General features: G+C 43.3%; 1 protein-coding gene and 1 long non-coding RNA gene across 3 annotated transcripts; both read right to left on the reverse strand.

The window, feature by feature from the left end:
* Positions 1-290: 290 nt before the first annotated feature.
* Positions 291-42,201, reverse strand: TMED10 (transmembrane p24 trafficking protein 10). Its single transcript, XM_019427194.2, has 5 exons — positions 41,925-42,201; positions 22,650-22,761; positions 17,654-17,727; positions 4,163-4,289; positions 291-3,763 (listed from the first exon to the last, which is right to left on the reverse strand). Exons 1-5 carry the CDS (start codon positions 42,147-42,149, stop codon positions 3,642-3,644), a joined length of 660 nt encoding a protein of 219 aa, XP_019282739.1. The 5' UTR covers positions 42,150-42,201; the 3' UTR covers positions 291-3,641.
* LOC109253854 (uncharacterized) lies at positions 32,216-41,915 on the reverse strand. 2 transcript variants are annotated; one of them, XR_002074554.2, is made up of 3 exons: positions 40,154-41,899; positions 32,513-32,696; positions 32,216-32,394 (listed from the first exon to the last, which is right to left on the reverse strand). It is a non-coding gene; the product is annotated as an uncharacterized LOC109253854 (long non-coding RNA). The 2 variants fall into 2 exon arrangements; XR_008417262.1 differs by having other exon boundaries at positions 32,216-32,696; positions 40,154-41,915.
* Positions 42,202-72,089: the final 29,888 nt, after the last annotated feature.

Genomic DNA, 72,089 nt, shown 5'->3' on the forward strand with positions numbered 1-72,089 from the left:
AGCTATGAGATCATGACCTGAGCCGAAGTCAGACACCCAACCAACTGGGCTGCCCAGGTGCCCCTATTATTGTTACATTTATATACATATTATATATAGCTTACATATTTATATATAAAATATAATAAAATTTTATTAGCTCAAATAAACTTTTTCCATCTGCAGTAAATTACATGCAATTTTCTTCTCTAATTCATCACAGATAATTTGCCATACTTTAAAACTGAAGAATATGGAAGAATTATTGTCAAATTCAGACAGAGATACTGAACAGAAAAATACACCTAAAATGGTTTCTGCTAGCGTTTATTTGAGAAAATGTACACAAAAATCCCCAATCCAAACTTACAAGTAAATCTGTAGAAATCCCACACACCTCTTTCCATTAAACAAACAGAAAAATGGCTTATGACAGGGGTTTATGACAATGGTATAACAATGCTTAAACTGTATTGTTCCTATGTATATTATATAGACTGTGTTAAATAGGCTCAAAATGGAGGAAAGCAGATAACATCCCATTTTTAAAGCTGATTTGTTCTTGCACTAGGCTTTCATAAAATTAAGTAATTTTTACTTTTTCAATCAAATCAAAGTGTAATTATCCATGAACTTTAAACTGAAAGCACAATGTCCAAGTTGGTGTTTTTGGCATGAGTAAAAGGGAAGGACATGGAAAAAAAATCCGTTTCACAAAGTCACATTCGGGAACAAAAAGATCAGCAAAATAAAATATTCTCCTCGCCTATCTTTTTGTCATTTTATCAGAGCAAAAGGATAATCAACTGAAGAACTTTCATTGCTTCTGAAAAAGGGGGAAGGCACCAGTCAGAAATACGAGAGTTTGTTAGGCTAATGGTATAGAACAGAATTTGACCTTTACATGTCTAAGAATGGATTTGACCCACAAATTCGGTTATTCTCTTCCCTACTTGGATGTATCCTTTGTTGTCTAGTATATGTAATACCACATGTAGACTTTCTCAACATCTGCTCTCCTTATGGCGAAGATTTGGCTGCCAGGTTCTCAGAAGCTGTACCTATCCATTCCTACCAGCAGATGGCAATGTCGCACAAATTAATGAAAGAACCGCTCAGCCACACCAGAGGAATTCATACAGGGAGCCAAGAGAGCGGGGGAAAGGGCTTTGAGTTCACAGTAGCTGGAACATCAATAGAACAGCCTGAGATTTCAACAACATAATTCACTTCCTTTTCTACTTTATCCTGGTCACCACAGCAGTGTTCTCTGTTAATTCTAACACTGCTTCTTAACTGCAAGTGCTATGCCCTAAGTCCTGTAATTCTTACCATTGTGATTAGACAAGCCCTATAACAGTAGGGGTTGAAAAAGAAATTATAGAAAGGACAAACTCCCCAAGGCGCCTGGGTAGCTCAGTTGGTTGAGTGACCGGCTTCGGCTCAGGTCATGATCTCACGGCTCGTGAGTTCGAGCCCCACATCAGGCTCTGTGCTGACAGCTCGGAGCCTGGAGCCTGTTTTGGATTCTGTGTCTCCCTCTCTCTGCCCCTAACCCACTCGCATTCTGTCTCTGTCTCTCTCAAAAATAAATAAACATTAAAAAAAAAAATTTAAAAAAAAAAAAAAAGGACAAACTCCCACCCACTTTCTAGGGTGGAGTAGAGACATTTTCAAGTGGTAGTATTTTTCGTGACTGTTTACAGTCATTTGTATCCATACCTTCACTTACTTATATTAGTATTGGCCTTTAGGCACCTTATATTCCAACAGTGATTCTTGGCTTTGCTTTCACAACATGCATTTTCAAGTATTTATTCATAATCCTCCCAGGTGTGTGTGTGTGTGTGTGTGTGTGTGTGTGTGTGTGTGTGTGTGTTTATACCTCGTATGTCTTAATTTGTTAGATAGAATACATAAGGACAGGAATTAAGTCAGTGACTGGGCATGTAAGAAGAGTTGGTAAATTTTACTTGTATTTTCCTTGGTAGAAGTTAAAAATTCAAGCAACCACGCTCTGTCAGTAAAGCATGCGACTCTTGATCTCGGGGTTGTAAGTTCAAGACTCACCCATGTTGGGTGTAGAGATTACTTAAAAAAAAACCAAAAATCTAAAAAAAAATTCAAGCAACCACATATCTGACAGGATTTGTATCTAGGATGTATAAGGAACTCTCAAAACTTAATGTAGAAAGAACAATCTAATTAGAAAATGGGCAAAAAGGACATGAATAGGTATTTCATTGAGGAAAATAGATGGCAAATAAGCACATGAAAAGATGTTCGACATCGTTTGCCGTTAGGAAGATGCAAATCAAAACCATAATGAGGTATTACTACACGCACCTATTAGAATGACTACAATAAAAATAACGGTAATAGCAAATACTGGTGAAGATTTGGAGAAAATGGATTGGTCACACATTGCTGGTGGGAAGGTAAAATGGCAGTCACTCTGGAAAAAGAGTAGGATGGTTTCTTACAAAAATAAACACGTGCTTACCATATTGCCCTCTTGGGCACTTATCCCAGAGAAATGAGTATTTATGTTCACATGAAATCCTGTACATGAAAGTTCACAGCAGCTTTATTAGAAATGGCCAAAACCTGACAACAACCCCAGTGTCCTTCAGTGGGGGGATGGTTAAACAAACTGTGGTACATCCATACCGTGGAATACTACTGAGCAATAAAAAGGAGCAAGCTACTGGTAACATGCAACAACTTGGATGGATTTCAAGGAAATTATGCTGAGTTCAAAAAGCCAATCTCAGAAGGCTACATGCTATATGATTGCATTTATAAAACGTTCTTGAAATGACAAAATTAGAGACGGAGAACAGATCAGTGGTTGCCAGAAGGTGGGGCTCTGGGGTAAGGAAGGGAGGTGGCCATGGTTATAAAAGGGTAGTAGTACAAAGGATACGAGAGTTGGACTGTTCTGCATCTTGCAGTGGTGATCACACAAATCTCTACCTGACAAAACTGCATAGAACTAAACACACGTAAATACACGAAAAAGGTTCAGGCAGTTAAGCACAAATATTTTAATTCTCTAAAACGATGTCTTCTTTAAGAGTTATCTACAGTTCAAAGCTCCTCTCTATGAGGTGTCCCATCGATCACCCTTTTAAGAGACATAAAAATTATGAAAGGGTATCACCAGAAGCTACCTACACATTTCAGCTAAGGGTCAAGAGAAAGTTAAGTGTGTTTTCACACAGAAATCCAAAGAGGATGATCAATGAAACAAGTTCAACATGGTCATACATACCTTGGTGAAGGAACTAGAGTGGAAGCTCAAGCTGGTGAGCAAGTAGGAAAAGGAAAGAAAACATGGTTCAAACATAGCACATGAGGAAACCCAGTACAAATGCTGGCTTTGGCATTAGCTAGGTAACCCCTATTTTTTGTCATAGGTGACTCTAATAATAGTCCTATTGTTGCAAAACCAGTCCAAATCCTACGAAGTTAAAAAGAAGTCCCTCATTGACTTAATTGGGTGTAGGTGGTAACCCATGTCCCCCCACACCAAAAGAGATCAGTTCTGGCAAGAAAGCTCCAATGTGCCTTGATGGTGCTGTCAGTAGGATGCCTTAGGCGAGGCACGTCCCAGGGATGTTCAGCTGGCTGAGATACAGGTGGGAGGACACTGGGCTTTATTACTCAATCAACTTCTTGGCCTTGAAAAAGCGACGCAGGTAGAAGACCTGCCAGGTGGCTAGTCCAATGAGGCAGAACATTGAAAAGATGCTGAAGTACAGGACCCGAGTATTTGTTGACTCTAAAAAAACAGAAATGTTACAAGTGTAATGAAGTGAGGTTCAGCAGACTAAACAGTGGCCAGGGGAAAAGGCAATTAATTAACTCCACTCAGTCCCTAGGCCAGGCAGTAGGATTCTGGATTGTTTTTCTTAAAATTTCACTGTTCTATATAGAAATGTTAAAAATCACAAAGATTAGCACTATCGGTTTGATACACAATAAGCTGAGAATACGGTTAACTGCGTATCACAGAAGAAATTTCTTTCCCCTTGAAAATCTAACCAAGCTCGTTTACCTTAAGAAGCAACAGCTCTGAAGTAAGTGATCATCCCATCAGCCCAGCCCTACCCCCATTTGGCAAAACCGAGAAAAGAGGTCTGGCGCCTTTATGAACAAACAAGAGCTGCCTCTCCCTCACCATTGGTATCTCGCATCTCCTCCTCTCGCTTCTTCATGTAGGCAAAGTCATTAACGATGGATTCTGAGAGGTCTTCTAGGCGTCGGAGCTCCACCTCTAAAGGTTTGAGTTTCTCAACCTTGGCAATCTGGAAAAGAAAGGAATTATGAACCCACTCCTTGAAAAATCCACTCTAGTCTAGAACACAAGGCAACAGAGGAGTTTTTTAAAAAAGTTTCACCAAGGAGCGCCGGGGTGACTCGGCTGGTTGAGTGTCTGACTTCGGCTCAGGTCAGGATCTCATGGTCTGTGAGTTCGAGCCCCACATCGGGTTCCACGCTGTCAGTGCAGAGCCCACTTCAGATCCTCTGTTCCCCCTCTCTGCCCCTCCCCTGCTCACTCTCTCTCAAAAATAAGCGAACATTAATAAAATGGGTTCTGAATTTCCTTTAAACAAATAAAAAAACAAAAAGTTTCACCAAACTGGGGGTGCCCAGCTGGCTCACTCAGTCAGTGGAGCACATGACTCTCGATCTTGAGGTTGTGGGTTTGGACCCCACATTGGGTGTAGAGATTTTAAAAATAAAATCTTCAAAAACAAAAACTTAAAATCCCTTCTGTTATCACTGTAACATATTTCATTTTTTAAAGTTTGTTTATTTTTGAGAGAGAGAGAGAGAGAGAGAGAGAGACAGACAGACAGACAGACAAGAGAGCACCTGCACAAGTGGGGTAGGGGTACAAGAGGGAAGAGAGAATCCCAGGCAGGCTCTGTACCATCAGTGCAGAACCCAATACGGGGCACAAACCCACAAACTGTGAGATCATGACCTGAGCCAAAACCAAGAGTCAGATGCTTAACTGACTAAGCCACCCAGGTGCCCCTAACATATTTTAAAATCTTTTGCCCTTCCCCACGAACTGTTTATGTGTTTCCATTTCAGACTTTTCTTTATACTTTAATTTTGATTAAAACCTCCTTAGAAGTTCTATCATATGGTAGGCTATCAATTAAAATATATCATTTTCCTGAGATTCCTGATTTTAATAAAGCATTTTACTTTACCCTTCCACTCACGTCCAAGAAACCGTATTATCAGCATAATAAGTGGGAGAGTCATGATATTAGATGTGATTTAATTTAAAAGACAACCATCCTGGGGTGCCTGGGTGGCTCAGACGGTCAAGCGTCCGACTTCAGCTCAGGTCATGATCTCACAGTCCGTGAGTTCGAGCCCCGTGTCGGGCTCTGGGCTGATGGCTCAGAGCCTGGAGCCTGCTTCCGATTCTGTGTCTCCCTCTCTCTCTGACCCTCCCCCATTCATGCTCTGTCTCTCTCTGTCTCAAAAATAAAAACGTTAAAAAAAAAAATTAAAAAAAAAAAAAAAAAGACAACCATCCAAATTCCCAATAGGGAATGCACAGGAATGAGAGTATGTGTAACTATAACATGAAGATAATAACTCAAACTACAAAATTAGAGAATTCTGGTTTGCTCATTTAAATCCCAAAAGAGCTTTAAGGTTTATATCAGAGCTCCAGAGCCCAGATGACTCCTGGGTCTGCTACAAAAAAAATTACACTGCATCTTTGGTTTTTAGAATTACACAGCCAGTTATCAAAAGAAATCTCCAAGGACTTCCTTGTATGCTAAGGAATGAAGGATGTGAGAAATGAATTGTTTTCCTTTCTCAACCTAGACCACTGTGAAACCTCCAAGAGCATCCAGTAACTAAAGGCAGATACGATAAAAGAAAGGATTTCATTATTTTATTTGTTTTTTCCTATCAACCTTAGATTATGAATTGCTTTAAAATGGGGATACATCACCAGAGCTTTCCAGATCTTAAAACTCACATACCAGACCAGGGTGTACTTAAAATTTTCCTACATACAGAATTCTTCAAAATTTCTTTTCCTTGGGGCACCTGAGTGGCTCAGTCGGTTGGTTAAGTGTCTGATTCTCGATTTAAAAAATTTTTTTAATGTTTATTTATTTTTGACAGAGACAGAGAGACACAGCATGAGCAGGGGAGGGGCAGAGAGAGGGAGACACGGAATCCAAAGCAGGCTCCAGGCTCCGAGCTGTCAGCACAGAGCCCGACGCGGGGCTCGAACTCACAGACCGTGAGATCATGACCTGAGCCCAAGTCGGACGCTCCACCGACTGAGCCACCCAGGTGCCCCTGATTCTCAATTTAGGCTCAGGTCATGATCTCACAGTCTGTGAGCCCCATGTTGAGCTCTGTGCTGACAGTGCAGCGCCTGCTTGGGATTACCGCTCTCCACCCGCCTCTCTTACCCTCCCCCGCTTGCGTGTGTGCTCTCTCTACACAAACTTTAAATAAATAAATATTCTTTTCCTATATCTGCTTCTTTACTCTCTATCTACCATATGTTCTCTCTACAACTCCCTACTTTTTTTTTTTTATTTAAAAAAAAAATTTTTTTTTTTAATGTTTTTATTTATTTTTGAGACAGAGAGAGACAGAGCATGAGCAGGGGAGGGGCAGAGAGAGAGGGAGACACAGAATCCGAAGCAGGCTCCAGGCTCTGAGCTGTCAGCACAGAGCCCGACGCGGGGCTTGAACTCACGAACTGTGAGATCATGACCTGAGCTGAAGTCGGACACTTAACCGACTGAGCCACCCAGGCGCCCCTACAACTCCCTACTTTTTCTTCTCTTTTGTCCAATTCACTTTCTTTGTTCTTTTCCTGTTAACGTTAACAGCAATTAACAAAGGATGAACAGGAAGAGTTTAAGGGTGTTCTTATGTTCTCTTTGCTAATCTAGATTCCTCACTGAATATTTTTTAAAATAAAACTAGAAGAGGGGAGGGCGGGTGATGGGTATTGAAGAGGGCATCTTTTGGGATGAGCACTAGGTGTTGTATGGAAACCAATCTGACAATAAATTTCATATATGAAATAAATAAAAATTAAAAAATAAAACTAGAAACTGCTGTTAAGATAGGGATACAAAAATTAGATTTATATTTAAAGTACATAAAATGCAATGAATTTGTAATGATGCACCTGTTTTCTTTCACTGGATTTATGTTTTCTTACATTTGTAAAATGTTGGTTAGTGTGACTGACAGCTACAAAACAGAGTAACGCTAACGGACTACAACATTTAACTAAAGGTCAGTTAATGTATTCAGCAAACTCTCCTAGCTGAATGCCCAAATGCCAAGTTTTGCCATTAATCTAGAATATGTATCAGTTGATTGATCTCATATAGAGCCACAGAGCAAAGGAACTGAACTCCCCAGGAAAAAGATACCAATACAAGAGACATATCATAAGCTGAACTTCAGTCTGTTTACTTCCTGGTCTACACTTTCGCCTCCAAAGCTTCCTGAATGAGACAGAATAAAAGCAATAGCATGAAACTTCTTTAGCGATAAATGATACAAGGCTCTCTAAATGGAAACGTGCAAAAAGGAACTGGAAGTGAAACTATGGCTGTGCCTCTGCCAGCTGAAAGTATTATTTTAAAAAATTATTTGGAAGACAACTTCTAACCCTTCCTACCTTTTTTATTAAATGACAATAGGCCAAAAGCCTAAAACCTGAAAGACTATGATGGAATTAAAATACATTTGGTACTGAGGATGGCCTTTGTGCACTGTAGACCAAAAATCCTGCTCCCGATTCATTTCTGGTGTTCTGTTTACTTTTCAGTTGTATAAGCAATACATAAACATGTTCTCCTGCTAAAAATTTCAACCATTCAGAAGCAAAGGGAACAAAAACAAAAAGCCCACCTTCACAGCTAGCTCCCCAATTCCCACATCCACACATTCCTTCTCAGAGGTAACCATGGTTGTGGACTTGGTGTATATCTATCTAGACCTTGTTAGAAGATAACACACTATGCTTTTGCGTGCATATAAGTGTACACACAAACATGTAATTAAAAACATACTTATAAATGGGATCATACTGTACACGTTGCTCTATGGCTTGCTTTTTCTCATTTAGTAAGATCTTTCCAAAAACTTCAGCGCTTATATATCGGACAAAGGGCTAGTATCCAAAACCTATAAAGAGCTCACCAAACTCCACACCCAAAAAACAAATAATCCAGTGAAGAATGGGGCAGAAACCATGAACAGACACTTCTCTAAAGAAGACATCCAGATGGCCAACAGGCACATGAAAAGATGCTCAACATCACTCCTCATCAGGGAAATACAAATCAAAACCACACTCAGGTATCACCTCACGCCAGTCAGAGTGGCCAAAATGAACAAATCAGGAGACTATAGATGCTGGAGAGGATGTGGAGAAACGGGAACCCTCTTGCACTGTTGGTGGGAATGCAAACTGGTGCAGCCGCTCTGGAAAACAGTGTGAAGGTTCCTCAAAAAGTTAAAAATAGACCTACCCTATGACCCAGCAATAGCACTGCTAGGAATTTACCCAAGGGATACAGGGGTGCTGATGCATAGGGGCACTTGTACCCCAATGTTTATAGCAGCACTCTCAACAATAGCCAAATTGTGGAAAAAGCCTAAATGTCCATCAATTGATGAATGGATAAAGTAATTGTGGTTTATATACACAATGGAGTACTACTTGGCAATGAGAAAGAATGAAATATGGCCCTTTGTAGCAACGTGGATGGAACTGGAGAGTGTGATGCTAAGTGAAATAAGCCATACAGAGAAAGACAGATACCATATGTTTTCACTCTTAGGTGGATCCTGAGAAACTTAACAGAAACCCACGGGGGAGGGGAAGAAAAAAAAAAAAAAAAGAGGTTAGAGTGGGAGAGAGCCAAAGCATTAGAGACTCTTAAAACCTGAGAACAAATTGAGGGTTGATGGGGGGGTGGGAGGGAGGAGAGGGTAGGTGATAGGCATTGAAGAGGGCATCTTTTGGGATGAGCACTAGGTGTTGTATGGAAACCAATTTGACAATAAATTTCATATATTAAAATAAATAAATAAATAAGTGAATAAATAAGTCCAAAAACAAAAACAACAAAAAACTTCAGCGCTTAGAGATTCACCTCATTCTTCCTAACTGCTGCACAGTATTCCATACTGCATACAGGCCACCGTTTACTTACTCCTTCAATTCCCCAACTCCTCTTCTAGTATAGGTCCTACTCCAGACTCTTTAGCTCTATTCATAACCAAACAGCCCAACTCCCATTTTCCAAGTTGATATTTCCTCAATGAAATCCCTACTCAACCCTGTCCTTACTTTGGTAAATTCGTTTTGACCTTCTATGAGTGGGATGAAGGTCTCTTTTCCTAAAACACATCCCTGCCTAATAAATACCTTTATTCTTTTTTTTTTTTTAATACCTTTATTCTTGATACCAATTCTTGATACTTTTAAATCTAGGAAACTTAAAGAATTGCCAAGATATTAAAACAATGTTGAAAACTAATTTGCTGTTCCAACCATCTAACACATCATGGATACTCAATGGTAAATAACAATATGAATGGATATATATTTACATTTAATCTAAACTTAGAGATTAAAAAAATGTAAAAAGCTGTTAAAAAAAAAAAAAACAAAAACAGAACATTTTAAGACCCTAACAACAATGCTTACTATGTGCAAGGTACCAAGATAAATGATGATCTCTGTTCCTAAGAAGCTCACGGTCTGGTAGAGAGGCTCATATAAAAAGCTATAACCATAATATAAGGCATTATGTATTAACTTTTACAACAAAAGTACACATTAAAAGTGTAAAGAGGAAAAAAAAGGGTGTGCCTGGGTTCAGGTCATGATCTCATGGTTTGTGAGATCGAGACCCACGTCAGGCTCTGTCAGTGCAGAGCCTGCTTGGGATTCTCTCTCCCTCTGTCCCTGTCTCTTTCCCGCTCACACTCTCTCAAAATAAAAATAAATCTAAAAAACTTAAAAAAAAAAGTGGAAAGGAAAGAAACCAGCACACGATTAATCATAGTTGGAAGGATAAAGGAAAGGTTAACAGGAAATGAGTGAACCGAGTCTCATGAATTCTGCAGGATTCCGAAAGAGATGAGATAGAAAGGCATTCAAGGTTACAGGGAAGTTGCACACCAAAACTTGGAGGGAGGAAACTGCAAGCCATGCTTAGGAGACCATGAGTTGTCTAGTCATAGGTAGTCTGATGTGTATGTGTGTGTGCACTCACACGTCAACACACATACGTGCCTGGGGGAGGGTGGTGGCTAACAGCAAACATAAAGTTCAAAAGTCAGGCTGGAGTTAAACTGAGGAAGAGGATGAAGAAGGCTGTATAATGAATCAGACCTACCGGTATATATCTAGAATGTGTACATATTTCATACCTTGTAATCTTGCTTAATCCTCCTAACCCTGTATGAGATAACCCTGTATTAGAGATATTATTATCTCTAAATTCTTCAGATGAGGAAATTAAGGTTCAGAGTGTTAAATAACTCACCCAAGTTCTCAGAGCTTGGTGGAGCTGAGATTGGAATCCAAGTGTGAGTTTATATTTTTACTCTGTAGGTACTGAAAATCTGATGAAGGAAACTAGCAGACTACACTAAGTTTTTTCTGGATCAAAGGTGAAGTGATCAAGCTATATTAGGCCTCAAGGATCTAGGTAAGTTGTCCAGTTTATCAGCCAAACTTCCTTGGTTTCATACTGATATTATTCTCATTTTTAGAGACTAAGAGAGTAAAATTTTTAAGCAAATTATCACTATTCTCAGGAAGACCTTCTTTGCTTGCCTAGGATGAAGTATTCAATGAGTATTATCATGACTTTTCTCATAGTTGGCACAAAAAGCTAATAAGAAAACCTCTATCAAAATCCCCAGACTGTTGTTCTGCTCTTTTAAACGTCTGATCTGGGGAGCCTGGGGGGCTCAGTCGGTTAAGCGTCCGACTTCAGCCCAGGTCATGATCTCAAGGTTCGTGAGTTCAAGCCCTGCATCAGGCTCTGTGCTGACAGCTCGGAGCCTGGAGCCTGCTTCGGATTCTGTGTCTCCCTCTCTCCCTGCCCCTCCCTAGCTCATGCTCGCTCGCTCTGTCAAAAATAAATAAACTTAAATAAAATAAAAGTCTGATTTAAGGTTCAAAGTGTTTGCAAGAATGTGAAATTATAGCAGCACCTGGGTGGCTCAGTCAGTTACACGTCTGACTTTGGTTCAGGTCATGATGTCAGAGTTCGTGAGTTTGAGCTCTGCATCGAGTTCTGTGCTGACAGCTCTGAGCCTGGAGCCTGCTTCGGATTCTGTCTCCCCATCTCTGTCTGCCCCTCCCCCGCTCGTGCTGTGTGTGTGTCTCTCTCTCTCAAAAAATAAATAATTTTTTTTTAAAGAAGAATGTGAAATTATACATGTTTCATGATGGCAGGTCACTATCCTAGTCTACTTCTCTCTTCCTAGGCTGAAAGGATGATGTGTATTTTGTCAACAGCTAGATAAAAGCAAAGCCTATTTGACAATATTGTGTACCATACAATCTCCACTAGAGGGAAGCATTCCCCTTGTAGGCTGCATTTAGCCATTAAATAATCAAAGAGCCACCACAGACAGACCGACCTCATTTTACAAATCAAGAAACTGAAGATTCCATGGTTACTCAGTCTTTTGGGTGGAAAACCAAGTCTAACAGAACCATGGTCTCTTGACTCCCTACCCAAGATCACCGAAGCATTTATTCAGCATCAAAATTGCAAAGTTCTGGGGCCCTGAGTGGCTCAGTCGGTCGAGTGTCCGACTTCAGCTCAGGTCATGATCTCATGGTTCATGGGTTTGAGCCCCACGTTGGGCTCTGTGCTGACAGCTTGGAGCCTGGAGCCTGCTTCAGATTCTGTGTCTCCCTCTCTCTCTGCACCTCCCCCACTCACACTCTTTCTCCCTCTCAAAAATAAACATTAAAAAATTAGAAAAAAAAAAAAAAAAAGACGCAAAGCTCTGCTGTAAACTGCGATCAAAACCGTATTTTTGAGTTCCAAAAGCACATTCACTCAGTGTATCCAAATCCTACCTATGTTTTAAGCCCTAACCACGAAGCTTCCTTTTAACCATTTCTGTCCACACCAATTCCTTCTTTCCTAAAATCCTATAGCACTTAGACTGTGCCACATAATTACTCAATCATACACTGTCATATTCATAGTTTTGATTTTTATCCTTCTAAAAACTTTTTTAAAGGTTTTATTTATTTTTGAGAAAGAGACAGCGTGAGCAGGGAAAGGGGAGAAAGTGTGAGAGAAATAGAGAATCCCAAGCAGGCTCCATGCTGCCAGCACAGAGCCCAATGTGGGCCTCGAACCCACAAAACCGTGAGACATGACCTGAGCTGAAACCAAGAGTCAGACACTTAACAAGACGGCAGCACCACCCAGGCACCTCTCTTTCCCCACACTACTTTGGCCCTTGAACTCAAGGAAATGAATACAATGTATACTTTGCGTAGCATGTCCATTCCATGCCTTCTTCAGAGAAGCCAACTTTCTCATAGCAGAAAATAAGTGCCGTTGGTCCCCTGAAGCAAGGGCTTCCTCTAAGTTAAGAACATTCTACATCTACTTCCACCCTCTGCCCAGGAGAAGGTCCTCCCTACCACACTTTCACTCTCCTCTGTAGTGGTAGGTAATGCTTGGAAAACTACAAGTTATAAAGCCTTTCCCTGCATACATACAACACTTTCCAAAACGGCTGAAATTATCCTTCTTAGGCCGTATCCAAATCTTCCCCTCCTCTAATGAAGATTTGAATCTAGAGTTGCGAGTTACATGTAATTGCCCCAAGAAAAGGTGTTAACTCTGAGAAACTGCTTCTTAAAACAGACATGTGAAACAAACCCGCCTCCAGAGAATCCCTGGATTGTTTTCCTGGTGGAGCACGGAGAGTCAAGAGAAGCTTGGTGTGGTAAGCCAAATTCAGTCAAACTGCAGTTACCTCCACAACCCCCCAAATTTTAGAAGCACAGCAGCAACAGTGGAGACCATCTAATCGAGCACAATTAAGATAAAGAAGGCCGACCTATAACCAAGGACAAGTCTACTTGTGTAGGGAGGTATGTGAATCACAGGCCTCTTCACAGAAGCTCAAAAGGTCAACAATGTGCCAAAATAAGGCCAGATAATACTGCCAATCTTAGGGCGAAGTGAAATTTAGCATGATCCTATTTACTCTGTCATATTCAATTTCCAGAAAGGGCGGGAGAAGGGAGCCAAAATCTGCTGAACTGACCAACTATGTGTCAGGTTCCTTACCCGTGTTATTTCATTTAACTTATGTCAGAAAGGGATTTTGGATCCAGTATGCAGAACCAGAGTTCCTCCTTCCCGAGGGCATTCAGAAAAGTAGAACTTTTGAAAAGTCTTCAGCTGTTGCTCCGAAAAGGGCAATTGTGTTTCTGGTGTACATGTTGATAGCAAATGACATACTAATAGAACCCACATGCAAAACAGGATTTTAGTTGTGCTGAAAATGCTGACATCCACATCAAGATAGGACATACACACGCCTGCCTGGCTCAGTCATTCGCGCATGCGACTCTTAACCTCAGGGTCATGAGTTCAAGCCCCATGTTGCATATGGGGCCCCATTTAAAAAAAAAAAAAAGAAAGAAAGAAAGAAGGGACATATACAGCCCCAGAGTTAGAGGATATGTCAGATAGCTCCTTCTTTGTGAGACAGTGATTGCCTTCATTTCCACAACTGCAGGATTAGACAATTAAGTCCTCATAAACAGCTGCTCTAGTTCACAGACCACAAACTCAAAAAAAAAAAAAAAAAAAAAAAAAATTGGCTCGGGGCGCCTGGGTGGCTCAGTCAGTTGAACATAAGACTTTGGCTCAGGTCAGAATCTCATACAGTTCATGAGTTCGAGCCCCTTTATTCAGGCTCTCTGCTGTCAGCACAGAGCCCCTTTGGGATCCATTGTCTCCCCGCCCTGCCACCTCCCCCGCCCATCATCCGCTGCTCATGCTCTCTCTCAAAAATAAACACTAAAAAAAAAAAACCAAAACAAAAAACGGCTCAATTCACATACTGACTCTAAAAAGATGCCCCCTTCATGGGCAAAAGACACTGTGGTGAGAGGTCCTTAAAATTCAACAGAGGGAATCAAAAGTGCTTTATTTTTGAGGAGATAGCATTCCGAACTCTTCAAAGAATTCAAAGTTCAAGACTCTATGCTTCTTTACAACAGGACAACCATTCTAGCTTCCAAATAGCATCACCTTACATTTCTATTATTGACACAGCAATTCCACATGCGCTAATTAAGTAAATCCTCTGTACCAATTTAGTAGGTATTGTGGTACTCTGCCCAGCTATCGAACCATTGACTACTATTGAACTTTACAAAACCACAAGGGACTTCAGAGTCATGAAGCCCAAAGCTGCGAGGGAAAGATGTTCTGCGTGTGAAAAAAAACTAAAGAAATGTGCCACTTCCCCAAAGCTAAACACTTATGCCAACAGGCCCAAATCCTCTGGAGATAAAAGCTCTCCATTACCTCAAGGGCCTGAAATTAAATGCCTCAAAACCTCTACATATGCTCAATGCTCTCTGGTAATTAACCAGAGAACAAGTGCTTCTATTATTCATGTTCTTGTCACAGGCATTTGCCGAGAGACAAGTAACAGCTATTTCTAAGCAAGATTCAAGGGAACCTAGCCATTGACTGAGAAAAGGGCTAGTCTTTGGCCTGTGTCATAACCACTTCTCCTCCTCTCAGTTTGGTTTGCTTTTTTTGGTGGTGGGGGGGTAGGGTGGGGGGGTGGTAAGATCACCGAAGAAAGTAGTAATAAGAGTTACTTGGTTAAGAAACAGAATTTAGAGCTGTGTTGTAACCATGTGCGTAATGAAATGCTTAGGACATGCCAGGCTTCCAAAGCAGGAAGCAGGCAAAGGAAGTGCTGCGGTTTCCTTTCGGGTAGGGATTCCCCTCTTGGGTTAAGCAAAAGGTCAGGAAAGATAAAGGCCCTTCCCCAATGTCAACAAAGTCCAAGGATGGTTGAAATTCCAGGAGGAATAGGAGTTCCAAAATGTCCTGTTACAGTGATATCCACATCATTTTACATATATGTAAACTCACAAATAATAGTCTCTGTTTTAGAGGGGGAAATGATGTCCAACGTCTCCAAATGCCCTATTATTTAATGTATACCACTTAATGACAGCCATCATATTAGGAGGAAAAGTTACAACAGGTAAAATTGTACACAGTAGGAATTTAAAGGAACCTGGCTCAGAGAACGGTCTGCAGTTGAGGATAGTGAGGCAGTAATCAAAAACTGAAAATCATTTTACCTGTTCTTCCACTTCATAATAACTGCAACAGCATTTTTCTTTTATACCTTATAACACCATTTTAACACACAGTATCATATTTAAACATAATTAAGATTCTTCTGAACCCTCAAAGTTTAAAAGGATTTTTTCAACTTACTCTTCAGTTCACCAAATAAAGAGGCTCTCTTGCTTTATTTCTTTAAACTAGGTTAGGGGTGCCTGGGTGGCTCAAGTTGGTTGAGCGTCCGACTTTGGCTCAGGTCATGATCTCACAGTCTGTGAGTTTGAGCCCCGCGTTGGGCTCTGTGCTGACAGCTTGGAGCCTGGAGCCTGCTTGGGATTGTGTGTCTCCCTCCCTCACTGCCCCTCCCCCGCTCAAGCTCCATCTCTTAAAAATGAATAAATGTTTAAAAAAGACAACAACTTTATGGGGCGTCTGGGTGGCTCAGTCAGTTGAGCGTCCGACTTCGGCTCAGGTCATGATCTCGTAGTCCGTGAGTTCGAGCCCCGCGTCAGGCTCTGTGCTGACAGCTCAGAGCCTGAAGCCTATTTCAGATTCTGTGTCTCCTTCTCTCTGACCGCCCCCCATTCATGCTCTGTCTCTGTCTCAAAAATAAATAAACGTTAAAAAAACAAACAACTTTAAACTAGTTTAGACATGGTAACAAGCAAATTAATGTCTCTGCTGGGAATGGTCTTCCATTCACCACTGCATCACTGCTCCCGTTTATCACCTACACATAACTCAGCCTGGTTTTGTTCAATTGGACATCTGAACTAGGAAAAAGAGGAAAGACCTGAAGAGCTGCAGCTGTTGTACTACTCCTTCCTGTTGCAGAGCCAGCCAGTCACTTCCAACCTGATTCCATTCCAGGATATTTCGCTTCCAGGTCCTGGCCAAAGGCAGAGCAACTTCTCTAGCTCCATCAGTCCTAGAATATTCTCTTAAATACACTTTTCTTTGTTAATATTGAGTCTACAGTCTTTAAAACCAATTTATTTCCTGTACCCCACCTCTTCTTCATGCCCTCAGTAAAAAGACTCTGATTTGGGTAAAAATACTCTTATATAGTCCACTATATAAGTCCACTTATATAGTCCTCTCCACTCTTATATAGTCCTTGAGGTTTTTAAAAGGTGCTCTTCACTTAAAGAACCATTCTGTGCTATCATAATAGATGAAAAAGCTCAGTTCCCTTACCTTTATTCTATGCACACCCCCACCTCCATACCACCCAAATAAATGCCAGTTTTTATTCCTTATAATACTACCTGTCAGCAAAAATATTTATTCGTTATCAAGCTCTCCAGTCTACTGTTTTTCCTTCCATCGTGCTCCTTTTCATAAAAGACTGAAATTGTGTTATTAACTATAAGCTACTTTTGATTACGGTGTTTCTCAAAGTCAGCACGGTTGTTCGTGTCTAAATAGCACTGAATCCATGTCCTAGATATATACATATATATATATGTACATACACACACACACACACACACACACACACACACACACACACACATACATACATAGAGCTGTCCATCTGGAGTAAAATCCTCAGGAATTAAAAACACATTGCTTTTCTTAATCTTGAACATATAAATGAAATCTGTAATTTTAATAATTACAAATATAGGGGCGCCTGGGTGGTTCAATTGGTTAAGCATCCTGCTCACGTCGGGCCCTGTGGTGACGGCACGGAGTCAGCTTGGGATTCTCTCTCTGCCCCTCCTCTGCTCGCTCTCTCCCAAAATAAAAAATAAATGACAGGGGCACGGTTGGTTAGGTATCTAGCTCTTGGTTTTGGCTCAAGTCATGATGTCACAGGTTTGTGAGTCTGAGCTCCGTGTCAGGGTCTGTACTAACAGCGTGGAGCCCGCTTGGGTCTCGGTCTCTCTCTCTCTCCCCGTCTCTCTTGCCCCTCCCCGGCTCTTGCCCTCTCTCTCTCAAAATAAATAAACTTAAAAAAAAATTACAGCTATACCTCTGGGTTTCTGTCTCAAGAGTGCTAATGGCATACGCTTGAGTGTTTTATCACGTCAACATTTCTATGGGATAGCTGGTTCAGTCATTTGGCTGATGGCACAGCCATAATTACCGTTCAAGGCTGTTAATACAACTTCTCGCATCAGTAAGACTGTAGCTGGATGTCACATGATTGATGAGAAAACAAAAGCCTTCTGGGCAAAGCACAGCCGGTCGGCCTGACTAGGTCACAGAAACCTCACAGCCAGCACGCTACTGCCTCCTCTGGCTGTTCCAGCAGGACGTACCTCTTCGTAATTTTTCGCCTCCACTCCGTGCTTCATGTCTAGAATCACGAGCTGGTCAGGTATCCGCCCTGTTCCTGAGAGAGAAATCAAAAGCTTCATTGTGTAGAATATTTAAAATTCCGGGAAGTCACCCACCCCCCTCCCTCTCTCTAACCCCTACCCTCTCAATAGAGGGAAACAGCCGCGACTCCTCCCCCTACTCAGCTGCAGAAAATTCCTGGCTCTGGCTAAAATCACAAGCATTCCAGACAAAGCCTCGATCTGTGCGCGGTGGCGGAAAGCAGTGAGAATATGCTGCTGGCAAACATCTCTGAGCAGGCAGGACATAAGCCACTGCAGCTGGCACTACAGAGGAATAGGAGAGCAGAAGGGACAACATACGGACTTTACCAGATTAGGAAATAAAACTCAAGTCAAAAAGTATAAAATTGAGTAGCCAATAGGTAGCGGGCACCAACTCAGACTGAAAAGGACACTTCCACATCTGAAAAGGCCTGTCAATTTTTGGAAAAAAAAAAAAAAAAGATTAATGGGTATACGCTAAGCTTGAATTTACTTAATATAAACATGAGTACTGAAAACAACACAGGATCTAGCTAATATTCCACATTAATTCGAACATTTTGGTCAATGGAAGGCCACTTCAGTAGGCTAATAAAATGTTATATAGGACGCACAAAACACTTAGAAGAGCCCAAGAAAAATACTTGTAAATAAGAGTACAATTCTCAGGGATGCTTCTTAGAGAAATGTCTGTTTGGCATAGCAGGGCCAACAGAACTATGCTCATATTAGAAAAAGTAAACTGATTCAGCTTGATCAAAAAGGAATTTAAACTTAAATCATCAGGTAGGAGAGAGGAAAAGACTCAGAGTCGCAGGAAACTGCTCGGCCCCAATCCCCTGGAATTCATCAATTCACCAAATTATTTATAAAATAAGAAGCTGCCTGCATGAAATTAGGAGTTTAGGGAAACAATGCCACTTAAGCATCGGGGTTCTTGAGACTATAAGCCAGAGAGAATGGTACTGTACCCTCTGCTGCCTGAACACTGGAGGTTTCTGATATGGACAAAAGTCAACTCAATAACTACTCAGTAAGAACTCACTAGGTGCTAGAACTGTACTGAATTACAATCTCTGCCTTCAAGTAATTCCATGGGAATCTAAGACATATATATGCATAACAACTACAGTGAAAATGCAAAGCAGTATAAAACTTGAAGAAAAAAAAAAAAACAGTTCAGGGGCACCTGGGTGGCTTAGTCAGTTAAGCATCTGACTCTTGACTTCAGCTCAGGTCATGATCTCACAGTTTGTGAGATCGAGCCCTGTGTCAGCTCTGCACTGACAGCACAGAGCCTGCTTGGGATTCTCTCTCTCCCTCTCTCTGCTCCCCAACCCCCCCCACATGCACACATTCTCTCAATAATAAATACATTAAAAAGACAAAAAAAGCCAAAAAACCCAGTTCAGATAGTCTCAGCTATGAAATAAAGGTTAGAGAAGGGAAGGCAATAGTTGTGGACAGACTTCACTAAAGAGAAAGCACCTGAAGGCAAGGACAGAGTACTCTAGGCAGAGGGCAAAGTATGGGCAAAGGTTCAGATACTGAAATGAGTATGGCAGGTTTAAAAGACAGTAAAGAAGTTCTTTTGGATAGATTAGAAAGATCACTTGAAAGCCAGAGAAATAAGACTACATAGGTAGGACTAATAAGAAACTAAGACAAGTCACAGATGCCTTTTGAGCATTAAACCAGTAAGTTTCCAAGACAAAACAGTGGCACCCAGAGAGGTATAGATCTCTTTCCCCAAATCCCATGTATAATCCTGATCATAACATTGGCCCATAAGAGATGCAGTGCAGATTTTTGATTCTCCTTCCTCATTTAAAAAGTTATGTAACTGAATCAGCTCACAACCCCACCTGGTCCAAATGATCAAGATACTCTCTTCCTAACAGACTCTTTCCACCACCTCTCTGTTGCCACAGCACAGCATTAAGCATTATTCAAACACAAGTGAAACCACAAAACCACAGACCTCTGGCTGTTCTCAGTCCAGACCATATAGTCTCTTGTAGAGACCAGCCAACTTATCCCCGTAGCTGACATCGTGGCCCTAAAGGGTCCCCTTTGTAAAAAGAAAACAAAATAAAACAAAACAAAGAACAAGAACAAAACCTTCTCTGCATTTCTCTGTCAAATGGAGAATCTTTTTTTTTAACTTACTTTTTTTTTTCCAATGTTTATTTATTTTGAGAGAGAGTGCAAGAGAGAGCATGAGTGGAGGAGGGGCAGAGAGAGAGAGGAGGGGAGAGAGAGGATCCCAAGCAGGCTCCAAGCTGTCAGAATAGAACCCGAGGCAGGGCTCGATCCCACAAACCGTGAGATCATGACCTGAGCAGAAACCAAGAGTTGGTTGCCTAACCGACTGAGCCACCCAGGTGCCCCCAAATGAACAATCTTTTAAAAGGGGCTCCAAAGACTACAAGTTATCACATTGCCATATCAAAACAAATGAAACTGGAAACTGAGTGGGGACTATACTGTGTATGTGTATACATTTATGCATATATATATACATAATTTTTATGAAAAAAATGTTTTAATGCTTATTTTTTGAGAGAGGGACAGAGTACAAGTGGGGGAGGGGCAGAGAGAGAGCGAGACAGAGCATCTGAATAGGTTCCAGGCTCTGAGCTGCCAGCACAGAGCCTGATGCAGGGCTTGAACTCACAAACCGAACTGTGAGACCATGACCTAAGCTGAAGTTGGGCGCTTGACCTACTGAGCCACCCAGGTGCCTCATACATATATATTTTAAAAACTAGTTCCTGGACATCTATATGCACAGCATCAGCACATAAAACACTCAGAATAAAAGATAAGTTCTACCTTCAAAGAGTTGAAAATTGGAAATGTAAGACAGACATACAGGAGACATTTAAATAACACAAAGCTGTGTGATGTATATATTCATACATATTCAAAAATGCCTAAATGATCTCATCAGTGAGTGATATACTATTTAGAGGAAGCCACATTAACCTCCTTGCTGTTTCTGAGGTATGCTAAGCATCTCAAGGCATTTGGCTCTTTCTACAAAGTCCTCATTACTACCTGATTTATATTTACTTGTTTATTGTCTATTTGCGTCAATGAAAATGTAAGCTCCATGAGAACAGAACTGGTTTTATTCACTGCTGTATCCCCAACATTTGAAACAGCGCTTGGCATGTAAGGGCACTTAATAAATGATGTGTTAGATGAATCAATCGATTGAGAAACTGAGCAGGCTAGAATGGTTGAGGGAGGTAAGCTAAGGTAAACTCATGCTTTTATTGGAAGAGAGCATTCCAGCAAATGAATGTACGTGATGTGTTTAGAGGGCAGAGCAAACTAGACCTGCTGGGACTGATGAGCAGCGGAAGACAAGGCTAGGGCAAGAATATAAAGACTATTGAATGCCAGGATGCCTAAAATCTCTTCTAGCTCAAAAATTCTGATTCTGGGTTTCACTCTATAGCATAGGAACATTACTACCACTATAGAGCAGGGACAGCTTTTGAAAAAGGACTGACATGATGAAATATGTGTTTTAGGAGACAAATCTGGTAACAGTATTTGGATATATTAAGAGCAGGGGTATCTGAAGCCTAATGACACAATCCAGGATCTAAAAGATTAGAGTTCAGATTGTGTGGTGACAGACACAGAAGATATTTTGAAAGAAGTATAAGCAGAACTCAATGATAGGCTGACAAAGGAAAAAATAATTTCCAAATGTGAGCCCAAGTAACTGGAAGGGTAGTGGGAACGGTGGTAAGCGAGAGGAATTCATTTGGAAGAGAGGCTCATGAATATGGCCTCTAGACGTCTTAGACATCTTGGTTTTGAGATAAGGGTGGCAAAACTATGTGGAAATGTCTAGAATACTGTTGAGACATCCTGGAACTGGCACAGCTAGGAGCAGACAGAAGGATATCACTCATGAAATCACCATTAAAATCCTTTAATTTTTAATCTATTATTCCATTTACTTCAGGCAAACTCCCTTAGCTTTTAGGGTAAATTGACCAACTTTAGATCAAGGGAATCAATTCTTGGTTAATTGTCAAAAGCAGGTAGTTGATCTGCCACTCCCGGGAATCTACTGCCACTCTTGGCAAAGGAGCTTGCTCTTCTAGGATCATTTGTTCTGAATATTCTACAAATGTAAAACTGCCAGGAGTCTTTTTGTTACTATACAGAGAAAGCCTGAGAATAAAATTAAATGGAGGCAAGGAAAGGAAGCACTAAGAGAGAGGTGGAATTCCAATGACACTGTTAAAACTCCCAAGAACCAGCTGTGCCTGAGGTCAGCACCATACTGCAGACTTCCCAGTTCAGAGAGTCAAGGCAGCTTGAGTTTTGTTTTTATGTCCTGTCACCCCAAAGGGTCCCAATTAATGTAACAAATACAAATGCATACAGCTTTTAGAATCTAGAGTCCTTGAAGCTAACAAATGCAGAGTGAAAAGGAATTTGCCTTTTATTTTAACCCATTACGGAGCCCAGAAGCCATCACGTAATTAGTCTAAAAGGTACTAAGGATAGGATCTTGGCCTTGAGATGCACAGAAGAATCCATAGCAAGATAGAACTAGGGAAGTGCTCTTGAGACCAAAAATATTTCTAACTTTGCTATATATTGTCAGACAGACCTTATTTCTAATCCCTTAGAAAATGTGTCACTAGCATATAAATGTACTATTTTCTAGCATCTCTACGAAATTCAACTCTATCATTCAAACCAAATGTCACATCATTCAAGAAATGCCTACTCCACGACATGAAGAACTCGGCTGATTAGCCAACTTTCACTTATATGTGTGAAAGACATATATAAGCAAATGTAGTTTCCATTTCCTCTTCCTGCTGGCCCAGGAGAGAAAGTTCATGCTCTAATTTGAGAGAAGACACTTAACTCAGGGAAAAACACTCTGATTACTTACCCTTGCTCTCAAAACACACTTCAAACATGTCATAATCTTCAGTGGTAAAGGCAAATTTCCCCTTGGTTGCATCTTCCTTGGAGTACAGAATATGGCCAGCAGAATCTGTGATCTAAAAGAAAAAGCAAGTAAGAAGAGGAAGAAAATAACACTGGGGACGAGAACTTACAGAAACCGGAGAAATGGAAAGAAACATTGTCTATAAAAGACAGTTGACGGGGCGCCTGGGTGGCTCAGTCAGTTGAGCGCCCGACTTCGGCTCAGGTCATGATCTCACAGCTCGTGAGTTCGAGCTCCGTGTCGGGCTCTGTGCTGACAGCTCAGAGCCTGGGGCCTGCTTCGGATTCTGTGCCTCCCTCTCCCTCTGCCCCAACCCACTCGCATTCTGTCTCTGTCTCTTTCAAAAATAAATAAACATTAAAAAAAAAAATTAAAAAAAAAAAAAAAAAGACAGTTGCTATTTCCCATTATGATGACTATATTCACTCCATTCCTAAAGACAGGAACTGGATTAGAAGATGAAACCCAGGGGCGCCTCGGTAGCTCAGTGAGCTAAGTGTCCACTTCTTGCTTTTGGCTCAGGTCACGATGTCATGGTTTTGTGGGTTTGAGCTCCACATGGGGCTCTGCGCTGGCAGTGCAGAACCTGCTTGGGATTCTCTCTCCCCCTCTCTCTCTGCCCCTTCCCCACTCACACTGTCTCTGTCTCTCTCAAAATAAACAAACTTACAAAAAAAAAAAAAAAAAGAAGATGAAACCCAAACATAGCAAATTTTATTCATTCAAACAGTATCCACACTGACGGCTAAAACATGTTGCTGCTATAGAATGTCTTACCATACCCTAGGGCACCTGGGTGCCTCAGTTGGTTAAGCATCCGACTCTTGATTTTGGCTCACGTCATGATCTCAACGGTTCATGATACTGAGCCCACAGTGGGCTCCTCTCTGTCTACCCCCTACCCCCACCTGCACATTCTCTCTCAAAATAAATAAACTTAAAAAAAAAAAAGTCTTACCAAACCTAAAAGCTGATACAGTTGATACAGATTGGGTTTATCAGCAAAAGTTCACCTTATAAAATGTATACCAGTATCATTATCTAGAAAGGGATATGTCACAAAAACAAAGCAGACAATTACCAAAAGAATACACTACAAAAGCCATATAAGAACACATCTCTTCTGTAAAACAAACTCTGATGGAGTGGCGGTAGGAGCAGAGAATGGAAATGGGACACTGATGCAAAAAGAGAAGGAAAAAAGGCACACATAGAGAAGAAAACATTAAAAAAAAATTGAAATGAGGGCTTAATAAAAGGTTTTAGGGCACATCTTCTCAATTCCCTAAGAATTAACAGTAGTAATATTAATCAAGTATCTTCTGCCATGAATGAGGTTGATCATTAATTTGTCAATGCTTAGATCTGCACTGGTCATTCGGGATACAGGGATGGGATGTGTAAGACAGTTCTTATCTTCAAAGGGCTTAAAAGTCTAAATGAGGAGATGAGTAAGAAATGAGACTTCACTATAATGTGAAAACTGCACTACTAGAGGTAAGTACACGTGCCAAAGGATATTGAGGTTCAGGGAATATACTGTAGAGACATGTGAGCTAAGTCCCATAGGATAAGCTGCAATTAAGGGGAAGATGGGGAGTGGGGTGCCTGGGTGGTTCAGTCGGTTAAGCATCCGACTTGGGCTCAGGTCATGATCTCATGGTTTGTGAGTTTGATCCCTGCGTTAGGCTCTGTACTGACAGCTCAGAGCCGGGAGCCTGCTTCAGATTCTACATCTCCCTCTCTCTGCCCCTCCTCTGCTCATGCTATCTCTCTTTCTCTCAAAAATAAACAAACATGAAAAAAAAATTTTTGTTAAAAAGGGAAAAATAGGGGTGTAAGAACATTCAGGGTAGAAGAAATAGCAAATATGAAGACCTGAAAAAAAAAATATATATAGTACCATCATAATACTAATAACTAGTATTTACTAAGCACTTATTAAATTTTGAGTACTATGCTAAGTGCTTTATATGCATTTTAAATTTAATCTTTATTATAACACTATAGATAAGAACTATTATTTCTCTCATGCTCAATAGCAGGAAACCAAGGCACAGAGAGGTTAAGTGGCTGGAGAGGTACTGGCCAGATCAGGCAGAAATGCAACACCAGGGGCACCGGGGTGGCTCAGGCAGTTAAGCGTCGGATTCTTGGTTTTGGCTCAGGTCATGATCTCATGGTTGGGGAGTTTGAGCCATGCAGAGCCCGCCTGGGATTCTCTCTCCCCCTCTCTCTGCCCCTCCCCAACTTGCGCAGATGCACTCTCTCTCTCAAAATAATTATAAACTTAAAAAAAAAAAAAAAGAAATGCAACACCATGCTAAGGAGTTTAAACTTCATTTGTACAAAGTGGAAAGGCAATGAAGAATTTGAAACAGGAGAGTGATATGATTCAGTTTGCAATTTAGAAAGATGAACCTGGTAATACCGTGAAGACAGACTCAAGAGGGACAGTGCTAGAGATAAGAAGATGGGTTAGGACACTATTCCAGCACTCCAGGCTAGGAGTGATGGGGAGAAGGGGATGGATCTGAGGGATTTTAAGGAGGAAGAGGTCATAGGACAAGACCGAAAAAGTCAAAGCCTCCCAGGATCAACTGAGCAACCTAAGTGAATTGCACGGGCCAGGGTCAGTCCACAAGGTGGTAGACAATTTGGCAAGACGAGAAGATACACCGGTCTCAAGGGAGAAACCAATGACTGCCATGTCATGCTGGGTTTTCAGATCATTCAAGTTTTCAAAAGAAGCTAGACATTTTAACTTTTAGTTGACATCTCCTAAATTTTAAATCCTCACAGCCAATCCCAACATATGAAAAACTATGTCAAGGCCAAACAAAAGAGGTCTAGGGAACCAAGTTCTTCTGGGCCAACAATTTCTGACCTCTGCATTCGACAAGAAAAAAGGCGGCTAAAATCACATGAAAGCATTGCTGGGCAGCATGGAGGTCTCAGCTGAGATCATGGGCCATGGATTTCTAAGTGGCAACACTTAGCAACCAGGATGTAGGAACAAAGAAAAGTAGTAAGTGATCTAGGCTTGAGGTACTGCAACTGCTTTTGGAAGCATACAGGGATTAAGGAATTATGCTATAAACTTTATACATAATATTTATTAAATCTTCACAACAATCCCAGAGAGGCCCGTCTTATTATCCCCATTTTAATGACAAGGAAACCCAGTAGCCTGTTTATCACAGTTAATAAATTCTGTACGTGCATTTGAAGTAGTGGAAAATCCATGTTCTTCCTCCATTCCATGTTGCTTCCCCACAAAAGGAACGTGTGAAAGAATGGAATGCACAGATGATAAGAAAGACTAAGAAACAGAATGTGATAGATTCTCTGGGTCTGTGCAAATCAGAATGTGTAAGAGTCCTCTCAAGTGAGCACTGCACTGTTCAGTCTGCGTTCTTCATCTTGGAGGGACTAGCAGGCAGCTGCAAGGTAGAGGTCCTGAAGCAGCAATAACTATATAATCTGCAAGGAGAAGGGAACACTTAGCCCTGAAGATTCCTAAAAGCCTCTTGTTCATGTGATACTTTTTCTCAATCAGCTAAAAGAAAAGGCTTAAGAAAAGACTACTTTAGAACCTTGAATACACACGTATTATAGGGCAAAAAGGTCTGGGAACTATTCAACTCCCAAAGTAATGTGTAGTCACCAATGTGACAGCAATGTGTTATTCTCCCTTTCTTCAGGATGTCACCCATTAGGCACTCATATGTCCCTGCTCCCTAGCTCCCAAAGGCACAATGACAATACTTTTAAGAGCAAGGAGGAAGTTCAGAAAGAATGACTGCAGGAATAACAGATTTTCACATTCCAAGCTGATTAAAAAACTCTAACTTAGTTTGGCTCCTATGAATAAAGTTGCAGAAAATGTGGAACTTTTCTAAGGCTTACTTGGATAAAAACAAGCTTCCAGATTTGCTTACACTAGTTTAATTCCTTTTTCTCTTTAAAGATTTTCTTTTACAGGGCACCTGAGTGGCTCAGTCGGTTGAGCATCTGACTTCAGCTCAGGTCACGATCTCATGGTTCGTGAGTTCGAGTCCCGCATCAGGCTCCGTGCTGACAGCTGGGAGCCTGGAGCCTGCTTCGGATTCTGTGCCTCCTTCTCTCTCTGCTCCTCCCTGCTCATGCTCTGTCTCTCTCTCAAAAACAAATAAACATTAAAAAAAATTTTTTTTAAGATTTTATTTTTATGTAATCTCCACACCCAACATGGGGCTCGAAATTACAACCCGGGGATCAAGAGTCGTACATTCTACCGACTGAGCCAGGCAAGCACCCCTAATTTAATTCTTAAGGCAGTAGGAAAGGATTACAGGCTACTAGAAATGTTTAATGTAAATGAAACCAGTAGAGGACAGCAAGGAATAAGCATCAAGAACGCAGCACTGGGGCGCCTGGGTGGCTCAGTCAGTTAAGAATCTGACTTTGGCTCAGGTCATGATCTTGTGGTTTGGGAGTTCAAGGCCATGTCAGGCTTGGTACTGACAGCCCAGAGCCTGGAACCTGCTTAAGATTCTGTGTCTCCCTCTCTCTCTGCCCCTCCCTTGCTCACACTCTGTCTCTCTCAAAAAATAAACATTAAAAAAAAAAAAAAAAAATGCAGGACTGAACAGTCACCACAGATGCCATCATCTCCACAGTCAGGCAAGGAAAGAGGCCAGGTCTTTCCTAGGAAAAACCTAGGAAAAACACTGACCTAGGAAAAACAACCCAATTTAATTGTGCTTGGCTTATGATCTCTTTTATCTCTTAAGATATTAAGAAGGTTTTTCAAAAAAATTTACTAATTTAAGGACAGGAGCTTGAGCTAGGTGATAAAAAGAGTGTAGATTAAGTCATTAGCAAAATCCTTCATCAGGTATTTTGCAAAATGAATTAAGAAGCCTGCCATGTTCTTCTGAAAGACTTTGGTATAATCCATACCTCCAATTGGTACTCGGGAAGGGGTAAACATGGCTTAAGCAGTCCCTTGCTACAATGTGCACTGTACTACAATTATGGTAGAATCACTTGCTTTCATGGTTCTTTCCATGACATCTGAAAATACATTAAAGATTCATCTTCGTGCAAAGACTCAAATGCTTTACAAGAGGCTGAAGGCAAAGGAACCACCACTGCCTACCCCTTTTATCAGTATGAAATGTAATCCCGAAAGTGTGTGATAATGATCACAATTCCCTAAGGGCCTTCACATTTCTATATTCCCTATGACCTTCAGTTGGCACAACTGTAGAAAGGCTGTTTATTCAGATATTTGGAAATCCAAGCAAGCAACATGAGAACTTAACCTCCATGTTAAGTTCTTAAGGACTGCTGGGCATTCTGAGATCCTAGAATTTTTCTGAAAATCAGGCAGTTTCCCATGTAGTTCATAACTTTGCAGCTATTTAGAAGCCACACCATCAATATTAATTAAAAAAAAAAAAGCATATGCACTAACCCCAAAATAATTACATAAATCAGTAGGTAGCTAAGAAATAGAAAACTGAGCCAAGCTCAGTGACTAGCCAGCGCTGGCAAAGCCTAAAACCCTGAAATGATGGTTTTAAATTTCCTCAAATTAAAATGTTCTAATTACAGATCACCTTAAAAAGTCATCTGGTGTCTCAAGAATTGAGAGATTCTACTTTTTTTCCTTAAATTCTACTAAAGTACCTTGGTAATACAATAAATAACAGCCACTTTTACCTCCTGTAACAGCAAGCCCTTAAAAGTTTACTTCCTTTATAATGTTTATTGTAAGATCCTTAATTAAACAAAGGTCATATCAAACCATAAAATTCACCCATATGACATCAAGGAATGGGAAGTAATACAGCTTTGTTCCAGATAACACCTTCTGAATAAAAGCAAACCAAAGTTCACAACTTAGTAAGTAAGGAAAAAGCGTTAATTCTATATGCAGGGTAGCTGATGTCAAGAATATGTAAATGCTCACACTGAAACTGTCAAAATAAGTGAAAATCCAGGTCACCAGGAAAATAAACTCCTTAAGAATTGGATTTTCTTGGACCATCCCAGGCAGTAGCCGGAAAACAGGTTCTTGAGCAGGTCCTGCTCCTGGAGCGTGCTCCCATTGCTTCCATGAAACGTTCAAGATAATATGCTGCCTACTTGAAAAGGATCTTTAGAAAGCTTAGGCCCATACCCTAGGCAAATAAAGCAATTAGGAATAAAAGAAATTAGAAGTCACCTGCAGGAAGAAACAAATAGGCACTATCAAGAACCTGAATCCAGCAAATGATATGTACACAATAAATTTGGCTCTAAGTTTTCTGGAAGCCAAGATTAAAAGACTATAAGAGAACCAAGTTAGGTTACACATCATTTGTTTTCTGATGATAGATAATTTTCCTGGAACCAGACATGAAGAACAATTTATCAGGAAGGTCCTTGCAAAAGGACAGTGACCAATATCACTCTCCAATTTCAACCATAAACTTGCTAAAGATACAAATACAGTTCGAATAAGTACTTTTAGTGCTCCTCTATAATGATGTGCCTGACCTAATGCAAAGGTGGGACCCGAAGGACCTAGACGACAGCTCCTGTGCCAGGGTTCTCTGCCCAGCCCACCCCCCTCTTACTGCTCACAGAATTCCCAGACTTACTCTAAAAGTTGCAAGAAGACTGGAACTACTTTTGGCCACTTGCTGAAACCACAATAGTGTTTAAAAAAAAAAAAAAAAAAAAAGCCAGGAAGAGAGGTCTTAAAAATAATACTACCTACCCAGATCTTGGTTTCTAATACCATTCATTCTCCAATAAAAGGAAGCAGGGATTCTCCTAGAAATGGCTGATCCCGGATGGGGGCAGAAAGTTATACAAGATGAGTCTGTAGCACTTTGTAGTGCCAGAAAGTAAGAAGTCTCAAAAACAGAACAAAACAAAACAGAAAATAAGAAGGAGGGTATGTTAAAGGGCCACGGGAGCCAAATGAAAGAGCTCCCAGCAGCCCAAACTGAAACAATGTGAGCAACAAAATAAAGTAGTATTGGACTGTAACCCAAAGTATAAATATTCATGAATCCATACTGATATAAAGTATTCAACAGAGACAAATCTCCCAGGCAGAAGACTCAATTTATGTAGAAAACAGCACCCTCAAGAAGACGGAGCAGACCTCCCCACTCCTTAAGCTTGGGCTGCAGCGTGGGCTGCCTATAGGGACTTCCTTCCAAACAGCACACCAAGGAACGGGAGAGAAAAAGTAACTTTATAGTAGAGAAACCTGACAATAACACTACCTCAGCCAGATGACCAAGATCAACAGCAACAGTGATAAATCATGCAGATAGCATGCTCCCTTAACATGATGTAATGAAAATGGTCCGTTACCTCTGTGGGCTTCCTCCCCAAAACCCATACTCCCAGCTTTATCATAAAGAAAACATGATCAGACAAATCCCAAGGGGGGCGGGGGGGGGGGGGGGGCATCCTGCAAAATACCTGACCAACACTCCTTTAAACTCACAAGATCTTCAAAAACAAAGTCTGAGAAAGTGTCATGATCTAAAGGAACCCAATGTAAATGTAAAAGATCTTAGATGGGATCCTGGAGCCAAAAAAAGGACATTAGGTGAAAACTAAAGAAATCTGAATAAAGTATGGACGTTAGTCAATAATAACATCTTAATACTCTGAAACTGTTCTAAAATTAAAAGTTTGTGAAGCACCTGGCTGCCTCAGTCGGAAGAGCATGCGACTCTTGATCGCAGGGTGGTGAGTTCAAGCCCCATGTGAGGTATAGAGATTACTTAAATAAATTAATTAAATTAAGTTTGTTTAAGGGGCGTCTTGGCAGCTCAGTTGGTTAAGGGTCTGAGTAGGGTCCGACTCTTGATTTCGGCTCAGGTCATGATCTCACAGTTGTAAGTCCGGGCCCTTCTGTGGGCTCTGGGCAGACAGTTCAGAGCCTGCTTGGGATTCTCTCTCTCTCTCTCTCTCTCTCTCTCTCTCTCTGCCCTCCTCCACTTGCACTCTCTCTCAAAATAAATAAGTAATTTTTTTTAAAGTTTGTTTTAAAAAATACTATCCAGAAAGATGAAACCAAATGCATATATACACATGTGTCTGCAGATTCTCAAGAAATTTATAGGCTACTCAGAGCCAAGCAAGCATCAAGCATTTTCACAAACTTTAATGAGGGACATACAAATAGTTATTTTGGACAAAGTCCATATCTACTCCTGTAAAATAACATATGATCCACAGGGAAGGTGGCAAGTCTGTCTTTGTATTGACACAGGTCACACATTGCTTTCATTTGCTGAATCAGCTCCATACCCCACCAGTCCCAAGAAAATGTTTAAAAACAAAACAAAGCAAAACAAAACAGGGGCACCTGGGTCTGTTGAGCATCTGACTCTTGATTTCGGCTCAGGTCATGATCCCAGGTCGTGGGATCGAGCTGGGTGGGCATCAGGCTCCACGCTTAGCATAAAGCCTGCTTGGGATTCTCTTTCTCTCTCCCTCTGCCCCTCTCCCCTGCTCGTGTACACAATCTTGCTCTCTCAAATTAAAAAAACAAACAAACAAAAAAAACCCATGCGTCTTTTCCAGGAAGGCTACCATAGCAGCAGAGATCAATCAGCTTGCAGATTTGCTGTAGATGGTGAAAATCTGACGATGTAATTTCCTTCAATTAGGCTCCTACTTGGACTCTGTCTTCTTCAGGTTGACAATCAGTCTGTGGTCGAACACTTGACTATACAATGTGTGCGTATTATTTTAAAGGTAACTATCATTATAGCTTCTGAATGACTAACTCAGGAATTTAGAAACATCAGGACTCTTGTACAAGTTCTATACACTGATAAGAATGAACTAAAACAGAAACACATATCCTTTTCTCCCTCTGAAAGACAGTATAGGATAACAGACTGAATGTCCTAGAGTCAGACCTCAGGTCTGTGATCAAATCACAATTGTGCCACTTACTAGCTGTAAAGTTTTGGGTATATTCCTTACTCTCTCTGTTCTTCATATGTAAAATAAGGACAATAGCACATACTCTGTGAGATTATTGTGAGGATTAAATTTAATACAGGTATAAAAAATAATAAATAAATAGTTAATTAATTCATTTAACACATGTAAAGTGCCTAGAAGAGCGTCTGGCATGTGGCAAGCACTCAAGTGTTACTATTACTGTCCTTTTCTCATGATGGTAACTATTTGTTAGTCGTAACTCAGAACTCCATAAACATTTAGGTCACTAACCATACTTTCGACCTAATAGTGTTACTAGATGGCCAACTATATTATAAAGTACACTATCCTGACTAAACTCAGGGATAATTATGGCCCAAATAGTTACTGCGTGGAAAGAGAAAAAGACAAAAGGCAAAATTCTCAAGGAAGCAGCAGCAAGATTTGGAACCTGAAGACAAAATGTCTGACGAAGCAAGGATTCAATGAAACCTTTTAGCTGCTAACAAGCTACAGTAAGAAATACAAGATGACACCAGCATTTCTGGCATGTGTTTGTTTTTTTTTAACCTGCCAAGTAATAACCTACAAGCAGGACCCAACAACCTTAGGTGCAGGGGGAGCGGAGGGGAAGAGAGGACTGTGTGTGCATGATCTGCGGTTGCAGGCCTGCCTCTACCCTTCTTTTGGTAAAAGTTCACAAGTGAAATCTTGAGCCATGGGATCTACTACCCTAAGACATAAAAAAGCAGAGAGAACACCAAGTCACTGAAGATGCTGTAGTTTTAGACTGGAAAAACAGTACAGTAGTCTCCCCTCATCCTTGGTTTCCCTTTCTGTGGCTCCCTTACCTGTGGCCCGCTGTAGTACGGAAGCAGATGACCCTCCTTCAGATGCACGTTCAGGTCAAGAGTAGCCTGGTGCTACTTCACAATGCCTGTCATTCACCTCACTTCATCTCATCACATAGACACTTCATCATCTCCCATCACCACAGGAAAGGTGAGCTACCACAAGTCACCGATGTTTTCAAACCTGAAGAACACAGGCAATGGATGGCCTAGAAGCTATGTATCTAATGGGCATAAAATGAATTTACCCTGATCTTTCAAGCAAGAGCAAGTACCAACCAAGTCTACCGACTGCATCCCTGAAATCCAAGGATCACATGTAGATTCTACCCAGAACAAAGTCAAACTTAGAAAGGCCTCAAGCAGCATTAAGCAACACTAACTTCTTTCAAACTTCCAACACAATTCAACAATGATGCAGTGCGGCATAGTATTGCTTGAGGCAACTTGCAGAAGTGTTGAAAACTAGAAATGAGAAATTTCCAGGGGTGCTTGGGTGGCTCAGTTGGTTAAGCATCTTGATTTCGGCTCAGGTCATTACCTCTTGGTTTGTGGGTTGCGAGCTGCACTGTCAGTGCCGAGCCTGCTTGGGATTCTCTCTTCCTCACTCTCTGCACAACCACCCTCAACCCGCACCCCCCCCCCCCCCGCCACTTGTGCTATCTCTGTCTCTCTCAAAAGAAATAAATAAACAAACTTAAATTAAAAAAAAAAAAAGAGAGAGAGAGATGGGAAATTTCCAGGCACTGTATATGATAATGGATAGAGGCTCTCTTCCTGCTTCTATCAGCATTTGCTACATTAACTCAACATAGTCATGCTTGACTGGGTAGGGGTGGGGGTGGAGGGATGGGGGGGGTGGGGGTGATGGGAGGGAGGAGAAGTTGGGGGAAGAAAGTAAGAAAGAGGGAGGAAGGGAGGGGAATGAGAACGAAAGAGCAGTTGCTGCCCTAACAATACTACTGCGGGGGTGAAGCCAGATCAAATGTTTTTTTTCATACTGTTCCAAAGTTATTTACGGTAAAAACCTCCAGCGTGACCCTTTCAGGCACAAACAAAGCCTTGTTCTTTCTTAACAACTAGTCCCTTGATTTCCCACACATTACGTTGAACAATGAGGTTGGGGGCACAGGATAAAGCAGATGACATCAACCTCCCTCAAGTTGGAGGCTTGTTTGGGAGCCCAAATTCTGGTCCGTGGCCAGCTAGCTGATTTCACAGAGGGCTCTACTTGTCCAGGCTGCCAGACTGAGTATGCATATGGGGGCAATGGCTCAGGATCAACCACCAGTCAGCAATTCACACAAGAAACAGCATAGAAGACACTGTACCCGCTAGATTACCTTTATAAATCTTTTCCATTTTCCTAGAAACTAGGCACAGTCTCCAGAAATCATCATAAAGACATGGCGTAGCAATTTCGATTTTACTTTTATTTATTTATTTTTATTAGAGAGAGAGAGAGAAAGAGCACAAGTGGGGGGTGGGGGCAGGAGAAGGATATCCCAAGCAGGCTTCATGCTCAGTGCTGAGCTGGACATGGGGCTCGGACATGGGGCTCAATACAACTCTGGAATCATGACCTGAGCTGAAATCAAGTGGGAAGCTGAACAGACTGAGCTACCCAGGCGCCTCACCAATTTCAATATCTAAGCAGCCCCTTCTCTAGGTCAGTTCAAAACAGAGAAGGCTGTAGACAACTTTTCACCGAATAAGAGAAACTTAAATGAAGTAACATGATGTTTAACTTTTAGAGAGAAGGAAACACAAGGTCAGAAATCAGAATATAATACAAAAAGAAACTAGCTTTTAATAATATTAAATGTTAATGTACCAATTGGCCTTCTGTACCAAACCACCTATTTATTGAATTGTTTCTAACCCACTGGATGATAATCACATCACATGTAAACCTAAAAGAGACAGATTTTTCTCAACAGAAAAAGATCAGTTCTCAGTATAGATGCCAGTAATAATAAACAGAAATAACTGTTCCAAATAAAGTAATCTCAAAACTATATCATATATATATATATATATATATATATATATATATATATATGTACACACACACACCCCCCAATCTTTTCATACAGCTTTCAGTTGGGGGTGGAAACAGTTAAAAGCCATGGTTTCCCAGCTGCCAAGATACTTCTTGATCATTTTTAGGCTTAAATTATGATAGGCCTATGACTCAAGGCTGAACTCCTCAAATGATCTGTTTGGCTTTCTCATCTATAAGCTAGTTGGGAAAGATTGGCACCACAACTGGGTATAACATCCAAATAAAAAATAATTGCATTTAGCAAAATGAACTATTAATTAGCATTAGCACTCTTGAAAAAATGACAATGAAAAAAAAGTTAGACCAATTAGATTGTTTGGAAGAGGCTGAAAAAGTATAAATCATTTCAATTATTACCATTAGGCTTTTCTTTCCTTTTGGATGATGATTATGACAACTCCTCACAACTGCTTTTTGCACTCTGTAAACTATTTGTAACGTACAAATCACCCTTAGGCAACAACTCATCTCATCACCTAAAACTAATTCATCCTCCAATTTGCACTATTAATAAGCATTCTAAATAATAAATGGTATTGGAGCTTATTAAACTATTATGATATCATCTAGTCTTAGTGAAAATGTGGTTTTCTTTTTTTTTTTAATTTTTTTTTTTTTAATGTTTGTTTATTTTTGAGACAGAGAGAGACAGAGCATGAATGGGGGAGGGGCAGAGAGAGAGGGAGACACAGAATCGGAAGCAGGCTCCAGGCTCTGAGCCATCAGCCCAGAGCCCAATGCGGGGCTCAAACTCACGGACCGCGAGATCGTGACCTGAGATGAAGTCGGATGCTTAACCGACTGAGCCACCCAGGCGCCCCGAAAATGTGGTTTTCAACTCAAAATCAACAGAGTTGAGATTCTGAGTTCCTACAACAGGCTTCTTATTATGGGCCTGAAGCAATGAAAAAATTTCTATATTCACTATAAATGATGAGTCAATACATCCTGCTTCAATTTTGTATAGCAAAGTCTTTAAATCCGATACTGTTCAGCCTGAGTTAGCCACATTTTGTGAAGAAAAAAAAAAAAAACAAAAAAAAAAAAACAAAAAAAAAACAGGGAAGGGTGGTATGGGATAAATTCACTGGAAATCTCAGCACAAAACACATCTTAACATAGGCCTGAAGCAGAAATCTTTGCAGTAGAGTCCTGCCCATCATTTCAATCCATTTCCATTCAGAGAGGCCTTCCCTGACCACTCAGATGCTATACCCCTCTGTTACTCCCTACCCCCTAGTGTTTGATTTTTCTTTATAGTACTTGTCACAAGCTGCAACTGTGTGTTTTTTTAACCTGTTTTTGTTTCCAACTAGAACTCAAGGGTTTTGTCTGCTCTTCATCCCCATTTCCCCAGCTAGGTCTGGCATATATTAAATATTAAAATATTCATTGCATGACTAGGAGAATCACAAACAAAATCCTCAGAATTCTTCTCATTATAACATTCTTTATCAGGTCACTGCAATGACATACGACAGGGGAGTCAGATCAGCAATTTTCATTCGGAAGAGAGGAAACAAAAGAGTAATAATATATATGACCTGAATAATCCCCTGAATAATAAAGAACCACCTCAATTAGTCCTTCCAACACTTCTATGAGCTCTATCATCGCCCTGCTACGTATCAGGGACTCAAGGAGAAGGGTTAAGTAATTCCCTCAAGACCATACGCCATTTAAGTGGTGGAGTTGCTGAGATTTGAACTCAAATCTGTCTAACTCCACATCCAGGGTCTTTCCACTCAACTCTTATTTAATAAGGCTAATATATTTGACTCAGTTGTACAATAATGAGTATACAGTACATTGAACTAAGACACAGGGATGAATGAGACACGAAAGACTTCACAGGGTAAGCACCATGCTACATCAAAAGTGCCATGTCAAACAGGTTATAAAGAAAGCACATAGAAGGGGTGTGCAGCCAAACACTGGTCCGGATTAAGAGAACACTGCATTCAAGGAACTGCACGAGGCTCAGTACGGTTGGAGTCAGGAGTGGGAGGAAAGACATGAAGAGGAAGGAAGAGGAGAAAAAAAAATCAGAGATACGGCTAGGACACTGCCAATTCATTTGTCCATTAATTTCTGATGTTGAAGTCCTACTATGTACTATGTGCCAGGCACTGTATTAGACAGGCATTTCAATGGCGAATGAAATACAATCTCTGCTCAAGGAGTTTAGAGTCTATGTAAGAAAACACAAAACTGTGTATATAAACACAGAACTACAACATACAGTGATATATGAAAACATTGATATATTCGCTGGACATTAAGGTACTCCCTGACAGAAAGAAAGTGCATTAGGCCAATCGAGGCACTATATTCACAAAGACCCTTATGAGAGAGACTGCCTTATTCAGAGCAACAACGAAATGCCAAGTCCGGTTGGCTACATTTTACACTACAGAAAGCCTCCAGCTCCCCTCTTAACCTCAGCCCAAACCATGGCTGCTTGAACCAAGGATGGACAAACCACCAAAGAGAAGACAGTCAGTAGGCTGTGAGAAACCTGAAATGTGGCCTGGCGTATAAAAAAGAGCTGAACCAATCAGATTCTCTCACTCAAGAGGTATACTTCAGAAGCAGAAATGATGCACAGAGAATCCTTGGGCAGAGTGTGGGACACAAGTGGTCAAAATTTAAAAGAAAGTGAATAGATGCTATGAAAAAAGGTTGCAAACCGTGATAAGGGGCTGGATCAAGCCCACAAAAGTGTTCTGTGGCCTGAACAGTATATTAAATTTTTTAAAATGACACCCAGCCTGTGGTCTCTAAAATACCATTCCCCACAAAAATGGACAGAACTCCTTGGAGGAACCGCCACTTCCAGGTCAGTGGTTGCGCAGACGAAAGATGAGCCTAGGATACCTTGTTCCACAAAACAGGGAAGCTATCAAACCCTAATGGGGTTGTGTTAAAATAAAAGGCTACAGGAACCAGAGGGACATGTGAGCCTCAAGAAAGAATGCAAGGGATAAAAACAATGACTCTAAAAATGGAAATAACAAAAAATGATTTCAGTATAATACTTCATTAAAATAACACCTTCTTCAGACTACATTGGAAGTGACAAAGGCAACTCTCTCTTACTCTGAAAATTGTCAATTAGAAGGAATGAATTCTGCATTTATCCTGCCTTTTCTATATGAATTTAAAATTTTAGGGTAACCAAATGGTTTTAAAAGTTGATGAATTCTTTAAGAACAATTCCAGCTAAGGGGCACCTGGGTGGCTCAGTCAGTGAAGCGTCTGACTTCAGCTCAGGTCATGATCTCGTGGTTCATGGGTTCAAGCCCCGCATCAGACTCCGTGTGGTTCGTGGGTTCGAGCCCCGCATCAGACTCCGTGTGGTTCGTGGGTTCGAGCCCCGCATCAGACTCCATGCTGACAGCTCAGAGCCTGGAGCCTGCTTCGGATTCTGTCTTCCTCTGACCTGATCTCACGGTTCGTGGGTTCGAGTCCCGCAAAGGCTCTGTGCTGAGAGCTCAGAGCCTGGAGCCTGCTTTGGATTCTGTGTCTTCCTCTCTCTGCCCCTCCCCTGTTCGCACTCTGTCTCTCTCTCTCTTAAAAATAAACATTAAAAATTAAAAAAAGAATTCCAGCTAGTAAATATGGAAGGAATAACAAAATTAGAAAATCATCATTACACAACCTTAATGAAACAATAAATTCGCACAACAGTCAGCAATAGACTCAGAAGTAAAAGAATGATGAGAAGCTTTACAATGGAGACTTTGGGCTGCTACCACCTTAGGTAGGTAGAATAATGCCCACCTCTCCAAGGATGTCTACACCCTAATCCTCAGAACCCATGAATGTTATAGTACATGGCAAAAGGGGGTTTGCAAGTGTGATTAAATTAGGGTCTGTGATAAGGAGATTATCACAAGGGTCCTTATAAGGGAAAGAGAGAAGCAGGAAAATCAGAAGATGATGGAAGCAAGGGGGAGGGGGAGAGAGACGGTGGGAAAGAGGGAGAAAAAGCAAGATTTAGAGATACTTATTACAGGCTCTGAGGATGGGGGAAGGGTCACCAACTAAAGAATGCAGGCAGTCTCTAGATGCTGGAAAAGAGGAGGAGATGGATTCTCTCACCTAGAGTCTTCAGAAACAACACAGCTTTGTTGACACCTTGATTTTATGGCTTCTAACCTCCGAATTGTCAGATAAATAAATGTGTCTCGTTTTAAGCTACTGAGTTTGTGGTGATTTGCTACAGCAGCAGTAGGACGCTAACACAAAGGTGAACCCACTGATCAATCTTAGCACTGAGAGGCACAAAAAGTACTGCGTGCTTTGCTGCGATGCCGCATGAGGCATACAGCACCCACGAAGTACTCTTCACCAAAAACATAAACCTGAAACTAAGTGCAGCACATCTTTAGAGCTGATTCCTTTTACAAGAAACACGGGGAGCAGAACTGTTTGGATGATACCTCCAGGGAGTAAACAGACAAAGCCGCAGCGTAGGACATTTTACGGACAACTGACTGACGATACAACTGCCAAGACTCGATTAAAGAAGACTTGAGAGATCTGAGAAATTAATTTAAAAACATATTTCTGAGACAAGTAGAGAAACCTGACTATGAATTGAGTACTACTGGATAGCATTATTAATTTTGTGAGGAGTATAGCCACATAACACGGTGACTACGTGCTTAAAGGAATTCATGCTGAAGTGTGCAAGACTGAAATACCATGATATCTGGGATTTACTTTAAAACAATTCGGCATACGAGCACTAGGGCGGGTCAGTCGGTCAAGCATCCGACTTTGGTTAAGCATCCAACTTCGGGCTCAGGTGGAGATCTCTTGGTTCGTGAGTTTGAGCCCCGCGTCCGTAGGGCTCTCTGCCATCAGCGCAGGGCCCGCTTCAGATCCTCTGTTCCCCGCCCTCTTTCAGCCCCTCCCCCACTCGTGCTTGCTTTCTCTCTCTCAAAAATAAACATTAAAAAAAATTCAGCATATGGGGCGCCTGGGTGGCTTGGCCGGTTGGGCGTCCGACTTCGGCTCAGGTCATGATCTCACGGTCCGTGAGTTCGAGCCCCGTGTCGGGCTCTGTGCTGACAGCTCAGAGCCTGGAGCCTGTTTCGGATTCTGTGTCTCCCTCTCTCTCTGCTCCTTCCCAGTTCATGCTCTGTCTCTCTGTCTCAAAAATAAATAAACGTTAAAAAAAAAAAATTTTTTTTAAAAATTCAGCATAAAATGAGGAGAGGCAATTTCGATGAAACAAGTGTGGCAAGACCCTGTTTATTTTTGAAATATTGAATTATTGAATCTGGGGACTGTATTTATGGTGGACTGACCATACTCTTCTCTATAAAACTGCAAACAAACCATAACCAAACCAATTTGAATCAGTTGATGACATTTAAAAATCAGGAGATTTCACATCAAAACCTGGATTTCTGACTTCATGTGAAAAATTAGATGTGGCAACAAGGCCTACATCAAGAGATCGGTACTGGCCACCCCAAATTAACAGTTCCCAGCGTCTCCCAGGTATCATCACTGCCACTGTTTATAATCGTATCTGTTCCAATTCATTCATTTATGTTGCCTACCTGGCATTTATTTGGGTTTAGGATCCCAGGAGTGATCCAATTAAGCTGGTTAGAAGCAAGAGAATGAAGCACACGTGGGGAGACCAACTGAGTGATGGCAAAATGTTAGTGTTGTTGAGGTGTCTCCAGCAGTCTTGGAGGCGATAAAATTCACATGAGGCCATAAAGCTAAACTATGCTTCCTGTATTTATTAAGGGCTTACTAGAAGGCAGGCCAAATGCTTGATATTCTGGAAAATATGAACATGAAAATAATTCCTGCCCTTAGAATACTAACAATCTAATAAGAAAGGCAAGGTATAAAGACAAATAGCTACAATATCAGATGAAAATAAGTTCAGGGTACTGTTCAGGGTGGCTCATACCTAAAATGCAAAATGGGGAGTGACCAAATACATAAAAGCTCCAGAAAGAGATCATAAAGAGCGCTACAGAGCACGCTGGAAAATTTAAACTTTATCAGATGAGCAACAGTGAGCCACTGAAGGGTTTCAAAATATAAATATAAATCAGAGGGGACAACACTGGAGATGAGAGTAACATCTCCTTGATTGCTCAAATTCTCTTATTCTATGCACTACATCCTTCGAGGAGTCAGCAGCATGACTCTCAAAACACTGTATCTAAACCTCTAAAATTATATGATCACAGCTTTCTTGGTCAGACAGAAGTTTGGTATCTGAAGAGAATAATAAAAGAAAAGGTCACTGAGCAAACCCCTAAAAATAGTTTATATCTCCCAAATAAAATATAAATAATTACCACTACTGGGTTCCAATACCTTAAACATAAATTATGGTCTTACTATACCCGAAGCTCTGTTAAAAAGTAAAAAGGTTTCTTCCTATTTAGTCTAAGACCCATTTTTCTTAACAAACTGTGCGCTATCCCGAATGAATAAAACAATCAAAGCTTTATGGGTATCATGTTATATTAACTTTTCAAAGACAGCGCTGGTCATCCTAATGGCACAATAGGGCCAAACTGGCATTACGGTAGTAGTTTGTCACCATCAACGAATACTGTTGAAATCTTGCATCAAAATTGGCCAAATCCAAACTCTGGGCTACCATTAAAGAAAATACTACAGAGTGACCATTTTGTGACCAACGATCGACTTTAACCAATCACAGGTATTACATAAAAAGCAAGGCGAGTATAAGACTGCAGTCCTTTTCTTTCACCTTACTGAACTCCCAAACCAAGAATTCCAGCTCGGACATCAATTTATTCTACATCGCTCTAAGCCTCAGTCTGCTCACGTGTAAAATGAAACCAACGGTAACGAACTACATAGTATCATATGTAACGTGGCACAGGACCTGACACACAGCTAATGCTCAACAAATAACGGTTTTTATTATTCACAGTAAGCTTCAGCCCTTCCATGATTTTCCTGCAGGTTTCAGGGGGTCTGATGATGCCAAGCCCGACACATACTCAACACGCAGAGGCCTCTTCGGAGAAACAAGTTCCAGTTCAAGATAACTAAGACCGGAACACTTACAGGACCCCGACCACGACCAAAGTCGAGGCCGCCCCAGCCCAGCGGTCACATCCAGCAAGGCCTCGCGGCCCCTGTAAGGGTTCCCTGGCATTGGCGCCCCGCCCCGCCCCGCCAACTCCGACCAGCCGGATGAGGGGGCGGTCTCGACCGCGCACCCGTCGCGTTCAGGGAGGCCAGGCCGCCCTCCAGGCCTCAGGCCGCCCCCCCACCCCATCCTCGGTCGACGCCTACGGTCTTCCCTCCCCGCGCCGCCCACTGCCGCACCTTGAGGTGGGTACGCAGACCGCCAGCGCCCCCAGACTGGTCGGTGATCTCGTACGCGCCCGTCACCAGCAGGTCCTTGTGGATCTCCTCGCGGAGGCACTTGCGGGAGTTAACGGGGAGATGAAAGGAGATGGCGAGCACCGAGCTGGGGCCCAGCAGGAATAAAACCAGCACCGCTAACGGGGAAGGGCCACGCTGAGCTGGTGGGCCAGACAAACCAGACATGGTGCCGGAGACGGTTCACCTCCTTGGGCCTCTACCGCGCCGGAACCGGGAGGTCCCACGTGACTCACCTCTGACCGAATGCCGTGAGCGCCATTTTGGAGACTGGCAAATAAACGAGGACTATATGATAACTCTCTTGAAAGGGAAAACAGGATATGATACCACGTAATATCAACAAATTAAAATGGTTAAATTCGGTTTTCTAGAAGTTTCCCTCAAAAGTTTTATTTTTGTTAACCTTACTAACCGCTTAGTCAGCCGTAACAAGTGTGGGCAGCCCTGGAAGTAATTCTTTTTTAACTTCCGGAAGTAGTGCCCGCGAGTTTTTAAGGTCGGGGATACCATAGCAACCAAGCCCCAATAGGAAACGGCCACAAAGGCCCTTGGTTAGTCCCGCCCATCGGCCTCCAAGGCGCGCCGGGCGGGGCGCAGGCAGATGGGCCTTCCCAGCACCTTGCTGCCTTGGTGACAACTGGGACGTTGAGCACTAGAGAAGAAAACTTCGAGAGGCTGAGCGGAAAGATTCTAATTTGGCTGTTAGGCGAGCGGAGCCAGTATCTCAGATTAGGTGTATGGGTTACCTGATAATTGTGAGCTGGGCGTAGGCACAGATCGTGCACTGGAGCACAGTAACTGCTGGAGTAACTGCTTTCTGAATGTGTATCTTATTTAGTAAACCTTAGGCACCTACTATGTTAGGTAACATTCAACGAAATTTGGATTTTGTATTTTCTTTTTAAAATTTTATTTTTAAGTAATCTCTGCACCCAGGGTGGGGGCTGGAACCCACAACCCTGAGATCAAGAATTGAAGGCTCCACCGGACTGAAGCAGTCTGGTGCCCGTGTGTTTTCCATTTAAATTCAATAAAACACACTGTTTTAATTCAGTCTGAAAAATGGAGCCGATGCCATTTACCAGATAAGCGTTGTCAAGTAATTACGTGTTTTTAATGCATAAACACTTTAGGGATCAAATAGGCTAGTCTGTAGTTAAGTGAATGTACATGGTAATCGCTCATATGTTCTTTCATCAAGTATTTATTGAGTACCTACTATGTGATGATGGTACACTATACCGTGCATGAATACCGACATGTTTTGATTTAACCACTATTGCTATCAAATAGGAATGAAGAAAATATGAAGATGAAAAAGGAATACACAAGAGCCTAAGTTTAGAATCATCTACTTTGATTGCTGTTCATTGATCACTACAGAAATACCCAGAAGTTGGACTCTCTGCTTTTAGCAATTTAAATGATTGTTCTGTATTTATAACTCCTTTCAGTCCATCTAGTTCTTTTCCTGGAACTGAAGTCCCACAAACAAAACAAGAACAAACATAAAGGAGCTGTAAAACATTTTAAAATTTGACAAATGCCATATAATAATTATTTTATGAGGTGTCCATTTAGGAACATTTAGTTTGATTATTTTATCCCCTATCTAAGATAAGATTGCTAGTCTACTCAGCACATCCTCATAATTTGCATTGGCCTTTTCCCTGCCCATGCAGGGAATCAGTATCAAGGAGTTATTCAATTCATTGTTTATTCTCAGCCCTTATGCTCTGCTGACCATCAGCCAAAGATTTGCAACCCATAAAATCCTGTGTGTGTGTGTGTGTGTGTGTGTGTGTGTGTGTGTGCATGCGCACACGTGTATGTATGCATGTATTTTAATTTCTATCTTACATTTATATAATAGCTTATTTTAAAAAATATTTTCATATAATTATCTCACTTGACATTTTCAAACACCATATGACATAGGCTGGGCAAGTCTATTCATTTTACAGATGAGGAAACTGAGGTTCTGAGAGGCCAAAGATCTTTCACACTCCAGATCCCATTGTTTAAAAGTGACAAAGTCAGTCTGAAGGCCTGAGCCTTCTTCAGGAAGGTACCATTATTTATTATTTTACAGATGAAGAAACTGAGACCTAGGGAAATTGAGTTACTTTCCCAAGTCACAGCCCACGTATACTTTCTTGTCCTATGTTCTCACTTATCCTGCCTCCAACTATCTCTTGTCCCCCTTCCCTCCTTCACATTTTTCTTCCTAGCACTCGCCACTATTTTATATACATTGTACGTATTTATCTTGTTTATTAATCTGTCTCCCTAACTAGGGTATCTGTTTTGTGAGGGGCCGAGATTTTTGCCTATTTTTTTCACTGCTTTATCTCCTGAATCTAAAATAGGGCCTGATGCGGCACCTGGGTGGCTCAGTCGTTTGAGCGTCTGACTTTAGATTTTGGCTCGGGTCATGATCTCACAGTTGGTCATGGGAATGGGCTCTGAGCTGCACTTGGGGCTTGCATACATAAACTAAAAATAAGTAAATAAATAAATAGATAGATAAATAAATAAAATAGGGCCTGGCACTTAGAAGGCACAATAAATAATGGTTCAGTAAATGCAATATTGATCCCTTAGCTTCTAGCAAAAGACCTAACAGCAAATTTCCTTCAGTTATTCCTTAGCTGTTTTCACACAAATTTAATTAATCCATGATGTATCTAAAGTGTAGATACAACTTCAATTTTACCAATAAAATGCAGGGGAAAAAAATTCTCCCCTCTATGCTATGGAACTAGAGGGCAGAGTAGATACTCCTAGGGAACCCAAACTTTTAAACTCTACATCTGCATTAAAGAAGGTACCATTTTTCATTTGTTGCAGGGAAAAGGCCTCATGAATTGGAGAGCAAACAGGAAGTGTCCCACAACCGGAAAAAAATGTTACTTCCTAAGCCTAACAGTCTCTGCCATCGTATCATCCTGAAACTTCCCCAGCCGGACCCTGGTTCCCAAGATTCCTGAAGCCCCTGGGGCCTCTGGAGCTGAATAGATGTCACCAGGACATACTCTTTACCCAGACTATCCCTGAGCCACAGGTTTTTCAACCTTTTGTTTATAGAGAGGGAGCATGTTTAAAACACACCTCACCCCAGACAGTGATTCAGAACTCTTACTAAGAATCTGCATTTGTGATAAACTTGCTGGGTGTTTCTGTGGTTAGAAGTCCTTGGACAGTCCTTTCTGTGGTTAGAAGTGCTTTAGCCATCTGCCTTCTGCCTTCTTGATGCCTCCTTTAACCAGCTGAATCCTCCAGTGTGGCTTGAGGCTCCCCACTCCCATGCAGAAGCAGTCAAGAATTCCGAACTCTGGTGTCTCTGCCCATTCATGTGTACAGGCCCGCTTATAGAGTATATTTAAGCAGCGAAAACAAGATGGGTTCTGTGAAGATGCAAAAGACCCTTTTGGAAAGCCATTTGGCAATATTTGTCATGTGTCTTTGACGCAGAGAATGATTCCAAGGACTTCTATGGGTTCTCTAAGTTCTAAAGTCTCCCAAGACCTGTTCCTGGAAGCTTTGCGCTGCATTTGGGGGTTGATCTCATTCAGTCCCATGACTTTAAATGGATCCATAGTCTGATAACTCCCCAATTCCCAAATGTGGATTTCCAGCCCTGACCTCTAAGCTCCAGAGTCTATATCAGACTCCTTACTTGACATCTCCAAATTGGATGACTAATAGGCAACTCATACTTAACTCTTAATTTCCCCTCTCCCCCCACTCCCAAATGTGCTTCTTCCCCATCTCAGTAAATGGCACCACCTTCTACTTCTTCACTGAGGCCATCCTTGTTTCCTCTTTCTCTTACCCCCTCCCCACACAGACCCAGTTCATCAGCATGTCCTACCCATTCTGTGTCCTAAATATATGCCAGTCAGTTTCTACTTCTCTCTAAGCCAGGGGTTTGCAAACTACTGCCCAGCTAGACAGTCCAAATCCAGCATGCAAACTCCTGTTCTTGTATTGCCCAAGACTAATGGTTTTTACATTTTTTGAGGGTTGTCTAAAAAGGAGGAGGAGAAGCAGGAGAGAGAGGAGAAGAATGTATTATGACAGAGATTATATAGCTCACAAAACCTAAAATGTTTACTGTGTGATCCTTTACAGAAAGAGTTTGCTTCTCTCACCTGGGTAAGAAAACATCCTCCCTATTGTCATTTCTTCTTCCATTCTTGTCCCACTATTCTCCTTAATACACCTTTAATGATTAAAAAAAAAAAAGTAAATAAGATCAATCAGAACAAAGCCCATATACCTTATCACAACCCAAAAGGCTACTGTGGTCTGGCTCTTGCCTACCTCTCTAGTCTCATTTCGCCCAGTGTCCAATCCCTCCTACCACGCACCCATTCACTCTCCTATCTATAGTCACATGGCCTTCCAGACAGTTTGAACTCCTACCTGCATCAGGGCCTTTGCACTTACTGTCTACCTGGAGTGCTGTCTCCCAGATCTTGTCCCATGGACTCTGGACTCTGCAGGCTGCTCTTCATCATTCAAGTCCCAACTCCAATGTCTCCTTCTAGAAAGCCAACCCTGCATAAGTAACCCTGTCCCCAGGTTATTTTCTATCACGTGGTCTAGTTTTATTATCTATATAGTACTCATTAATAATCAAGAGTATCTTGATATTTCTTTTCTAGTTAATTTCACACAGCCCTACTTGCATTTTACTTCTAAGAAAGCCAGGTCTTTGTTTTTTGTGCCTGATACATCCCTAGGCCAGGTACAATATCCTGTACATACTGGGTGCTCAACAAATACTTGCTGAATGAATGAATGAAAGGATACAACATAAAATAAAGCACTTAGCACATCAACATAGAGCAGTTGCTCAATAAACACTAGTTCCTTTATATAGTATTTTAATTGCCATTTTTCATATGGAGAAGCTGAGGTCCAAAGATGTTAAGTGACTTGTCTCAAGCCACACAATGAGTTAGTCTTAGAGTTGAGAAGACCAGTTTTCAGGCATAGTTGTCACCACATTTGATTAAACAGGGCACTTATCATTTAGTTCCCACTCCACTGAGAAGTTTTAGATTCTTTTTCTATCCTCACTTATATGCATCATACAACTTTTGAGGGGCTTAAGTGAATTTAAGTCTTCCAGAATATCCATGAAGATGTCAATAGTTGATGTGAAACTGGTAGCATCTACTAGCTCACTAGCTCAAGTTCACTTGCTTGAAAAAAACAAGATGTATCTTCCTCTCCAGATTCCCATGATGCTCAATTTTTATCTTCCTAGGTAGGAAACAAGAACTCCTCACCAACTCTCTATGAAAGTTAATGCCCTTCTTCAGTGTTGTCTATAGAACATGTCAAGCAAGATAAACTATCAGGACCCTGCCTTTTATGTTACAGCCTGTACATCCTGATTACCAGGATCAAAGTTCTAGTAATATGTGTGAACTGAGAGCACTAAGAAGTCTGGATTTAACCCAGAAAATTACTGGGAAGAATTTTAGAGATGATGCAAGTAAAGGATATAAAATGTGTCTAGAAAGAACAAGTTTCAGGAAACTTAAGAGCCAACACATGAACCATCACCACTACCCACATGCCTTGAGAGTAACCAAAGTTGAGAAGGCCAACCTTGGCAGTTGAAGATGGGAGGCATTCCCTCTAGCCCATAAGCACTGTTTGTTTATGGAGGACACCAGTCCTAGAGCCCAGTGCAGAGAGATGAGTTCTGGAGGCCTGGAAGGAAGAATCTCAGGGCACGAATGAGATGAAAAGAAATCCACTGGACCAATTGGAATGGAAGAACCAAGGGACAGAGAAGAATAGTTGTGAAGATGGGACTCTAGGAGAGAAGGAAGTAGGGTCAAGGAGGTAAGATGGGGAATGCAGGGTCTCCTATTTGTCTTATGTCTAGAATCCTATAGACATAAGGATTAAGGATTAAGAAAGAAGGGGAAAATGGGGAAAGTTACTCAGTGAAGCAGCCCCAGAGTTGAGACCCTCCAAAGGAGGATTAACAGAGAGCCAAATGCACCTATGCCCCAAAAGTAGCTACACTCTGCATCTGGACACAGCCATGACTGAAGCCTGTCCACAGGCAGATCCTCAAAGAGCTTGGGATTACTTCAAAAGTACTCTGAGGCCTTAAAGCTGGGTGACCTAGAGCATAGGACTACACTGTTTTCAGCCTTCACTCTTGATTCTGAGAAAATTTTGGGTTTTCTCTCCAATGTATTTTCTTTGATAGCCCACTAAGGAATCAACATCTGGCGTCCACCATCACCAGCTGTCTCTGAAATCCACCATAACGTGTTCTCCTTCAACAAAAGCTCCATCTTGTGGGACATGTGGATCCATACAGATGGGACAAGAGCACCAGCTGCAGGAGCCTTGATAATGCCCATATGACTTGACCTTTATTACTTAACTGGAATCGCCTCTGCACCCTGGAATCACCTGAGCAGCTTTTTAAAAACCGCCGATGCCTAGGACCTAACTAGGACACACCCCAGACCACTGAAAACAGAATATCTGGGCATAATCCCTAGGAATAGCATATTTCAGTAGTTCCCTAACTTGACTGCCCACTGGAATCATCTGGGGGATATTTAAAACATGCTGATGCCAGACTCCCCTCCACAGACATTCTGATGTAAATAGTACGGGGTGCAGTTGGGCGGCGTTTGGATTTTTAAAAACATCCTTGGGATCCAACATACCTTCAGGGTTGAAAGCTAATGCTCCACCCTAACCCTTCCTGACCCCATTCAACACCTAACCTTCCAATGCCTTTCAGTTAGTGTGCTCTCTATAAATACTTCTTGATTTCTCCTGCTGAAGCTCTGCTGCCCTTTCTCCTAGAACATGACACAAAATTAGTCCTTTGGTAACTAGAGTACCTGGAACACCAGCTTTGGGACAAGGTTCATTCCTTGGCTGGCCACGTGCTACCAGCTCAAGCATTACAGACAGGAAAGAATGAGAAGCAAGGGCTTCAGATGAGGAGGATGAGGAGGAAGCTCTCTGCAGGCACATGGGGGAATCTTTTTCTTCTCCCTTGCACAAAATCTTTGTGGCACGTGGACAAGGAAGTATTAATAACCTTTCTAAAGAGGTACTTCTCCAAGATTTGGTGTTTCACAGACCACAGCCAGTGCTCTCAGTTCTACAGATGGCCAACTTCTGCATTTCAGATAGCAGTTTCCAAAGATAGCTCAACTTGCATCCCTAAAGCAGAAGACCCAGCTATGGGGAAGGGAACCATCAGAATCTCTAAGCCAGAGGTCAAACACCAGCACCCACATGTCGGTCAGGGGCAAGAAGACCGACCACCAAGGAAAATCGTCGCAGATAATTGACTCTTTCAGAGTGAAATGAAAGCAACAACATTATAGCATTATAATAACCAGGGCTTCATGGCAAGCCCACACTGAGAACCATGGACTGAACATCCCTTGGGAGATGTATGCTCTGGATGGGGGTCCTGGCTCTGCCCTGCCACCACTCACTGGGTGGCCTTGGGCTGGAAATTATGCTTTCTAGGTGTGACTTCCTCCTTTGTAAATTGTGAAGCCAGAGACTGAGACTTTTTTTTTTTTTTTTTTGACTTCTCACAAGTCTTCATCCAAGGAGAAATGGAGAAGTCACAAGTCTACAAAGGTGATGCCACCATGTTACTAACAGCTGTGCTCCATCACCCTCTTTTAGGGCCTGGTGTCCTGGCTGGGGATCCAGCAAGCACAGCCGAATTGTCTGTAGGACGGGAGCTCCACAGCTCAGTGTCTAATCACAAAGATTTCCCCAGGGTGAATGGTGTGCGTAGGATGAAAGTGTGTTAGTTTCTTAGAACTGCCATAACAAATCACCACGAACTGGATGGTTAAACCAACAGAAATGTATTATATCACAGCCTGGAATCCAGAAGTCTGAAATCAAGGTATCAGTAGGGATGTTCTCCATCTGAAGACCCTAGAGGAGAATCCTTCCTCACCTTTTCCAGTTTCTGGTGGCTCCATGCATTCCTTTGCTTGTGGCTGCATAACTCCCATCTCTGTGTCTGTCTTCACAGGGACTTCTCTTTGTGTCTCTCCTTTGTCTCTTAAAGGACACTTGTCATTGGATTTAGGATCTACCCAGATAATCCAGCATGATCTCACGTCAGGATCCTTAATTATATCTGCAAAAACCCTTTTTCCAAATAAGGTCACATTCACAGGTTCCAGGGCTTAGGACTACAGTATATCTTTTGAAGGACACAATTTAACCCAATGTAGCCTCCAAATGGAGAAGGGTGGAAAGGTGTACAAAATCCTACCCATCCTTAAAGCCCAGGTCATCATTTTGCAATCTATATAAATATTGAATCATTATGCTGTGCATCTGAAATTAATATGTCAATTATACTTCAATTTAAAAAAATGCCTACATCAAATCCCACCTTACCCGGGCAACTTTGCCTCTTCATGCCACTCAGATATCGTCCCCACTGGGCCATCTAGTTATTCCTGCACTGTTCATGTGTTCTCTTCCTACCTCTAGCCCTCCAGGCTGCATCAGAATCACCTAAGGAGCTGATTAAAAAATATACGTTTCTGACCTCCCTGCCCCAGCCCCTATATTTTATTGTCTCTGCTGCCAGAGGCAGGCTTTCTGGGCACGGGGCCCTGGATTGTGCGTTTTAGATCATTTCCCAGGGGAACCTTATGCCCCAGAGGTTTGAGAAGCCTCATGCTACGCCGTGAACTCTATGACCCATTCTCTCGGCCGCATCTCTAGATGTCTTACATTTACTTAAGCTGATGTGAGGCGGGAGGTGCGCATGTGGGCCTGGCGTCAGAATGCCTGAGTTCTGTCATCTACCATATGACTCCAGGCTGATTACCAAACCCTCCATATTTCTGCTTCCTGTATAAATGAGGATAAGTGTAGTGCCTTCTCATAGGGTTGGGGGGGGTGGGGGAAGGAGGATCAAATGAAATAAAACATCTGAAACATAGAAAGGAGTCTGGCACATACTCGGCACTCAGGAAATTTAAGTTGTCATGAAACAGAACAGGTTGGCAGTGGCTTATTTTTTCACAATATTCCTAGATCCCTCCTTCCCAGGAACAAACCCTAATCTTTCCACCATCGGCAATTACTGCTCATTTTTGTTGAGCCTTTCCTCTTTCCAGGCACCATATTAAGCTCAGTGCACACACTTTATCTCATTTCACCTGCACAATGATGGTATAAGGCAGCTGGTATTATTCTTTCCCATTTTATGGCTCAGGAAACTGAGGGTCAGACATGCTAAGAAATTTCCCCAAAGTCCCACATTCAGTAAATGGTGAGGTGGGGATGTGAAGTATCAGCTTGGGTCCCCGGTCCCACTGCTTCCCTGAACTTGCACCCCACCCCACCCCCACAAGGCATTCCCTGTACCCTCATCAGGCCCAGCTACCTCTCTGAACCAGCTTCCTAAGCCTCCCCTGCCGTTTCCCCACACCAAATCCCATCTTTTCTGATCCCTCCAAGCCATGCTTCCATGCTTTGCCTTCTTGGTATGGGACTCTTCAAGAAAATGTCCTCTTCTCAGAGGTATTGAATCTAGTCCTCTTTCTCCTCCAACTTCCCGGAAGCTCCTTTAAATCCCACATCTGGGGGCGCCTGGGTGGCGCAGTCGGTTAAGCGTCCGACTTCAGCCAGGTCACGATCTCGCGGTCCGTGAGTTCAAGCCCCGCGTCAGGCTCTGGGCTGATGGCTCGGAGCCTGGAGCCTGTTTCCGATTCTGTGTCTCCCTCTCTCTCTGCCCCTCCCCCGTTCATGCTCTGTCTCTCTCTGTCCCAAAAATAAATTAAAAAAAAAAAAAAAAAAAAAAACGTTGAAAAAAATAAATCCCACATCTGCCCCCAAGTTCTCCCAAACCTGATGTCCTCCCTCACCTCTCGCGCAGCCACTGACTGGTTTCTCCTACAACCTCCAGGTGGTCCTTGTATCCACTGAGAGCCTGCCTTCCCCTTCCTTCCTTATTTCTGTAGCTTCTTCAGGTGGGGGAAACCTGTAGGCCTGGATGCCAGGGAAGTCAACAACCAGTCAACCCCCAAAATCTTCCTCCCATCCTCTCCTAAATCCCGGGTCTCTCAGCCGCCCCTAATTCTTCCCTCAGCCCCTGTAAGGGAGGAGCCTTTCACCCTGCCCCATTCTGCTGCCCACCCTCCCACTTCTTGTCCCTGGTCCAGGGCATGGGGCCACCATGGCACACAGACCTTATCACTGCACAAACACTTCCTCTTTCCCCAATACTGGTTCTCACACAATAGGTAATCAGGGTAAACTTCCTCTGACAATTTGCTGAGCAAACACTCACTACGCCTCTGCCCTGTGCTGAGCCCTGTGGGGAATCCAAACTTGGTCTCCACCTTGAGGAGCCTTGAATCTGGTTGAGCTAAAGCCCAGAAATGAGTATCAGATGCTCTGATGCTTTGTGGCCCAGCACCCCTGGGTTCTAATCCCATTTCTGCTCTATACCAGCTGCATATACCTTGGAACAAGTTACTTCCTACCCTTTCTGATCTGGAGTATCCTTAGCTCTGAAACGAGAATAACGCTGCCTAGGTGTGCTGTGAGAGCGAGCTAAGATAAGATCCATAAAGGGCCTGGCAGAGCACCAGAGATAAAGACATTAGCTCCAGAGTTCCTGGGGGAGGCGGGGTGGGGAGAGGTCTGCCAGGAGCCCCGGGGTTCCTTCAGGTGGAAGAGGAATGTGGTTTTAGGAGTGGCTTCCTCCAGGGACTGAATTCTGCCTTGAAAGCAAATGCTTGAAGAATGGCTTCTTTCTCTAGGCCCTGCTCTTGTGAGGTCTAAGAGTAGATGTGGGGCCACCTTTAAGGTAGAAACTGAGTGGTCCCTGCATATGACAGGGTCAGCCAATCACTTAGTCAACAAGAACCTTTAGCGACTCCTGTGTAAAGGAACACAAATGATGTATAAAACGTAACCCTGGGGTGCCTGGGTGGCTCAGGTGGTTAAGCGTCCTACTCTTGGTTTCGGCTCAGGTCATAATCTCACAGTTTGTGGGTTCGAGCCCTGCATTGGGCTCTGTGATGGTGGCTCAGAGTCTGTTTAGGATTCTCTCTCTCCCTCCCTCTGCCCCTCTCCCACTTGCACTGTCTCTGTCTCTCTCAAAATAGAATAAATAAACTTAAAAAAAAATAAGTAACCCTGTGGTTAAACAAGGGGCATGGCGGGGGGGGGGGGGGGCGGTGGTTAATCAAAATATGTCCATCTGCAACAACAAGAGAACATGATAGGATTAAGTTGATTTCCTACATAAGTGCTAACTCTGGGGTCAAGTCCTAAAACGAGAGACCACTGTAGGCCTTGAGTAGTTGGGAAATTTCTCACTGTTAAGTATGTAAAATCACAACAAGCCAGGCAAAGCAACCAGCAAGATGTCAAGACCCAAAAGCAGCTCCTTCTCTCTGCCCCTCTGTCAAAACATGTCGGCAAAATGGACAACCTTTTGCCCTCCATATTTTGTTCTTTCTTGCTACTGAAGGGGTTGTTTTGTGCTCTGGACCGAGTTTGCAGGAAACATGGAGGAGGGAGAGGACAGAGGGGGGCAAGGGGCTGGGTGCTGGTAGGGGGCACAGAATGCTGGGCAAGGGGGAGTAGCAGGACGTGGCAAGCTGGTTCCTGGGTTCAAATGGGGTGACCTGGGGAAAGGGGTGATGCTGATTACCCCTCCGCTGAAGGAAGATTCTAGAGAAGGATAACCAAGAGGGAGCACAGTGCGGTGGCAGACGGAGCCCCAGCATTGGTGCAAGGCTGACTCAGTTTTCATCGGGCCCTCAGCACTGGCCAGCTGTGTGACCTGGCCAAGCTACTCTACCTCTTTGAATCTCAGCTACCGAGTCCCTAAAAGAGAATGACCACATCTGTTTCATGGAGCTTTTGTGAGAACTGTAAATTATAGAGCACAGGGCCTGCCAGAATGTAGGTGATGGAGTTCCCTCCCCCTCCCCCCGCCCCAAGCTTCTAAGAATGCTTCAGAAATACAAGACTGATTATACTCAGTGTCTGGCTCCCTCCCTCCGCCCCCCTGCCAACCTGTGGTTAACTTAGAATTAAACTGCTTATAGGAAAGCCCTTCCAGTGCTCAAATTCTCTGGTGATGCATGTGGACTGGGTTGGGGAGGACAGTCATTGGTTCACCTTCTGGGGACTTGGTCAGACAGAGGCTCTGACAGTCCACACAGTGCTCCTGGGTGCAAGGGCCTGTTAGACGGGGCCCCGAAGGGGTTTGGGGGCATGCCCAGAAGCCTGACAACCCCTTTCCTATCCAGAGTTCCCGAAGCATCAGGTTCTTTCCTTCCCTTTGCTTTGGGTGATGGTGGGTGTGGCAGTGGGGGTGGAAGGTGGGGTAACTTTCGTAGGAGGAAGAGTTGCTGGCTGGTCCCACGAGAGTGGGTGTGCAGGGAAGCTCCACTGAAAAAGGACATTGTAGTAATGGGATGTGTGACGCTGGAAAGCGGTCTCGGGCCCTGGAGAGTTCACCCAGACACCGTGATTCTTAACTCTGGATGCCTACAAAATACCCCAGGGGAGTTTTGTAAAGAAAATCCCAAGAGCCAGCCTCCATCTATGAGATTCTGATTCTCTTGGCCCATGGGAGCGGCTGTGTGGATCCTTGGAATTTTAACTGTGCCCTCAGGTGACTGTGAACCGGTGCTCCCCAGGCTGGTGACCACCCCCAACCCCTGGGAATTCCCACACCTTCGGCCGGAGCTGTTCTGTGCTCCTTTCTAATTCTGGGAGTCCACATGCCTGGAATGTGTATGTAGTCGGGTGCACTTGCTTCTATCCGCGCCCCTTGCAATCCACTCTGGGACGCAGCGGCCAGAGAGATGCTTTTTAAACCTAAGTCAGATCCCATTCCTTCCCCACTTCAGCATCGTCAGTGTGTCACATTTAAATCCCAACACCTCACCCTGGCCAACAGGGCCCTGCCGTTTCCCCTCACTCTCGTCCTTCCTGGCCCTAGACCCTTTCTGTTTCCAAAAGCACCAAGCTGCGCCCCTCCCCCGCCCGACCCCCGCCCGACCCCCGCCCCTGGGGCTTTGCACAGGCCAAGCTTGTGCTTCGGTCTGGGGTGCTCCGCCCCGGGCTGGCTTGTGGCTGGCTGCTCCCCATCCTCTGTGCCTCAAAGCCCCTCTTTCCAGAGAAGCCTCCCCTGCTTGGTCCCTGCGGCCCTCCTTCTCCACACCCCTGCCTTCCTATCCCAACACAGGGAATACTCTCCAGCTAGAGAGTAAGATCTATGAGAAATGGGAACTTGTCTAACTGGTTTACCACGTGCCTGGCACCGATGGGTTCCCGATAACTATTTGTTGAACAAATGAGTGAATATGTACACGGAATATGTTTACACATTAAAATAATGTGTTTTTATGCACATGTTACCTGTACATAATGTGATCTGAGGTCTGGAGTGGAAATGAACGGAAGGTATCAGGGAAGAAGTTATCAAAGGAGAAGGGAAAGAAACATTTATTGAGCACTGACTTGGTGCCAGGCGCTGTTCTAGGGCTTTTCATTCCTTTGATCCTCATAACAAAATTCCAAGGATCCACAGTCATCCTGGACCAACGGCATCAGAATCTTGGAGACGGGGGCCAGCATTATTGTCCCCATTGCACAGATACAGAAACCGAGACCTAGAGAAGGAAAACTACTCCAAGTTAAACTATGAACAAGTGTCAGAGCGGTTTATTAAACCCAAGTTTATTGGACTCCAAGGCGGTCTTATTCATTGCACCAATCTTGAAGGAGAAATTAACTTAATCATTACCTCTCTTTACTAACAGGGAATAAAAAAGCCTTTGGTGACTGTGGACCCAGATAGCAATGGCTAATCGGTGACTGGAGCTAATTTAGCAGAAGGAGCAAAATAGGTAAAGAAAGGAAAGAGAATTTATTAATAGTCTTGCCACTAGATCAATTTAAAATCGACCTTGTTTCTTAATTGTATTTGTGATCAGCTAAGAATTTGCACTCCTTCCCTTTTGTTAAAAAAAAAAAAATTATAGTTTGCTTGACTTAAGTTCTCGGAACTTACTACTTATGAGTAAGATTTCCTGGGTCATCAGAATGTCCTGAGGGTACTAATAACCTTTCTGAACATCAAAATGCATAACCCAGAGGGATATTTGGCCTAATGAATGATCGGTGAGCTAGTTCATTTGGGTCCTCTATCTAAAACTTCCAAAGCTAATTTCTAGCCAAAGGAGTGGAATATATCTTTAGAATGTGCTTTAAAAATATCCCCAGGGGATATGAGCACCTGGGTGGCTCAGTCGGTTGAGTATCTGACTCTTGGTTTAGGCTCAGGTCATGATCTCACGGTTTCATGGGTTCAAGCTCTGCACCCGGTTCTGCACTGGCAGCGTGGAGCCTGCTTGGGATTCTCTGTCTTCCTCTCTCTCTGCCCCTCCCCCACTCAGGCTTTCTCTGTCTCTCTCAAAATAAATAAATGAACTTAAAAAATATATATATATATACCCCCAGAACTTGGTTTATACCCAGATTTTTAAAAATCTTAATCTCTGGGAAACTTTTCTGCTCTGAGCCACAAAATGCCTTTTATTATTTTTAAATGTCAGAGCTGGTTCTCTCAATGAAATCTGATCAAAATACATCAAGCCATCTACCACGGTACAGAGATGACTGAGACACCCTCCTTGCCCATAAAATGCAAACAGTGGAATACCTAGCTTGCAGGGACTGTCACACAGAGGTTTAAGTTTAGTTAGAGAAGGACCATCAAGTGAGATGTAAACACAATGGAATGAATCCTGTAGCATGGGATGAGAAGTTTGCATGGTTCATTCTGGAGACTATGAGGAGCTATATTAATTAGGGCTCTTCCGTTTCAACAGGCAGGAACCAATTCTGAGTTAACCGGACAGAAAATGGGGGCAATCCGTTAGAAGGATATCGGGGAGTTTACAGAATTGAAGGAAGAACTGATCAGGCAGGAGGAGATCTCCAGAGTATGAACTCATGACTCAATTTCAAACCTCCCCTTCCTGAATCCCCACTGAAAATTCAGACGTCCAGGAGAGTCTGATTGGCATCGCTTGGGTCTTGTGCCCACCTCAGAGGATCTAGGATTGATTGTCCTCCAGAATTTTGCAGAGCAGGGAGAGGGAGATCGTTCCCAAAGGAAGAGATGCCAGCCAGACCACCACTGGATGCTCTAGTAGCCACTGGATGCTTCTAAGCAGAAATGATGTGACCCAGCAACGTGGGCACATTTATTAACCCCTATGTTTGAAAACGAGGAAAACCGCAGTTTTGAGAGATAACATGACTTTTCTCAAGAGGGAGATCTCTTTTTGAACACCAAATCCTGTTTCTCTCTCCCATGCGATTTTCCTATTCTTTAGAACCATTGGTTCGGCTCTAAAGTGTTTAAAGAAAGAGAGAGGTAGGAGAGGAGTTAGCAAGCTGTTAGAGCCACACAACGCGGAAAGAGTGAACCAGGCTGGGCCAGTGGGAACAGGAAGGAAGCAACTAGACTTGAGACACAAGGGCTCAAAGAGTAGTTTGCAAAATAGACTGAGCATTTGAACCATCGGGCACCTTGTTAAAAACACCAATTCCGAGAGTCCATTTCTGGCGTGAACCAGAACGCGCCCTGGGTGGCGACGGAGAGTAGAACACACACCCAGCCTGTGGTGGTAATCGTTTTGCAATATATAAGTATATCAAATCAACATATCGTACACCTTAAGCTTACACAATGTTATATGTCAATTATATCTCATAAAGCTGGAAGACATTTAAAAAACACACACCCATCCCCGAGATAGGTGATGATTCTGCAGGCAGCTGGACACTGGTCTGTAGACAGGCATTTGGAAATCACTGACCTATTAGACCTTTTTTTCTAAATGTCCTCTGGTCCAGTTTCTTGTCTTATCTCCCTGCTGTTGCAGTTAAGAATTATCAAGGTATAGCTTTGGAGTCGTTGCAATTTGTACTCATTACGTTTAGAATCACATATCTGCAGTATCTCTTCTGAGGTCTGAGGGATGAGAATAAGGACAAAGAGGTAGGGTGGCTCCTGGCTGTCCCCTTATTTTGTCAGTGTGTCTGGGGCTTGTGGCTTTTGACAGGAACCCTTGGGAGATGACTTTGCCAGCTTTCCCTTTGAGGGAAAGCTTTGAGGAGAGCAATCCTGGGCTCTTGCCCTCCCTTTCACTGTAGTAGGTCTCCATAACAAACACACCCAAGTCTGGTATTTCTGAACTTGTGGCTCTGTGCTGAATACATGCTGTTCCTAGATCGAGGCTCATTTTTCAGTTTCTCCTCCCCACCGTACCCTTTGGTCCTGCTGATGGGCTGATTCAGCCTTGGTGTGTGATAACCTCCCTGCAGGCTCTGGGAGTTCTCTCTGTGACACTGTGGTGCAGTTTAGACTTCCAGTAATATCTGGAGGCAAAAGGAAAGGTGGTGTTTGGGAGTGGGGCCGGGTATAGGTTGAAGAACAGGATTTTTGATCTCAAGTCGCTCCCCGTCGCCATTTTTACAGTGAGGGGACTCATCAGAACGAGTCACTAGGCTAGAGTTTCCCAAAGCTCGGTCATCTGAACACTATCCTCACGCTTTTTGCCAACTCTGTGTGCCATCTTTCTGTTATTTACTTAATATTTTTTGTAAGATCAATTGACATGTTCTGCTGGAGTATTTGCTACCACTCTAGCCTTGCCATAAGCAACGCTGTTTATGAGTCATTTTTAACAATTTAGGTTATGTCATTCACGAAATCAGGCCTGATATGTTACCTGTAAATTTTCTTCTAATACACATTAAAATAAGTACACATCTGTTAAAATTGCGTAAATGTTCACCCGTGTACTATTCAAAATCCTCCCATAGAGGGAGGCATATGTATCATTAGGAATGTATGTATCACACTGTGGGGATGTTATCCTAGAAAAGCTCATGTGTTATGAGGCATGTGGCTCCATACTCCTCAATTCATCTCAGTTTGGATGTCGACTTTGGCTCAGGTCATGATCTCGCGGTTCCTGGGTTCGGGCCCCGCATCGGGCTCTGTGTTGACAGTTCAGAGCCCGGAACCTGCTTTGGATTCTGTGTCTCCCTCTCTCTCTGCTCCTCCCCCACTCACACTCTGTCTCTCTCTCTCTCTCTCAAAAAAATTTTTTAAAAAAGAATATTTTTTGAGAAGGGTGCCTGTGTGGCTCAGCTGTTAAGCATCTGACTTCGGCACAGGTCATGATCTCATGGTTCATGAGGTCAAGTCCCACATCAGGTGAGCTCGAGTCCTGCTTTGGGTAAGCACAAGCCCTGCTTTGGGTGAGCCCCGCTTCTCTCTCTCTCTCTCCTTCTCTCTCTCTCTCTCTCTCTCTCTCTCCTCTCTTTCTCTCTCTGCTCTTTGTTCACTTGTGCCCTCTCTCAAAACAAAAAAAGAATATTTTGAGAGTCTATTTAGTGAAAAACGATGCTTTTATACCCTCTTGCTGCAGAAGTTAAGTTTTAGAGCAGGAAACAGAAGCCACTCAAGGTATTTTAAACAAGCAATATATTAATAATTTTATAATTATGAAAAGGATTGGAGGACTGAGCACCCTCTTGGAATGAATACAAGAACACCGCAGAACTGGCCTGCCAGGGGAGCTGCAACTCCTCTAGAACCAGGAGGCTACTAATAAGACAGCTTGGTTTAAGAATTCACCACCATGGCTGTAATCCAGGGATCACTTACCACCTGTTCCTCGTCTGTCACAAGTTCCACTTGGCACTTGTGGCTCTGGAAATTGAACACTGTAATGCTGCTGTAGATGTCCAAATGGCCTTGACATTTCTTGCCAGCAGAACATAGCCAAAGTATCAGGAAGGTGACCCCAGACTCTCTTCTGCCTTTTAAATCTCTCATGAGTACTTCTAATTAATGGAACTTAATTTATATCATTCAGAACCCTAGCACAAAGGAGTACGAGAAACAGAGTTGATAGCTCTCTAGCTTTTTTTTAAAAGTTTATTTATTTATTTATTTTGAGAGAGAGAGAGAGAGAGAGAGAGAGAGAAGTGAGTGGGGGAGGGGCAGAGATAGAGGGAGGGAGAGAGAGAACCCCAAGTAGGCTCCACACTGTCAGTGCAGAGTCTGACGCAGGGCCCCAACTCACGAACTGCAAGATCATGGACTTGAGCCGAAGTTAGACTCTTAACCGAATGAGCCACCAATGCGTGCCTATATATAGCTCTCTAACTTTTAAGAAGACCCAGTGAAAAAGTGGGACTGGATACTGAGAGCCAGCTAATCATATCCAATACATTGCCTGTCAGTGGCAGTTCTGCTGTGAACTAAGGAATCACTAAGCCAAGGGAAAACACAAGGTCAGTGCAAGTTCTTATATCGTCAAAGAGTTGCTCTTTTGTGAATTGGAAGTGTGTGTGTGTGTGTGTGTGTGTGTGTGTGTGTGTGTAAAGGCAGGTGTGTGTAATCTGAAGGTAGACTCGCAAACATACCAGCTAAGTCAATAGAAGTGACCTTGAGCACAAATTGACACGCCACACCCAAAACCTCAATGGCTCCTCACTGCCTGTAGAAGTGAAGTCTAGTAATAGCCTTGTGTTCTCTGCCTTTTGCAAGTTGGCCTTAACACCCAGCAGGTTCTGTGACCGCCCTTCACTCTAGGCAGAAAGGTCTGGAAATGGACAAGTTTCAGTCCTTCTCTCTGGTCTTTCCTGTCAACAGGGCCCCACCTGAAAGGCTGTTTCCTCTTCTCCACTTACTAGACCTTAATCTTCTTTCAAGGTCTAATTCTGTACTCCTTCCTCACTTCCTAAAACAGGCTTTGCTCTCTCACTCCCTGCTCCCTCTATTAGTACAAACTGCTTGCCTCATTTGGGACCTGGTTTCCACTCTCCGAATCACCCTTGCTGGTCTTCTTGTGACCTGTGACCTGCTTGAGAGGTGCTCAACCCTGTGTCCCTATTACACCTGCACTCCCATCCACAGCGCAGGAAACTGGAAGAAGGAAACCACCTTCATTCACCCTCGCTCCCACAGGAAGACAGAGACTTGGGAGGAGAGCGGTCTTGACTTAAGGACTGAATCCAGTAGATCCTTATATGTGATGACAGCAAAAACTTTAGCCAAACCATCAGCCGTGCCAAGAAAGTCTGGAGCTGAGGAAAATGGAACTTTTGTGCATATGATAAAGGAGGAACAGGTTGGCTTATGAGAGGTAGGAAGAAGTAAACCAGCGTGAGAAGGGAAGCTGGAGAGAAGAGAGGGCAAGGGGACCAAGAATCACAGAAGACCCTGAAGGAAAGAGGTGTTTAGTGCTACCAGGGGGACTCTGGGGTGCGTGTCTCAAACCTCAGTAAGGCCTGCTGCTTCCACCATAACACAATGAGTGGTTTTTTGTGCATAGGCCAGAATGGGATGGAACTCCAGGTCTGGACTGTTGTGGAACATCACAGGGCCCCTTTATGGGGATGGTGAGAAGATTCACAGACTGATCTAACACAGAGGAAAGAAGAGTTTGGCCCCAGAAGTAGCCAAGACCACCAGAATCCTACAGGAAATCAGATAGATCATGAGTGGGTATGAGACCTTCTTTGACTTCGTGCAATCACCACAGTGCTCAGGCACGCCTCCCGGGGGGTCATCAGAATGCAGACTCCATTTCTGCCCTTGCTACAAGTCTCCTTTGGAACTTTAGCTGCTGACCAAGCCCTGCCAGTTAGGATTCCAAACCTTCATTTAGATTCCTAGCTCTTGTAGTAGACAGAATTTCTGAAATGGTCCCCCAGTCCACATCCATAGATGTCCCAATCCCCCGAACCTCTGAATAGGATGAGAGATCATTCCTGTGGTTGTGGTATATTGTATAGCACAGTTGACCTTAAATTAAGACAGGGAGATCATCCAGGTGGGCCTGATCTAATCTCATGGCCCCTTAGTAGAGGAGAGCTCTCTGTGGCTGGTAGAGAAGAGGAAGTTGGAGATTCAGAGCACAAGGAGGGTGTGATGTAGTGTTGCTGGTTTTGAAGACGTTAGGGGCCACTTGGGAAGGAGTGTGTGTGCCATCTAGAACAGAGGGCAGACCCTGGCTGGCAGCCAGCAAGGTACATACATACATACTCTACAGCCATAAGGGACTGGGTTTTGCCAACACCTGGATGAGTTTAGAAGTGGGTTCTTCCCGGGGGGCCTCCACGTAAAAGCTCAGCTTGTTGATACCTTGACTTGTGGGAACCCAAGCAGAGAGTCCACCTGTGCCTGCTGGACTTCTGAGCTACAGAACTGTCACCTAATACACGGGTGTCATTTGAAGTTTTTGGTGATTTGTTATGCAACAAGAGAAAACTAATATATGTACCTCCCATCTCCCACATGGTGTTCACCTTAGCATCATCTCCTGGCTCTATGGGACTCACGCTTTTATCATAGGATGCTTTAGCTGGGACCCCTTCCCTTAACCCCTCAATATTGGTCACACTCTACTGATCCTACCTGAGCACAGGTCCGGCCTCCCTTGGACTGTTCCATCTGGAGGATCCTTGAGCTGTACCCACAAGGCCTCTGATGTATCATGCACCTCTTACCTCCAGTTGTTGGGTAAATACAATATCTAACTGACCCGACCTGGAGTCCCATATCTAATGGGATTGGGACATTTATTACCCATATCCTCAACACCTAGCATGGTGCCTAGCTTATAGTTTGCGTTCAACAATACGTGTTGATGATGTTGATGAATACAGAGAGAAGGAAATCTCTGGATCGTCACCATCAAACATTCCCAGTGTTGGCACAGGAGGCTGTAGCCATGTTACACTATGTGCAATTCTCAGGAGACACCATGGTCTCCTTTGCCCCGGAGTCCTCTACCCCTACCTGTTTTTCCTTCACCCTCGCCCCCTGTACTTCCTCCCTCTTTCAAGTGGCTAAATCTTCTTATTCTCCAAGTCTCAGCTCAAATATAATATTCTCTGAAAATACTCTGGTCCCCCAGTTCAAGATTAGGCCCTCTCTTGTTCTCTAGCAGTACCCTATCATCGCGTATGCCTTTGTAACTGTAATTGCCATTTTGCTTGTCTGGAATCCCTACCAGACTCTATGCTCTGTGGTGGCGAGATGAGCTTGCTTTTCTGAGACTCTAGCACCTCACATAGTGTAGGTTCACAATGGCCATGCTTCTTCAACGCCTGGGGATCTGTTAAAGTACAGATTCTGATCCCTATACCCAGGTGGGGCCTAGAATCTGCATTTCTTCTGCTGCTGGTCCATGAAACACACTTTAAGTAGCAAGGTAATAGGATAGGCACTCCCACCATTACCCCATTCTGGCAAAAAGTTTGCATGTAATAGAGGCTGGACAGGGTTTAGGGTGCAAGTAATGGCCACAGGTCAAAATTTCCCCTGTCATTGCTAAGCCAGCTGACTCACAGACAGACGTGAAACCAATAACCTTGGCCTTATTAGCAACTGAGCTAACGGCCACCAACCAATAAATAACAACATTTGGCTAATTTGCATTTCAAAATTGTTTCCTTCCCCTGCTCTCATTCTAGAGCAGGTGCTAATGAACCATGAAATGTCTAAAGCATTGGCAGCAAGGAGGAAAAGAGGCAGAATTGACCCATGCCTGAAGAATAATAATCCTTAAAAATCAAGAGCCACAAAATGCAATGTGGTATCTGGACTGGATCCTGGAACAGAAAAAGGGCATTAGGAGAAAAACTGCAAAATCACAATAAAGTAGGGAATTTAGTTAATAGTAGCGTACCGATGTTTGTTTCTTAGTTTTGACAAAGGTGCTATTAAGAGAAACTGGGTGAGGGGTATCTGGGAACTTTGTGTATTATCTTTGCAACTTTTCTGTAAATCTAAAATTATTCCAAAATTTAAAGTTTATGAAAAGAATCAAGAGCTAGACTGTACAGGATTTCTTTACTCTGTGTACTAATAGTATTATAAAGTTCTGAACATGTGGAACAATTGCTGTTGACTTAACAATAAAAAATTGGAAATCTGCACCTGAGTGGCTCAGTTGATTAAGCGTCAGAGTCTTGATTTCGACTCAGGTCACGAGCTCATGGGTTGTGAGACTGAGCCCCACGTCAGGCTCTGCACTAAGTACAGAGCCTGCTTGGGATTCTCTCTCCCCTCTTCTCTCTGCCCTTCCCCTGTTCGTTCTCTTTCCCTCTCTCTCAAAATAAATAAATAAACATTGAAGGGAAATGGGTGTTCATGGGGGAAAAAAATCTCCAAGCAAAACTAAGTAGCAATTAGGGAAGGAGACAGAGGGTGGTTGGCCCCAACAGCATACCAGGTAAGGTAGCATACCGGGAAACCTACATTCCAGAAGTGCTTTCACACATCATGAATTTCAAGATATTCTGACTGCTATTTCCTCCTGATTCATGCCTTCATTTCTTTAGTATCTCGGGAATTTCTTCACTCTTGAGAAGCTCTTGATTCAGGGTGGCTTTTGTTTATTTGTTTGTGTAACATTACGTGTTATCTTACAGACTTGGTCACCGTATCACATTTTTGCCTTAACTGTGTTTCCTTACGTGCAGAAACTCTAAGGCTGGTGAGGCCAGGGAACTGGAACGTATCCACCATTGCATGTGCAGCACCTGACTCCAAGTTGGGCACATGGCAGTTGCTTAGTAACTATTCGTTGGAGGGATGAATAAAAGAGGTGCTTCCGCATCTGACGTAAATTTCTGCCTGAAAAGCATGGATTTTCCAATGAGATTTCATTTTATAAATATATCCCTTTGGTAGACCTTGATGGTTCTTCCTAGGTCTTCAGGTCTTGGGAAAAAAAAAAACAACTTGTCAACAGGCCCTTGCCAACTCTGGTGAATTCACAGGAAGTCATGAAGATACTATCACGTCTTATGGAAACAATGTCTTCTACTTAAGCAGTGCGTAAGGAGTGGGCTGGTCTCAGGAGGCTGCTTCCCAGGACCTACACTGAGGCCCAGACTCTGGGCTGACCACAGAGGTATAATCAGAGGCTGTGCAGTCAAAGGTTTGTACGTTTATTGCTTTCTCTGTTCTGCAGTCCCGGCTTCCTTAAGGAAGCTGCTTCTCTTTCACTCCAATGTGGTGGGAGAGGAGCTCATGGTTCATCCACCTCCCTGGTAGACCTGTGACTCCTGCCAGGCCAGCCGGCCAGGCTTCTCTGTGGTTTTTAAAGCTTGGAGCCGGAGGAGAAGGGGAGTTGCCTTTTAGAACGTGGAACTGGGAGGATGTGATGCAGAGTCAGTGGTCTGCCAGCTTCTCTGCCATGTGGAGAAAATCTGCAGAAGAGAAAGGGGGGTTGGTCAAGATTGGGAAATGGAGAGAGAAAGAGAGACCTAACATCCCTATTTGTGTCTGGATCCAATCGTACTTCAGGCAACTTCAACCCCCTGAACTTCCCAGGCATGAGAGCCCCAAATATTCTTCTTTCTTAGCTGATTTGGGTTTCTGTCAGTTGCTGTGGAGAGTTCCATGACGCTGGAGAAAAGTGTGCAACTCCCTTCCCACATCTAATGAGACTAGTACCCGCTCAGCCAGGGAAGGGGCTATCTGGGCCTCTGCTTGGCCGGGGTGCTGGGCAGAGATAGCCAGCCCTCCCTCCCCCCCAACACAGCTCAGGCTCTCCCTTTCATAGCAAGACTGTCACTGGGGGATGGCACCCCACCCACAGACTACAGGTCCTATCCTCTCTTCCATCTGTGTGGTAACGTGACTAGCTCTCACCAACGGAATGTGAGTGGTGGTGACAGGTGTTGCTTCCAGGCTGGAAGGCATTTAAGAAACAGTGGTGCCTTGGGACACCCGGGTGGCTCAGTCGGTTAAGCATCTGACTTCGGCTCATGTCATGAGCTCACTGTCTGCGAGTTCAAGCCCCACATCGGGCTCTCCGCTGTCGGCACGGAGCCTGCTTCTGATCCTCTGTCCCCCTCTCCCTCGCCCCCCCTCCTGCTCATGTTCACTCTGTCTCTCTCTCTCTCTCTCTCAAAATTAAATAAATATAAAACAATTAAGAAACAGTGGTTCCTTCATCGCTCTCTCCTTCCTCGCTACCTCCGAGCTGGATAAGGAGGATTCCGAGGCCCTCAAGGATGGCAGAGCCACAGCTGGAAGGAGGTTGGGTCCTGCCTTTGGGCCAGGAAAACTCCCATTTGTCTGTTATACGAGTAAGAAGTAAACTTTTATTAGGTTAAGCCACCGAAATGTTAGGATTTGCTTAAGGGAAGGAGGCCGAGAGACAGAAGAAGGAGAACTGCACTCTAGTCAAGTCCAAGGGACGATTTCAAGGATGGAAACAGGAGCCAAAGCTGAGCAACCAGGGAGGACTAGAGGGCGATAGTAAGTGAGGAATAAAAGCAGAGACAGATGCGAGGGAACAGCAAGCCAAGTGGGGGTGCCTGTGGATGGGCTGGAGGGCTGCCAGCAGCGTGGAACATGGGTGGGTCTTCTGGGTTGAGAGGGGCAGGGGTGGGGTGGGCAGGAAGCACAGGTAACATGGGGAATGGTGCCAGGTGTTGAGCCAGGGGGATGAGTCGAACCCACAAACAGGAAATCAGTCGATGACAACAGAACATCCAAGGCTTGGGGACGAATTGGGATGTAGAACAGGAAACACGTCAAGGCGAGTGGTTTAGAACTAACGACCGAGGTATTTTGGAAGCCTCATTCTCTGCGGAGTCCTAGGATGGAACTGGCAGGTAAACTGAAGGAGGGTAGCAGGCCAGGTGGGGATGAGGCCAAGGCAAGGGCACATGCCTAGCCCAAGGGGGCAGCTGCCTCTCAGCTCCTGCGGACTATTGCCATGTGGACATGTAGCCCCGATGTCTTCAGATCTTATCATTTTTTCAAGAAAAGCAGGAAATCCTGATTTGTGTGTGTGTGTGTGTGTGTGTGTGTGTGTGTGCGCGAAGTCTCTTGATTTTTAAATGCTGGCAACTAATAGAAAATTTTAAAAAACACCCTGTGGGCCAAACAAAACACATTCACAGGCTGAATTGGCCCACAGGCTGCCAGCTTTCGGCCTCTGGCTGAAAGGAAATGGGTAGAACCAGAAGCATGTAGAAAAACAAAAACAAAAAACATAACAATCATTCAGAGTGTCCCCGGATTTCCAAGCACCACAGGAAACAGAAGAGCTTTGCGACAATCACCCGCAAAACACAATACGTCTGGTCTTCAGAAAAGCTACGGGCTTCTGGAAGTTGCCAGAGATATACCTCGTAGTCCCCCAAATCTGTTGCAGTTTCCTAAAACTTGAATCCATAGCTCTGATGGAGTATGCTCATCTTCTTTCATCCTTCTCTCGGGTGCGTCAGTTTTTAGGGTTACTTTCTTTTCTGAAAGGCCATCAACTTTATTTTGACAGCCGAGTTTCCAGTAAAAGCAATCACTTGAGTGAAGGCAATTTAGAGAAACAGAACTTGAGCCAAGTAAGAGCTTGGCTAACTAAATTTTATGATAGGAAATGCTTCCAGGCCAAAAACCTCAAGAAGTGTTCAAAGGTTTTCAAAGACTGCATCCAGCTAGTGTAGTTTATTAACCTTGGCCTGTGTCTGAGCCAGGGTCGTGCTCAGAGGATGTGGCAAATGCAGAATCTGATTTTTTTTTTTTTTTAATGCGGTGTCTTAGAGGGTATGTATTAACGTGACTGGCTGCCGAACTCTTTATTGGTGCCCCAACTTAAACTGTAGTTCAAGGCTTTGCACACCCCAACTGTCCTGTTTGCCCAGGACTGACTAACTTCCTGAGATGTGGGCCCTTCAGTACTAAGACTGGGACAGGCTTGGGCAGACCAGAACACCCTCCATCCATAGGGTCCTTTCCTCAGGGTTCATGCTATAAAGCGTTGACAGTTTCTCACACCTGAAACTAACAGACTATTGTATGTCAATTATACTTAAATTAAAAAAAAAAAAAGTTTTGCCACTTTTTGATTGTCTCCTAAAAAACCAAAACAAAAACCTCTCCCATCTCAACTGCAACGGCTATGTGCTCTCCTGGTTCTCTTCCTATTTCTCTAATTGTTCCTACTCATCTCCTTTTGGCTGCGATCTCTTCCTCCTCCTACCTCTCAACTGTGAATCGCACCTCAGGGTCCAGTCCTCGGGCTTCTGTTCTATTTTCTGCCCATCTCAGTGGACTCATCTTAACGTGGACGTGGACGATTTCCACATTTAGATCTTGAGCTCACACTCTCACCCGAGATCCAACCCTCCAGCTCCCACGGCTTCACCAGCATTTCCCCCTGGGATGTCCTTGATCGTCTCAAGCCCTGAGTCATCATTATCTTCCAGCCCCATCCAGCTCCCACTTACTCACCAAGTGTCGTCTTCCATTCGAGGCAACACCACCTTTTCAAGCCTTTAGTCTCAAAATGCTAGAGACGCTAACTCCAAATTAGCACCTGCGCGCTACGCGTGTCCTCAGCAACTACCATACTGCTGGGCACATTGGAAGGGCTCAGTAAATGCTCCGTGAATCAAATCGGATCTTGGGGAATGAGTCCGAGGAGGAAACCTGTAAGAGCATGCTATCAGAGGCTCGCAATGTCCAAGTCATTACCCAGAATTTGTAGGGAGAAGCAAAGTGAAGGTCTGACCGACCTGCCGACACAGCTAATTTAAATCTTTACCGAAGCAACTTCAACCGTAGTGTCATGAACACGCTATGAAGACGCACACAGTTGTGTCTTTCCACAATGTCAGCTTTATTCAGTCATAAAGCAAGGCTAAAGGAATTACAAAGGAGGTTTGGAGGAGTGCCTGGGTGGCTCAATGGGTCGAGCAATCGACTTTCGTTCAGGTCACGATCTCGCGGTTCATGAGTTCGAGCCCCATGTCGGGCTTTGCGCTGACAGTGGGAAGCCTGCTTGGGATTCTCCGTCCACCTCTGTCACTCCCCCTCCCTCACTCACGCTCTCCCTCTTTCAAAAATAAATAAACATTTAAAAAAAAAAAAAAGCAGCTTTGGGATTCCAAACTCAATGACATTTCCCCGGGTGATTAACTTGGCTTCTTCCAGGCACACACGGCAGAACACAAGACGAGCCACACAACAAACAAGATAGAACAAGGGGTAGGAAGTTAACAAACCAAGTGTGAAGTCAATCTGTGTGTGCGTGCGGTTGAGATAAGGCCTCAGTCCGGTCCGGGTCAGCTCTCAGCACTTACGGCTTATTATGTTCAGGCAGTGAAGGATCTCGGTTCTGTTCCGAGATCAACTGGGCAGGGCCTTCAGTGGCAGCTGCCTTTTTGAAGTGATCAGACAAAGAGGGGTCATGTCTGAAGAGTCTGACCGTTTGCTGCAAAAATCTTCCCTTTTTTGAAAGGGATTTAATTGATCTTGGGTCCCTGCAGACCTCCTCTGCTTCTGCTTAACAGGTCCAAGTGAGTTGTCAGCTGACTTTGGTCTCGGTGATAATCTGGTAGCTGCAGTACCCTTACCTGCTGTGTCATTGCTCGAAACGGGCCTCTGCTTGACATGAGTGACTCCATCTTGCTCTCTACACAGAAACATTTGACCACCTATGAGTTAAATAAACTCAAGGGTTATTAAATTTCTAGCTCACTTTTTATGGTGTTGATTTTTTTTTTTTTTTTCAGGCAGAGTCAAAGATATTTCCAAGGTTCCAGACGATTATAAGGATTAACATGAAAAATACGGATTTTACTCTACTGGTTTATTTGCTGGGTTCCTGACAAAAGGAACTTTTAATTACCAAATGCTCAGAATCAGAGCAAAGCTAGTGGCTATAAACCAAGTCTTTCCTCTTCCGTCCTCTACCCTTTCCTAGGTTCTTAGAAGACAATCACTTTATTTTGTATTCTTTTTCAACATTTATTTTTGAGAGAGAGAGAGAGAGAGAGAGACAGAGTGTGAGCAGGGGAGGGGCAGAGAGGGAGACACGGAATCCAAAGAAGGCTCCAGGCTCTCAGGACAGAGCCCAATGTGGGGCTCAAACCTACGAGGTGTGAGATCAGGGCCTGAGCCAAAGTCAGAAGCTTAACCGACTGAGCCACCCAGGCTCCCCGAGGACAGTTGCTTTAAAAATACTCCTGAAATAGGGGCACCTGGGTGGCTCAGTCGGTTAAGCTTCCAACTTCAGCTCAGGTCATGATCTCACAGTTCGTGGGTTTGAGCCCCACATGGGGCCCTGTGCTGACAGCTCAGAGCCCAGGCCCTGCTTTGGATTCTGTGTCTCCCTCTCTGCTCCTCCCCTGCTCTCTCTCTCTCTCTCTCTCTCTCTCTCTCTCTGTCTCTCAAAAGAAATAAACATTAAAAAAAATACTTTTGAAATAGATCTATAGCATGTTTTGATGGGGACCAACAGCTTGGAAATAATGCTGCTTAGGGAAATTCTCCCCCAACAGGTCTTCCTTTTCAGATATCCCCAAGTCTGGGGATTCCTCAGAACCCCTTTTATTTGCATTTGTAAAGCACAAACATAACTTAGACCCGAGTTAGTCAACCTTAGGCACTATTGACATTTGGGGCTGGATGATTCTTTGACAAGGAAGGTGCTTTCCTGGGCATTCTGGGGTGCGTAGCGGCATCCTAGGCTTCTACCCACTGGATGCCAGCCTCACACACACACACCCTCCACTTATCACAGGCAAAAATGTCACCAGGGGTTGCCAAATGTCTCCTGAGGGACAACTTGCCCATAGTTAATTCTTTTACTCAGAAACAATAGTGGAGCCCGTTTACCTATACTCCTGAAATGTCTCTTTGTTATTTGAATCTCTCTGGCCAAGACCCAGACAGTTGCATTCCCAGGGTTGGGAGGAGAGAATTATCTCCAGGCAGGGCCCAAGGCTGGACCTGACAGGCCCATCCATCAAGGAGGCTCTAATTGGACCCATTACCTTATCTGAGAGCAAATTCTCCTCTGAAAGATCACCCTGCACCACAGTGCCTCTGGGGTAATTTGCTCTGGGGGATGGGACGGAGCTGGGTGCTGGAGAGGGAAGGTCAGCTGGGCTCTAAGACGCCCTCGAATGGGTGGCCTGAGTCAGCAGAGCTGCTCCGGGCCTCGGGGATTTCCAGGGGGAACTGGGTGGACAGAATTCCCCCTGGATGATGGTCTAGACAGGGCTCACCCTTCCCTCTGCTCATCAGGGGTTTCTGCTTCCCCTTTAGGAAGAGGAAACACCCTGGCTGTTTATTTTGGGGCTGCAGATCTGTTGTGAATAAGCCCCAGGACGGGCAGCGGGACAAGTCTTCTGCGTGTGGGGCGTTTTAGGAAACAGGCTGCACTGACTGCAGCCCTTGCCAGAGGGCTCCAGGGGGGCCAGTAGATGAATTACGAACAGGAAGATAATGCCTGGGATCAAATCCAGTAAATAAGAAAATGTAACTTAAAAGCAGTTTAGAGTTCTTGCTAACTTTCCAAATCTTAAAAAAGCAATTGTTAGAAAATACATAATCCCATAGCCACCGACAGCCATTTATTGAAATACCTTCCATGTGCAAAACAGCTGGGCTCGTATACATACTATTACATAATTTTTCCACTTAAAATATGTCTCCTAAACACGATTTCATTTTAACAATTATATATGCTCTATCACTTTTTAAAAAGCAATCTCTATGCCCAATGTAGGGCTCGAACTTACGACCCCTGAGATCGAGTCGTGTGCTCTATCGCTGTTAAGGACTAAAAAATTTTTCTTTTTTTTTTCCTTTCAGCTTATTTATTTATTTATTTTGAGAGAGACAGAGGGCACGAGCAGAGGGGCAGAGAAAGAGAGAGAGAGAGAGAGAGAGAGAGAGAAGCTCAAGCAGGCACCATGCTTAGGACAGAGCCCGACGCAGGGCTCGAACCCTTGCCATCTCAAGAACCATGAGCTAAAGCTAAAACCAAGAGTTGATGCTTAACCAACTGAGCCACCCAGGCGCCCCTAAAACCTTTTTCTGTGGTACAAATATGCCATAATTATTTCAACTAAAATCTATACCCAAATATTTTAGTTGTTCACATTTTTGCCATTATAAAGGATGCCTGGGAGGCGCCTGGGTGGCTCGGTGGGCTAAGCACGGCTCAGGTCATGATCTCA

The sequence above is a fragment of the Panthera pardus genome, unplaced genomic scaffold, assembly GCF_024362965.1.
Source record: "Panthera pardus isolate Hobbes unplaced genomic scaffold, ASM2436296v1 HiC_scaffold_24, whole genome shotgun sequence".
Taxonomy (NCBI): Eukaryota; Metazoa; Chordata; class Mammalia; order Carnivora; family Felidae; genus Panthera; species Panthera pardus.

What these genes read in the sequence shown, in the direction of transcription:
- TMED10 (XM_019427194.2), bottom strand. Translation starts at nt 42,149, where the DNA reads ATGTCTGGTTTGTCTGGCCCACCAGCTCAGCGTGGCCCTTCCCCGTTA. An exon ending in GTCTGCGTACCCACCTCAAG is followed by an intron (nt 22,762 to 41,924) that starts GTGCGGCAGTGG and finishes TTTTTCTTTTAG; the next exon opens with ATCACAGATTCTGCTGGCCA. An exon ending in AGGCGAAAAATTACGAAGAG is followed by an intron (nt 4,290 to 17,653) that starts GTACGTCCTGCT and finishes TTTCTTTTCCAG; the next exon opens with ATTGCCAAGGTTGAGAAACT.